This window comes from Cupressus sempervirens, chromosome 9, assembly GCF_028749045.1.
Source record: "Cupressus sempervirens isolate cs-2001-9-10 chromosome 9, ASM2874904v1, whole genome shotgun sequence".
In the NCBI taxonomy this organism is placed as follows: domain Eukaryota; kingdom Viridiplantae; phylum Streptophyta; class Pinopsida; order Cupressales; family Cupressaceae; genus Cupressus; species Cupressus sempervirens.
The window spans coordinates 722,578,071-722,650,159 of record NC_143126.1 but is presented as its reverse complement, the minus strand read 5'-3'; positions in this window follow the sequence as shown (position 1 = coordinate 722,650,159).

Genomic DNA, 72,089 nt, shown 5'->3' with positions numbered 1-72,089 from the left:
GAAGAAAGAAGTATGACATCAACTCGAGAAAGAAAAGGTGACTAGTTTCATTGAGAAATTTCATGGTTACAAACCTCATGTAATAGACACCTTCTACAAAGCTTGGGATGGAGACAAGGTTATCCTTTATGGTAGATAGTTCACCATTAATGTTGAGTTCATTGCTGAATTAATTGGGTTGCTAAATGAAGGAATAAAATTTTTTAAGTAGAAAAAAGCTTCGAAAGAGGCAATCAAGCATTTTCCCAAAAATGATTTGGAGAATGAAAAATTGGTTAAGGTTGGTAATTTTTATGACCTTGCTCAACTTAAGGATATCTAGTAGGAGGTTCTCACTTGCGTATGTATGTATTTCATTATAGATGGTAGGGTTTTCAAAGTTCATCTCTATCACTTTGTTTTTTAAAATCATTTTTGCTACAAGAAAATAATTCATTCCCTTACTACTAGGTGAAATCTCTCATTTCTGGGCTTAAAGCCCATAAGAAAAAGGATTATAGACCTATTATCCATGAGGGTCTCATCCTACTTATCATTGATTTTTGTCATTATAGCACCCTTGCTAACTCTATTTCTATTTCTAGTAGCAAACAAAAGAGGGAAGAGGAAGGTTTGTTAAGAAAAAAGGAAATTGTTGGGGATTCTTTGTTAAAAAAAATTAGCTATCAATATGCCCATGTTGGAATTCATTTTAGAATAACTGGGGGGGGGGGGGGGGGTGGTGAATCAATTATTCAAGGTCTAGATGTACAAAATAAATCTTTTCACAATTTAGTGAACCCATATAATATTCTTAACCATGCATGCATTCATTATATGTTAACCAAAACTGATATGTTACTATTAAACTAACATGCAAAAATGTAAAGCATAAGACACAACATATCCATCAGTACACTTGACACAATGATTTAACATGGAAACCCAATTTGGAAAAAACCACCAATAACATGCTACTCCTTTTTCACCTATTTGAAGTGATTCCCTATTAAAGGCCAACCTTATTAAAGGTTATAACACACATTGTTAAATGTGACCCAATTAAAGGATTTTAATCACCCTATTAAAAGTGAGCCTTGTTAGAGGACTTTAGGCCATTCACTTGGAATGTCACCTTTTTAAAGGATTTTCCAATGACTGTAAAGTCAACCTTTCTCCAAAGGATTTACCCTAATTTGATATAGTTGTTAGATAGTAACAATAGAGCTTTGATCTGATACAACTTACAACCTTGCTTGTAGATTATAGATCACTATTAAGTACTCATCTCTTCTTGGCTACTATTTTTTTCAGTTCTAACAGCTTGTTCACCCTTCAAGAATTCATCCTCATTAAGCCTTTTTACTTAGTTTTCCATTGCAGACTTCTCCTCTTGGGTCACTTGAAGAAGCAAACCCTCTTCCTTCTGCTTGTCATATTTTTTGCATCCAAAACTCTCTAACCTCCAACCAACCTTGCTTCATGACCAGACATCCCTACATATAAGGAATTAGAACTTTTTTTCTTACTCATTATCCATCTCAAAAATTAGGGTTTTTGATGGATTAGGTAGGATACAATGTATCTACCCCATATCTCTTCTTTTCTAGAAACTTCTCCTAAAGTCCATTTGAATTTGCCTCCAAAATGGTTTTACATAAGATTTTGTGCCTCCAACTCATCAATCTTATCTTCCTTCTGATTTACAAGTTCCAAGAAAACAAACTTGTCAACTTTTATTTGGTGATTCTTCAATATTTCCATAATGCAGTAGCTCAACATTATCAATTTATTGATGCTCAACACATACTATGTCACTCAACATCAACTAGATTTTATTGGTGCTCAACACATACTAAAAACCAATTAGCATCTACTACCTTTCTTGACACCTAATAACTTGCTTGACATCCACTAGTTTACTTGGCATTCACTAGAAATTTCTTTCAGTTGGCTTCACAAATGAACTTTGTCCAACCTTTTTCTTCTAAACTTTCTAAGTGAAGCCAATCATCTTGTAACCACAAGTAGATTATCAATAAATTATGTTATCACTATCTCAACTGATTCTTGCAATTCAATACATAATCATAACTCAACCTTTCCTCTAGGTATTTTTGTTACATCTTTTTGATCAAATTCTCTTCATAAATCAACTAAGTGATAGTGCTTGAAACATATAAGCAATTATCTTACCAAAATATAGCAAGTTTGACATCAGTGAGAAAACAATGATTGAAAATACATAGTCTTCTTTCAACATTTTCTTACTCAAGTGATCTTTTCAATCTATTGGTGTAAATAAGTATTTACTATTTACACTTACTTAAGTTTACTTAGGTTAATGCATATATTTTATTATTTATTTATTACTCACCTAAGAGTATGCATGTTCTTGTGAGTTGTAATGTTGGCAATAGGAGTTTGCACTCTAATTATGCACATGTTGTCTACACTTAGGCGTTAGCAAATTATTTAAGCACATGGTGTCTACAACATTCTAGACATCTCATCGTGCTTATCCTCTTATTGTGGAGGATATGTGCTTAGTTGTCATGCTTATCTTGTAGTTCTTTCTAGATACATTCTAAATGCATCTTAGAGGCCTTTATATATAGGCTCTCCTAGTGTGTATGTACATACTTCTAATAATAGAAAACATTTTCATATCAATCATACTCTTTGGTCTATTCTGTGCCTGTGCTTGTGCTCCTTGATCTTGGGTGAATTTTTCTCTAAGGAAAATTCTTACATGGTATAAGAGCTTGGGGGGATTCTCGTCACTAGCTGTTCAAGACCATTGTTGCTTCAACACCTTTGATCCAAAGATTTGGATAATTTGAAAAAATTAGGAGCACCTAGAGCCAAACCAGACCTCACCACTACGTTGAGTCTTTCAATTCAATGAATTGACTATAAATTCACCTATGTTAGGCTATAGTCAAAATTGAGGCAATTTTTTATTTTGCAAACCGGCAGCCCAAAGGCCTTATTTGCAAAATTGGTATGATCATTTTAGATCTATACATTTAATTTTCAGATCTACATTTTTTTCATCTACCTCTCTATAATTTTTTAAAGATTTGCATTATTATTTTTGGAAAATTTGGTCATTAGGCCTGTAGGAGAGATATTTTGTAGGTGAAGATTGAAGCTTGCTAGTACAAATTAGATATTTGCATCATATTCATAAGGTTAATAAACCCCAAATTAGATTTTTTCATCCAAATCAAACATCTGACACAAAATCTAGAGCCATTTCATTTTTGGAGGCACAGTGGCAATTGAGGAAAAAAAATTACAATAGTGATTTTCAAACAATGATATCCCTCTCATATAGACTCCTTTTTGCGAGCAATTTTTTTGTTTTGGGGTAGAATTTTGTGATCTAAAAATTGGTGTAGGTGGTTTGAGATCTCTATTCCTAAATTTTTTTGCAAGTTACAAATCCCAATTTTTGCTACTTCAAATGCTTAGTATGGGCTCATCTAGACTAGACTCCAAATCAAGTTCTATTTTTTTGAAAGTGCATATTTTTTTGTCTACTTTCTAGATCTACAATCAACTTATAGGTTATGTGGATAGAAATATTTCTTTCAAAAATAGGCCCTAAATTGACATGTGGCTATTGCACTAAGTGCCAAATCATACATTAGGTGGGTTGATTGATTATTTCTATATTTTGGGGGGGGTGCATACATTCATTGATCTCATGGAGGCTTGTCACATATGTTAGTCTAGTATAAGACCAAAGTTGACACCAAGGAACTATCATAAATGGAGTTCTTTGATGCTTGATCATCTAAGAGAACATTAGGAAGTGATTCCTTCTCTTTTCTTGAAGATACCACCTTCATTCAAATATCTTTCTAAACTTATTGGCTTTATGTATAACAATATGAGTAAGGAATCCTTTGCTCCTCTTCTTATGGAAAGTTTTCCTCATGATGTTTGGATGGCTCTTTGGAAAGCATTTGGAGATCCATGTGTTCCTCCATTTCCAGTGGACATTCTACATCTAGTCACTTCAATTGTGGTACCTTCAACTCCAATTGAGATCTCACCTCTTGATTCTCCTATTTATTCTACTGATCTAGTTCCAACCACAAATGCTTCAAATTCAGTGTAGTAGGACCCTTCATGTCTTCCTACTTTACCTTCATGTGATGACTTCCTTCTCACCCTTGCAAGCATGTTCATGGAGTCTCACATTGAAGATGTGGGATACACTATTGATGATATTCATCTTCTCTTTCAGGTGATTAATACATTCATTAATGTAGTGATAGATTCATGTACTTTAGCACAATAAGGTACACATTGTCTTCTAGGTGATGACTTCTTGACTGACATTTTAGGTTTGTTCATGGAGTCACACATAGTAGACTTGGAGGACTTCTTTGATTATATTTCACTTCTCTTTGCTAAGGATGATCCTTTTACAGTTGTTGCGAGAGCCCAGTACAAACCTTATGTCCATTCACTACATGATCAGTCTTTACAGGTTGATGTGATTGTGGATACTTATGTACAAAAGTTGTAGGAGCTATCTTTATCATTTGAGGAGATTGTTGGATCTTTGAGATAGGTCCTAGATGGATCCTTTCTTGATGTGCACATGTTCTTTTCAGCAATCTTGGATGGAGCAACAATCAACATTGACATAGGGACACTTGAATAATTTTCAAAGATACCTTTCATCATAAAGATTCTTTCCACACATAGGGGAAGCATCTCACCTATACCTTTTCCATAGTTTCTTCCAAAGGGGAGGAACATTATACAACAGTCATGGATCAACTTCTACATTGGATCATTTCTCACTAATTGACACACTACCTTTAGGAGGTGACTACCTTGTCTCCTTCTTCTCCTTTTTTCGGGGGACTTTTTCCTCTTCGAGGTTTTGTCCTTGTCCTAATATATTTGATGTATGTCATAATGGGGGGTCTTGATTACTCAATCCATCCATACATCTTATGTGTTTCTCATCTCTCTTTTTGGGGGAGGGTTTTTTCCATGAAGTTTTCCCTCTTTCTCCGCTTTATGAGAAATTGCATATCATTATGTACATGGGTACCTAACATGACCTAGTAGTTGGGACCCCTCATGCATTTCATCCTAGATGTCATAAGCTTAAGGTCATTCCCCTAAGTTTCACTTAAGGGGGGGTGTTTATGTAAATAAGTATTTACTATTTACACTTACTTAATTTTACTTAGGTTAATGCATATATTTTATTATTTATTTATTACTCACCTAAGAGTATGTGTACTCTTGTGAGTTGTCATGTTGACAACACAAGAGTTTGCACTCTAATTATGCACATGTTGTCTACACTTAGGAGTTAGCATATTATTTGAGCACATGGTTTCTACAACATTCTAGACACCTCATCGTGCTTATCCTGTTATTGTGGAAGATATGTGCTTAGTTGTCATGCTTATCTCCTAGTTCTTTCTAGACACATTCTAGATGCATCTTAGAGGCCTTTATATACAAGCTCTTCTAGTGTGTATGCACATGCTTATGATAATAGAAAGCATTTTCATATTGATCATACTCTTTGGTCTAGTGTGTGCTTGTGCTTGTGCTGCTTGATCTTGGGTGAATTTTTTTCTAAGGAAAACTCTTACACAATCATATATCAAAAATCTCCCTCTTTGGCATTGATGGCAAAGCAAATTGATCAACTAGTCAAACAAATGATGAACATCTTTTTCTATCAAACTAACTAGGTTAAACAATAAGGCAATACCAAAAAGAAATCTTGTGAATGGCACTTCTGCCTCTATCAACAACTTCTTCTTAGGTTACAAAATATCCCTCTTATTTGATTCTCTTCTATCATGGATCAGTAGAATATCTGAATAACTCCCTCTTTTGTTCTCATCCCTCTTTTTATGCTTTCTCCCTCTTTCTTTCAATCTTATCATTTTGATGATGTACTCTCACTTTAATATTCCTTTTGTGCACTAATTAGTTCGCTATGCTTTCTCTCAATGTACTTTCTCCCTCTAACTTTTTTTTCTTTGACCATATTCCTCTTGATCAATATGCACTTGATAAGCTCACTATACTTTCTTTCTCTTTTACAACAATGCCAAAGACATATACTCAACACTTGGCATCTGTTGTATATGTAAATGTAAGCTTTTGTAGGCTCTTCAATTTTCTCCCTCTGTCACTGTTTTCACAAAAGTTTGCACCCACGTCCAAAGTTTTTACCTAAGGACAACCTTGTGAAACATGGAAACAACCTCCAAGCTATGGGACTTGAATTGTGAGGTTGAACCTCTGGAGAAGGCCAACTTCCTTTACTATCAGGGTGCACCTAACTACTTTTGGAGAGGAAAAGGGAGAAGGAATGCATGAAAACAAATCTACCTATTCTAACCTCAGGAGGTGATGCACCAAAATAGAGTGTTCAAACCAATCTCTACCCATACATTCACTATTGAACCATCATGACACCAAAAGATATACACATCCATACTTGCTTTAATCTAACAATCACATACAGATCAAAAAACCTAAATGAATGACACAAGGAAAGAGAGGATTCACTTATATACCATTCATAGGCCAAAAGAGATATAGTCATACGAGATTGCAGATCTCTACAATACACCAATGAGAGGCAAATAGTTCTTGTACTTTACATCAATGATTGGAGAAGATAAGGCTGAATGTTATATAGTTTAGAGGCAAAGGGGATTTACACTGAAGTTGTAGGGCAATATCAGAGAAAATGGAGAAGAGTTGACCAGAATAAAATCTACAAAAATTGCCTTTATAGTTCAGGCATAACTGAGATGTTCTCTAACTGAAGTTACTCCACAACCACTACCATTAAGTCTTATAGAGAATAATCATGCATATCTAGGGCAAATCTAACCTTGGCGCAGACCTAAGTACATTGAAATCTGATATTCTATTGAAACAGGGCCTTGAGAAGATAGAAAAGGTGCCATTAAACTATTTTGACCAAGTAGATGGATATGATTAGAGCTGGTGAAGCATTCTTCTTCATTCACTGAGTTTAGCATTCATTTGAGGGTGGTTGGAATTGATCACAAGGATCAGATCATGTGGGAAAATTTGATCTCCTTCATTTTTGGCTCATTAGTCAACAACAATCAGCAGTCAATAGAATACTGCAACCAGAATGAGCCACATGGACCAATAGCCTTTTATTTTTCTACCACCTCGCAAGGTCTCCACACACTTGACCAACTAATTGAGCCACCTTACAACTCCTTGACCATGATATCACACAACTACTAGTCTTCACTGCCAATGCTAACTATAGCATCATCTCCCCAGGCCCAGAAGGACACATGTCCTTTAGGTGCTTACCCACATTGTTTAAAGTCCTTGCATCTTCATAATGTAGGAAAGTGTTGATCATTGATCTCTTCAAGATCAACGATCAGGAAATATTCTCCATATACTATGCCTGTCCTTTGAAATTTTGGGCCCATGAAACACTTTGACATCTGACTTAGCCTGACTTGGCCCCAACTGGCATCACCCTATGGTAGATGAAACAAGCTTGGCCCCAAAAGGACAAGTGGCAACAAGGCACTTTCCCACATTCCTTAATCTCCTTGAACCTTTATAATGCGGGGAAGCACCAACCCTTGATCCTCTTTAAATCTATGGTGATCATAAATTCTGCATGACTGCATACCTAGTTAGCTGGATGGACCAATGAGATGGTTTCTTTGTATTTGACTCACCTAACAACAACCATGAAAGATGAGCTATTATTACCTTCTGAGCCTATGATGTCACACCGTGCCACATGTTGCAAGGGCACATACCCATATTGTTTAATTTCCTTGCAACTCCTTATTGCGGGCATGCGCTAGCCATTGATCCTTGAAGATCTAATAGTGGAAGGTACAACTAGGGATATGTGATGTCATGGGATAGGTGTCACTAGGGCACTTGCTCATGTTGTTAGGAAGTCTGGCAAAACAAATAATGCGAGAAAGCGAGCGCCAATCAAACTGCCAAATGACCTTGCCACCTTGTCTACCTTGTCTGCGATGGCTCAAAGAGGATGGACCCACCTACCACATGGCCAAAAAGTGCTTCCCCACATTGTTAATAAATTTGATAGAGCTTAGAATTTAGGTAAGTGGGTGCCAATAGAATTTCTAGCTTAGCCAGTAGCTCTCCCTTCTATGGCCCACAAGAACAACAAGGATCCACTGATCTACATTTCGCAAAGGGGCTTCCTCGCATTATGTAAAGATCATTTGTTTTGAAAATGTGGGAAAGTTCCCACTGTAGATTGCCAAAGATCTGATAGCATAGAAAGTTGTAGGCCACCGAAAACATATTTAGGAAATAAAAAATACCATAAGGTTTTAGTCATTTTATTTTTTGATATTTCCATGCCATTAAAATAATATAAAAGTGAGGGAGAGACAGTTGGGTGTGCTGTGTTTAAATTCAATTTTTTTGGTGAGGGCAAAAATAGGTAACATTTTTGGTGACTCACATGGGACAAAAGCTAGCTATGTGTATGACCAGTGGCCTTATGCATCCATTTGGCTACAAAGTCATAAAAACTATGGATCTTGTGCACTATGAAACCTTAACCCTACCTCTGCGAGAAAAAAACCATGAAAGCTCTATCTCTGCTCCTTTGCAACTAGAACCAAAGACCAAAAAAACCTTCTATAACCTTCAAAACTTCAAAAAAAAGAAAAATTGGCTATCTCATAGAGAGAAACCTGTGCTCATGCACTTCTTGGAAAGCAAGAAACCAACAAAAAGAAAACTACTCTAATATATACAAATATTTACAAAGAGAGGGGTCAAACAAACCCATTGACTAGTTTACTAAAATAGTTGCCCTTCCTTATCAATTGGTTTCTTGTTCCATGCATAATGATAGTTAGATTGATCAGTAGGTATGGCAAGCACACTACTACATGGAACACCTCCTTCCCAATGTTGAAAATAGTGAAGCTTTCCAACACTAGGGTGTTTCCTTGTAGAGCAAAACATACCTGCTCCTCTTTGTGATAATCTTCCTCAAGCTCTAGAGTGAGCATGACTGGGGTCAACTTGTAGATTTTTTGTAGAGCTAGATACCTTATGGGCATCCTCTTGATGGTGTAGGGCCAGAGGAATCACCCTTGACCACTTGACTGTGCTCTGCAATGGTAGTCTTCAACTAGTTTGGAAGTGGCTCCTCCTCTTGTTTTTTTTCCACATCTAGTTCATGCTGCCTATGAACCACTTCCTTTGGATCTACTGGTATGATGTGACCTTCCAATTGTTACTATTGTGGAACATGCTCCTCATATATAGGAGATACTGATTCAATATCCATGGAAGAGCAGATAGCATCCAATTCATCCAAAAGATCATCCTCATCATTGATCTCCTCTATTACAGTAGCAAAGACATGCATAGGTTGGGGGGCAACCTCATGTAGGTTAGCATATTCCTCCTTAAGGAAAAGCTATCCTTGAGGCTTTCTTGTCCATCCTCCACATCATAGAGGGCTGTTTTCTATAGTAAATGATCTTCTTGTTTCTCTAGCAGCAGATCCTCATTCACTGGCAATGGCTCAAAAGCCATGACTTGTTCCTCAAGGAGAGGAACAAACTTATTGTCTTCTTCTTCTTCCTCAACAAAAGAGGGAAGCTCCTCAAATAAGAGGATCGACTCCTCTTCCTTTGGCTCAGTAGCCTCCTCTTTGTTCTCCTCAGCAAATTGCAACTCCTCACATGGAATCTTTGTGGGTTTGGATTCACTCTCCCAAAACTCCATATTTGGACCATCAGGAGTCCATACAACTGGCCCACCTAGAAATAGGGAAATAGCGGTAGGTTTGAGGGGTTCATGAATAGTCCAAATCTCTCTTACAATGGGTCAAGGGGCTACAATAGCAGGCTCTTGTGAGGGAGGGTACTTCTTAAAGCTTGGGATGACATATTTTGGAGAAGGGGGGGCATCTACCTCTTTGGCTTAAAAATGAGCTGACTGGAGCCTCATTTCATCCTCTCTTGCTGTAGCAACTTGACTTGCAAGATTCTCCTCAAAATATCTCTGTCTCTCCCTCTCTTCTTCTTTTTGCCACATTATACGGGGAACATGATGAGCCAACTCAAAAATATCGTAAACCTCAATCACCATGCTACAAAAAAGAGGGTCATCTTCCCATGTTTCCCTATCATTTTGCAACTCAACATTCCAAGAAGCCATAATGAGTTTAATGTGAGAGAAATCCCCATAATCTGTATCTGGGTATGGATTTTCAACATGGCTAAAAATTCTTCCAAGTTCAGTAAACTTGAAACCCAAGTCATCTAAGCGATCATAGAGTAATCCTGCCTTTGACATGTGATTACTATGAGGTTCTAAGGGAGATTGGATAGGTTGATGTGGAGAGTGAGAGGGATAAGGGATAACCTCTTCATGATATGGGGAAAGGTGGGAAGGATCTCTATGAAAATAATCCATGATAAAGCATTCAATTAACTAATCTCATAGAAAAAACTTGAAAACATAAAAGATCAGAGATGATCTTTACACATACCAGCATTGTTTCTACTTGAAACCAATAGATTTGCACTAGAGTCACCATGGTGTTTGATTTAATGCCTCTGAAGGCTAATGGCACTAAGAATAATTCCCAATTTCTTAGTGTATCAAGGTCAACTAGCTAACCAGTGAACTTATGTAGTTGAATCTTCTTGGTGTCCCACCAGATTTGCCAAAAACTATTGTCACAAAAGTTTGCACCCACGTTCAAAGTTTTTACCTAAGGACAGCCTTGTGAAACATGGAAACAACCTCCAAGCTATGGGACTTGAACTATGAGGTTGAGTGTCTAGAGAAGACCAGCTTCCTTTACTATCAGGGTGTACCTAACTACTCTTGGAGAGGAAAAGGGAGAAGGAATGCATGAAAGAAAATCTACCTACTCTAACCTAAGGAGGTGATGCATGAAAATAGAGTGTTCAAACCAAACTCTTCCCATACATGCACTATTGAACCATCATGACACCAAAATATATACACATCTAGACTTGCTTTAATCTAACAATCACATACAAATCAGAAAACCCAAATGAATGACACAAGGAAAGAGAGGATTAACTTATATACCATTCATAGGCCAAAAGAGATACAATCATGCAATATTGTAGATCTCTACAAAACACCAATGAGAGGCAAATAGTTCTCTCACTTTACATCAATGGCTAGAGGAGATAAGGCAGAATGTCATATAGTTCAAAGGCAAAGGGGATTTACACTGAAGTTGCAGAGCAATATCAGAGAAAATAGAGAAGAGTCGACTAGAACACAATCTACAAAAATTGCCTTTACAATTCAGGCATAACTGAGATGTCCTCTAACTAAAGTTAGTCCACAACCACTGCCATTAAGTCTTACAAAGAATAATCATGCATATCTAGGGAAAATCTAACCTTGGTACAAACTTAAGTATAATGAAAATCTGATATTCTATTGAAACAAGGCTCTGAGAAGATAGAAATGATGCCATTAAACTATTTTGACCAGGTAGCTAGATAGGATCAAAGGTGGTGAAGTGTTCTCCTTCATTCACTAAGTTCAACATTCATTCAAAGTGGTTGGAATTGATCACAAGGATCAGATCATGTGGGAAAGTTTGATCTCCTTTATTTCTAGGTCATTAGTCAGAAAAAATTAGTAGTCAATAGAATACTGCAACCAGAATGAGCCACGTGGGCCAATAGCCTTTTATTTTTTTGCCACCTTGCAAGGTCTCTAGATGATTGACTAACTAACTGAGCCACCTTGAAGCTCCTTCACTGTGATATCACATAACTACTAGTCTTCACCACCAATGCTAACTATAGCATCATTTCCCCAGGCCTGCAAGGACACATGTCCTTTAGGCACTTACGTACATTGTTTAAATTCCTCGCATCTTTAGAATGTAGGAAAGCACCGATCATTGATCTTTGCAAGATCAACAATCAGGAAAGATTCTCCATAAATTGTGCCTATCCTTCAAAATTTTGGGCCCATGAAACACTTCGACATCTGACTCAGCCTGACCTAGGCCCAACTAGCATCACCCTACAACATATGAAACAAGCTTGGCCCCACAAGGACACATGACAACAAGGCACTTGCCTGCATTCCTTAATCTCCTTGCAACTTTATAATGCGAGGAAGTGCCAGCCCTTGATCCTCTTTAAATCTACGGTGATCATAAATTTTGCATTACTGCATACCTAGTCAGTTGGATGGACCAATGAGATGCTTTCTTCATACTCCAACTCACCTAAAAATGGCCATAAAAGATGAGCTTTTATTACCTTCTAAGCCCATGATGTCACACCATGCCACGCATTGCAAGGGTGCATACCCACATTGTTTAATTTCCTCTCAACTCCTTATTGTAGGCATGTACTAGCCATTGATCCTTGAAGATCTAATGCTGGAGGGTACAACTGGGGACATGTGATGTCATGGGATAGGTATCACTGGGGTGCTTGCCTACATTTTTAGGAAGTTTGACAAAACAAACAATGTGGGAAAGTGGGCACCAATCAAACTGCTAACTCACCCTACCACCTTGTCTACCCTGCTTGTGATGGCTCAAAGAGGATGGACCCACCTACCATGTGGCCAAAAAGTGCTTCCCCGCATTGTCAAGAAATCTGATAGAACTCAGAATGCGGGCAAGTGGGTGCCAATAAAATTGCTAGCTCAGCTAGTAGCTCTCCCTTCTATGGCCCATGAGAACAACAAGGACCCATTGATCCACATATCACAAAGGGGCTTCCCTGCATTAGATAAAGGTCATTTTTTTTGAAAATGCGAGAAAGTGCCCACTGCAAATTGCCAAAGATCTGATGGCGTGGAAAGTTGCAGGCTAGCAAAAACATATTTAGGAAATAAAGAAATACCATAAGGTTTTAGTCATTTTATTTTTGATATTTCCATGCCATTAAAATAATATAAAAGTGGGGGAGAGACCATTGGGTCTGTTGCGTTTAATTCAATTTTTTTGGTGGGGGAAAAAATAGGTAACAATCACCTTGCTAGTGACTTAATATGTAATTCTAGCTCTGTAATTACTTTAGGCAACTTCCTAAAGTAAGATCCACTACATCAATGTGTATGAAATGAATATCAGCTTGTTTGATGCAAGATACTCCCTCTGTCTTTTAGATAGCCTTTGATAGGGGCATCACCCCTAATTAACCTCTTAGATACTCATAAGCATCCTTAGGTAATGCTTTGGTGAAGACATCAGCAATTTTCTCATTTGTACTGATATATTCCATCTTCACCTCCTTATCTTGAACCAACTCTCTTACATAATGATACTTTATTGTAAAGTGCTTTGTCTTTGTATGCATGATAGGATTCTTTGATATATTTATAGCACTTGTGTTGTCATAATAAAGTGTCACTAGTTCAATGATTTCTTCCTTCATTCCCTTTAGTAACTATTTGATCCATACAATGTTTTTATAATTGATAGCAACATAAACATACTTTGCTTCAGCAGTAGATTGGGAAGTACAACTTTGCTTCTTGCTTGTCCATGTAACAAATCTTCTACCTAAGAAGAATTCTCCTCCGCTGGTGCTCTTTCTGTCATCAATATTTCCAGCCCAATCAGAATAAGTGTAGGATTTTAGTTAAAAATTTTCATTCTTCTTATAGTATAAACCATACTCTTCTATTCCTTTCAAGTATTGCATTATTATTCTTACTACCATCATGTGATTTTCTCTGGGGTTAGCAGAGAATCTAGCAACTATCCCCACAACTAATGCAATATCAAAATTGTTGTGTGCTACATAATTCAATTTTCTAATCATGGATCTATACAATATTTGGTTGACCTCAACTGATTCATCATTCTTTGATAGCTTGATTGTTGTTACCATAGGTGTACTTACTGGTTTTGAATCCTCAAGTCCAAATGTCTTCAATATCTCCTTGCTATATTTTGACTAAGTAATATATACACCATACTTCATTTGATAGACTTGTAATCCTACAAAGAATTTAATCTCACCAAACATTGACATTTCAAACTTTTGCTTCATCTAATTTGCAAAGTCTTTACATAGAGCATCTTGTCCTCTAAATATTATGTCATCAACAAAAAATTCAGATAAGAGTATACCTTTTTCTATATCTGTCTTCATGTACAAATTATTGTTATCATCTATTCTTTCAAATCTAATCTAAGCAAGATAAGTATGAAGTCTCTCATACCATTCTCTTGGTGCTTGTTTCAATCCATATAGGGTTTTGTGCAGTCTACATACCATGTTCTTATTGTTTTTTTCCATAAATCCTTTTGGCTATTCAATGTAGACCTCTTCTTCTAATATCCCATTCAGAAATGCAAACTTAACATCCATCTAATAGATTTTGAAACCTTTGTATGCAAAATAAGGAAGCAAAATTCTTACTCCTTCCATTCTTGCGACAAGGGGTAAATGTTTCACCATAGTCAATTCTTTCATCTTATGCATACCCTTTGCAAAATAGTCTTTCTTTGTTTCTTGTTACTTCACCATTCTCATCTAGCTTGTTCCTGAATACCCATTTTGTGCCAATCACATTCTCATCCTCTAGTCTAGAAACTAGGCTCTAGGTCTTGTTCTTTTCTATCTACTGAATTTTTTCTTTCATAGCCTTGTACCAATCATCATATTTCAATGCATCTATCACTGTCTTAGGTTCCTTCATTCTTAGCAAACATGCTTCATCTTTCAACCTATTTCTTGTCATTGGCCTTGCATCTTTGTCTCCAATAATTTGATCTACAAGATGGTGTCTTTTAACATATTAGGATAATCTTGGCTTAGTTCTTGTGGCTGCATTCTATCTCTTAGCTTTAGTATCACTATGTGCATCTTTGTTAGGTATTTTAGTATCTCTTTCATGTGTTCCAATCTCAGAGTCAGATTGTGCATTCTCCTCATTTTGAAACTCAACATCTGAATGCAACTTGACATTCATAGGATGTGACTTGATAATTGTTGAAACTTGCTACTCGTTTGATTTATGATTTGTAACATCTTCTTCAGTAGGCATTCCTTCATAATAGCATGCAAATGTCTTGTAATCTTCTAGTTCTTTTATAGTTTTAGCCTCATGTGCTTCTCTAAACTCATCAAAATTCACATTTGCACTTTCCAAAATTTTGTTAGTGTTAGTAATTAAACACTTGTAAGCTTTACTTCTTGTGTAGTAACCAAGGAATATACCTTCTTCACTCTTTGCATCAAAATTTCTACTTTTAACATCTTTAAGAATATAGCATTTGCTTCCAAATACCTTAAAATATTTCACATTAGGTGGATGACCATACCATAGTTCAAAAGGTTTTAAGTGAGTACCTTTCTTTACTTGCACATGGTTCAAAGTGTATACTATAGTACTTACAGCTTATCTCTAGTATTTTAGAGCAACATTTTTCTCCATCATAAGTGTTATGGCATAGTCCATTACAAATCTATTTCTTCTTTTAGAAATTCCATTTTGTGGAGGGGTCCGAGGTGCTAATGTCTGTCTCTTTATTCCTTTGTCATTGCAGAACATCTCAAATTCATGTGAAGTAAACTCACCTCCTCTATTTGATCTCAAGCGTTTCAAGCTCTTATCTATTTCTTTCTCAACTCTTGTCAAGTACCATTTAAACATTTGAAAAGCATCTAATTTTTTTTTTAGAAACATGACAATCATCATTCTAGAGTAATCATCAACAAATAGCATTATATACATGTCTCCTTTGTAGCTTTGAACTTCAATAGGTCCACACAAGTCAGTATGAAAAATTTCAAGTATATCCTTTGAGGTGTAAGTTTTACTTTTAAAGCTTGACTCTGTCATCTTGCCTAGTTGACATTGTTTACATATCATATTTTCTAGTTTCTTCAACCTAGGAAAACCTCTAACTCTTTTCATATTGCTGATACTAATCAAATTATCAAAGTTAACATGACATAATATTTTGTGCCAAAGCTCTACATCATCAAATTATTCAATAAGAGAAGTAGCATCTTCTATATCCAAATAGAATAGATTACTCCTAGTTTGATCACCTTTTTCAATCAATTTTCCATTTGTATCATATATCTTGGCTGATTTATTTTCAAACTCAACTTTGTACCCCAAATTATTCAGTTGTGACACACTCAACATGTTATAATTCAATCCTTCAACATAGTAAGTATTTTCACATGGGATCTTGTCTGTAAGCTTAATAGACCCTTTTCCTTTTATTGAACATGGTGCATCATTACCAAATCTTAAACTATTTCCATCATAACAAGTTAAGGTAATGAACTTACTTTTGTCTCTAGTCATGTGATGTGAGCATCCACTGCCAATGATCCATTTGTCATTCTTGTTTACACAAGTCTTAAGTGTAGTAGCCTTATCCTTATTTGATTCATCCTTCATTGCAACATATACCACTTCATCATCATTTTTATTAGAGTTATTTTCATCAACAATGTAGCATGACTTCTTGCCTTTGTCTCTTTAGTCTCTTCCATCATCTTGACTTATGTTTTTGTGCTTGTTCCCTTCTTTGTAGTTTTTATTATGTGTACATCTTGCTGCAATATAACCAACTTCATTTAAATTAAAACAAATGATAGGCAACTTACCTTTGAATTTTCCTTTTCCTTTGTGAAATCTTCTTGCCAGCAATTCTTCCAATTGTTTTGTCTTCCTCATCTATACTACTATCACTGGATGCATACTTTTTCTTTCTTTTCTTTTTCTTTGGCTTTACCTCCTCAAAATCCTTCAGTAATAGTTTGGCTTTGAAAGATGATTCAATACTCTCTAGTCTGTAGTTGTCAAAATTAGATAACTCAAAAGCAGTGAGTCTTCCTACCAAACCTTCAAGGGTTAGATCATTCCCTGGCATACATCTTAACTCTTGAGTTGTAGACACTCTAATGGCATACACATGCAACAATGTTCTCAAAACTTTACTTAGCACAATATCGTCATCTCTTTTACTAGTAGCATCTTTTATTGTACTAACAACTTTTATTCTAGCAAAATATTGAGCAATGTTTTCACATTCTTCCATTCTCATGTCATCAAACTTACCTCTTAGGCTCTTTGACTTGGCTCTTTGTACATTTTTGTCTCCTCTATAGATAGTGGTTAGGGCATCACACATCTACTTTGCACTTTTAAGTTCTTTGATGTCATAAAACTTAGCATAGCTTAGGGTAGAGGCAATCTCCAACATTGCCTTATTGTGTTCTTTCTTTCTCTTCAAGTCTTCAACAATTAGGGCTCCTACTAGATCAACAGGTTCTACTGTAATGCAATTTTGTGCATAATCTCCAAGTCCTCCAAGCTATAGCTTCATCAAACTTTGCCATGCAAAAAATTTATCTTTGTTCAACTTGGGTACATCTCTTTTTGACATCATGATCTTTATGCTTTTAGTACCTTAAAACTAATCCTCTTAAGCAACTGCTCTCTGATACCAATTGTTGGAATTCCTTTTAGAATAACTGGGGGGGGGGGGGGGGGGGGGATCAGTTATTCAAGGTCTAGATGTACAAAATAATTTTTTTCACAATTCAGTGAACCCATATAACATTCTTAACCATGCATGCATTCATTGTGTGTTAAAGAAAATTGATATGTTACTATTAAAGTAACATATAGAAATGTAAAGCATAAGACATAACATATCCATCAGTACACTTGACATAATGATTTAACATGGAAAACCATTTTGGGAATAACCACCAGTAACATACTACTCCTTTTTCACTCTTATGAAGTGATGCCCTATTAAAGGCCAACCCTGTTAAAGGTTACAAAACACACTGTTAAATGTGACCCAGTTAAGAGATTTCAATCACCTTATTAAAAGTGAGCCTTTTTAGAGGACTTTAGGCCATTCACTTGGAATGCCATGCTATTAAAGGATTTTCCAATGACTGTTAAGTCAACCTTTCTCCAAAGGATTTACCCTAATTTGATATAGTTGTTAGAAAGTAATAATAGAGCTTTGATCTGATATAACTTACAACCTTGCTTGTAGATTATAGATCACTATTCAGTCCTCATCTTTTCTTGGCTCCCAATCTTTGTAATTCTGAAAACTTGTTTTCCCTTCAAGCATTCATCCTCATTAAGCCTTCTTGCTTAGTTCACCATTGCAAACTTCTCATCTTGGGCCACTTGAAGAAGCAAACCCCCTTCCTTCTCCTTGTCAAATTTTTCACATCCAAAACTCTCTAACCTCCAACCAACCTTGCTTCATGATCAGACATTCCTACATATATTGAATTATTACTCTTTTTCTCGCTCATTATCCATCTCAAAAATTAGGGTTTTCAATAGATTAGGCAAGATACAATGTATCTACCCCATATCTTGTCTTTCCTAGAAACTTCTCCTAAAGTCCATTTGAATTCACCTCCAAAATGGTTTACATAAGATTTTGTGCCTCTAGATCATCAATCTTATCTTCCTCCAGATTTACAAGTTCCAAGAAAAAAAACTTGTTGGCTTTTATTTGGCAATTCTTTGATCTTTTCCATAATATTGTAGCTTGGCATTATCAATTTACTGATGTTTGGCACATACTTTCACTCAGCATCAACTAGATTTTACTAGTTCTCAGCACATACTAAAAATCACTTGACATCTACTACCTTTCTTGACACCTACTAACATGCTTGGCATTCACTAGTTTACTCAACATCCACTTGAAATTTCTTTCACTCAGCTCCAACTGACTTTTTTTTTGCTTAGCTTGCACTAACTTTGCTCGGCTCCTTCCATCAACTTTGTCAAGACAAGAAAATGAACTTTGTCCAACCTTTTTCTTCTAAACTTTCTACGTGAAGCCAATCATCTTGTAACCACAAGTAGATTATCAATACATTATGCTAGCACTATCTTAACTGATTCTTGCATTTTAATACATAATCATAACTCAACCTTTCCTCTAGGTACTTTTTTTACATCTTGTTGATCAAATCCTCTTCATCAATAAACTCAGTGATAGTGCTTGAAATGTATAAGAAATTTTCTTACCAACATATAACAGGTTTGACATTAGTGACAAAACAATGATTGAAAACACACAATCTTCTTTCAACATTTTCTTACTCAAGTGATCTTTTCAATCATATATCAATAGCCTTGGCTATGAAAATGGAATTTGAGCATAGCTCAAAAGATATGGAGGAGGTTGAAGCTCCTGTAGATGATGAAATGACCTAGACTGCAAGTGATGGGTGCTCCTCTGAGAACAAGGATGTCACTTTAATTTTGGATGATACCTCAGCTCTTGATTCTCTACTTTCTTCTCTAAGCACTGTCAAAAAGCATGGTAAGCAGTCCTCTTATAAGGGTAAGGATATTGTTTCCTCAAAGCATAAAACAATTAAAAAAGTTATCACTAGTTTGAAGACCAAAAAGTTACCATCAGTGAGGATAGTGAAAATTTTGGTGAAAATGGAGGGTATGAATGATTCAAAGGATACCAACACTAAAGGCATAGATGAGGCAATCAACCAGTCCTCCCATGCTTAATAAATAGAGATTGTTGTGGCCCCTATTATTGCTACCCTTACCCTTTATCTTATGTTTGTTGATACTCCTCTGGCCAGTAGTGACCATGATGATACTAATCCTAGAAAACCCACTACCCACACTTAGGAAATCAAGGAAATGCCTCAAATGAATGTGGTTTTTGAGGAGGCCCAAGATTTAAAAGATGATGACAATGTACTAGAATTTATGAAAAAAGCCAATAATAGAGCCAATATTGAGATGAAGCTGGAAAATCGGTTGTACAATGAAATAAAAACTCCACATTTCTATTTCTTCCTTGTAGGAAAAGACCCTAAGTTTATAGGCAAAGCTGATTGAGGAGTGTAAGAAGTGGATGAAGCTGGAAGCTCTAGTTGGGAACATCCCAACTAAAATTTAGGAGTATGAAGCCTCCCTCAAGAAGTTGATAAAGGATAATAAAATAGGAATGCAGGGTGTTACTTTATCCATCTTGGTTGTTGCTACGTCAATAGGTAAAGCCTCTCTAGATGAAGTGAATTTGACTAAACATACTCTAATGCTGGATGGTGGTCTGAGTAGGGGCACCAAAAAAAGTACAAGAAAGAAAACCTTCATATCCCTATGAATAGTATTCATGACTCAAAGAGGTCTCTATTTTAGGCTCTTCTATCATTGGAGTTATTAAAGACTTGGTTTCAGTTTGTCTTTTTTTTGGTCTTTTAACCCCTTCTATTTTTGTTGAATAATTTTGGTTGCTGGTCCATGTAAAACCAACTTGACTTAGTTGTTGGTCCTTGTAAAACTAGATCCCATCTTGTTACTTTTTTTTGGGGGGTTTGGGTCCCCCTCAAACCTATTTTTACCTAATCAAAACATGACATAAAATTCATTAATAAGAAACGTTCATAAAATTATAATACATTCATCATCACACAAGGTTTTTAACATTCATTTCTTCTTTTGTTTTTTCTTTTGTTGAAGATAAAGGCTAATAGGCACATCATGACTATCTTTGGCATTCTCTTGTGGATCTTGTGGTTCTGATCTTATGACATGAGGCTTCCTCTTCATTTTTTGAGGACAAGGATGATGAGCCCCTACAATAAGAAACAAATGGGTTGAATTCTAAAGATTTTTAAAAATGTTATAAGTACTTCGTTAATCTAAAGAACATACCATGGATTTTTCTTTACTTGAGAGTGCCACATCATCTACTATCACATTTTGTTAAGCCCAACCTCAACATGCTCAAGACTAACATCACGCTCTGCATATTAAAAAATTATCACATAAAGGTTACACTAATTGTAATTTATGATATTAAATTTTATTAATAATTACATAATTAATTTTCAATAGAAATTGAATATGAACCTATATCATTGTGATGCACATCAAAGCCTTTGTCATGTGTAGGATCTATTCCTTCATCATCATGAGTAAGATCTGTGCCAGGAGTAGAAGGTTGTAGTGAAATGCCATGGGCATGTTATTATTATTGTTCAAAATTAACATCAAATAGATTATTTTTCATGAAGTTCTTAATTTCTATTATTATTCAATAGGCCTATTTACCTGTGTGTCAACTGGTGCACCAGAATCTTCTACATTTCTTTGGCCACTAGAATCTATGTGGTGGTGGAAAACCACTACTTTGTAGCCTTGTTTGAAGCCAATTTGTTTCTCCTCTTCTGTGGGTGCAAGCTTAAATTTAATACCTTACATTTTTTGCATAATATCATTAGTTCTTATTTGTAATTTTATATAAAAAATTGATATGGAATTTCATTTATTGCTACTTACAAGGCATGAATGAATTTTCATAAATCCACTAGAGCCAAAATGGTGTTGACCAACCTTCTCTTTCCTAGCTTGTGTAGCTTTTGATGTGTCCTACAACCTACATATGTAAAGTTTGAAATATGTTAGATTATATAAATATAAAGATCACTAATTTGTGCATAATTACATTAATACTACCACATACCTATTTTCTTAGGGTGGTGGATTAATTCCTTTATCTCTTAGTCTTATCTATTTTGCATCTTCAATGATTTTCCCTCCATCTCTAGAACCATAGGAGGACACTCATACTATGGGATGAGCTTTAGAGCCCTTCTATATTGGTCTCTCACAATATTTATATGCTTTCAAGTTTTTGTAAGAATTTTGTCTCTGTTCAAAATATTTTTACCAAAGAGCTACTCCACAATTTTTATGAGCTGATCTTTTAATTTAGGGCCTTTCTCATTACACCTTTTAACAAAAAAAAAATTGTTAGATAAAAAAATTAGTTCAAGCTATGTACCTTGAATATATTACAACAAATGGATGAATGAAAAAATGTAGCAACCAATTATATCAAGCTATGTTCCTTTTACGTAATGTGGGCCCAAATATCTTCAATGTTAAATCATAAAAATTTTCATAAAAAAGATCATTTCCTACAAAATCATCACGGGATCATTAGTCAAAAATGAGTTATGAAGAAGTAAACTACAATTACACTCTAAATAATTAAAAATTTAAAGTACTCAGAAGATGGGAATCATATATTTCTCAGCCATAAAAAATGGTGCCTCCAATGATCAAGTAAAAGTAACATGGGCTGCTCTAGGAAAGGCTAGTAATTTATCATCGGTAATAGTATTTGTTCTTTCATCATGAGAAGGTGTACCTATCCCTACACAAATTTAATGAATGCCATACTATACTCAACATAGAGCATACCATCACATACCATGGTTAAGTAAAAGTAATCAAGATCGAGTCAACATGATACCACACTCACAAAACCCCTAAGCCTCTGGTAGACGTCCTATAACTAGTCAACAATCTAGTCAACCCCAAACCCCAAACATAAACATCACATATAAAACAAGATGTAAATTTCATGTTTTGGTTTGTTTTTGAAATCACATGGTTAAGTTATATATGAGGTTTCAATTTTTGTTTCAAAGTACATTTCAAGAAAGAAGATTCTCTTTTTACCCCATAGTACACCTGCATATTTGTTTGAATGAAAATTAAGGTTTTAACCCCATAATACTTGAAATCAATCTTTCTAAAATTTACTAAGGGTAAATACTATATTAATATCTCAATGATTATTAGTCAATTAGTAATTAATAAAATTACAATAATTTCATTAATTAAAAATTAATGATATTTAATTGCATTATTATTTAAATTGTTAAATGATAATAAAACTTATAAATACTATTATATAATAAGAAGTAATATTAAAATCTTATTGATAAAATTATAATTATCAATAATATTACAAATTTATTATTAAAATTGTTTATAACTATTAATTAAATTTTTATAATAACTAAATTAATAATTAACTAAAACTTTTATTAAAAATATTAATAATTAACTAATTTTTTAATTAAAATTATTAATAATAACTAAAACTTTTATTAAAATTATTAATAATTAACTAATTTTTTAATTAAAATTATTAATAATTATCTAAAATTTTTATTAAAATTATTAATAATTAATATTAAAAATAAACTTTATAATATTCAAAATTTAACACACATATATATATATATATTGCAAAATGTGATTTAATGAAATTGTAGGCCGTATGATTGTGGCTACTGTTGTAGTCGTACTGCGATCACAGTTGCAGGTATAGCTGCAAAAACCATCATCGACTCATATAGCCACTAACATAAGGTAAGGGGGTTGGGTAAAACCCCCTCCACAATTATATATTTTAAATTTTTTAAAAATTTATATTAAATTACAACCTTAAAACAAATCCCCCAAATGTGTAGCAATACATATTTTATTTTATTTTAAGTTCTCACAATAATAATAAAATAAATAATCTTTATTTTATTTTAATTTCTTTTTATAACATTTGTAAATATAGTCTGATAGAAGAATTACTATCAACCATTTGAATTTCTATTATAGAATTTTTTTTTCTTTCAAAACCCTACCCAGATTTAATTTCTCAATTCCATTTTAATTCAAACCCAAACCTTGATCTAATTTCCAAATTTTTGATTCTATTGAGGGAGGATTGCAATGATATTTAATCTCCCATAACCAGATGAAAGTAACATGCATGCCCAAATTCCAAATTACAAGATTGAAAGATTCTTCACAGAAAATTATTTAGATAAACATTAACAAACATGATGAAGACAGGAAAGACAAAGAGCATATCAAAATATGCAAAAATCACAAGCATCTACCTGGACACTAATGTTAATCACTACGCCCCAGAAAACTATAGAGAAAATTCCTCCTCTTAGAACCTCATCCTTTTTGAAAATTTCTTTCCTCTCCAAAATTTGCGGTCCTTCAAAAATGAACCCCCAAGTTGTGATATGGAGTTCTCTCCCAAAAATTGGGGCACTAATTGTGTGTTCACCCAAGAGAACTCCTTGCTCACCCGACTCCAACTCTAAGTTAACTTTTATTTATCTTTCTTTTATCTTTTCCATGCACGTCAACTGAATTATTAAATTATTTTATTTAATTTTCACTTGACTTCATTTTTCAATTAATTAATTAATTTTCAATATCATGTGCACTTTATGCAGTTAAAATATCTTTATTCAATTCACTTGTTTTATCTTTTTAATAAATTTCTTATATTTTAATCTCATGCATGAATCATGTGAACTTTAAATTTTTTAATAAATTAATATCTTTTCTCTTCTTAATTATTTTTGAACATTTAATTTGATAAAATATTTATTAACTTAAATAATAATAATATTTAACACTATTTAAAAATGAACTTTAAATATATTATTATTAAATTAAATAAATATTATCACATTCTAAAATTATTTATATAACTTTTATCTCCAAATTTAATTAATTAAATATAATTAAATATTTAAAATATCATAATAATTTTCTATTAAATTAAATCATTAATTTAATCTTTTAAATAGACTTAATTAATAGAAAATTCACCAAAGACTTATAAAGTAAAATACAAAAACCCATCATAGAAAAAAACACATACAAAATTAAACTAAAGGGTTAATAATCACGAATTAACGTCATCTAATGCATTCATAGGGTATCGACTCAGATACTTGTCCTAATTTTAAATTATGACAAATGGCTTAAAGGCTTAGGATTTGGACTCAAGAATTTATCTCCACTCTCTTTCCATTGAGATAATGCGATAGGGTATGCTGATCTTGGCAATTCACGGAAGTCAATACTCGGTACCTGCAACCTACATAAAATCCATGCATGTACAAACACAATATTCTAAGCTAAATAGGCATGGCAGGAAGTGGTTGATCATGTAGATCCTGACTAGCAGGTGACTACGAATCCCTTCTTTAACCACATCAAAAAAATCATACATAAAGAAAACAAACACATGCACCATACACATATAGTATGGGGTAAGTATCCATAAGAAGACACATAATAATCCATCTAACTAATCATCATCAATAACTGAAATCACTAAATAATCATCATGCATACATGAAATATAGAGTACTAAGTGATCTCCTCATATAATAAACTAAATGTAAAACAATATATGATAATCTCAAAATAATACTACTAATAATCAAGCATAAAACTAACCTAAAAGAGTTTAGCAATGATAGCAAAAATGCAAACTAGGGGCAGGCACTACATAATGCAGTAGATGATGTGGTGAAATGTGATAGCATGGTGGAAATATTGCGAGGAGACAAAGTCCATGATAGTTGAGTGGTAAAAGCTCACCTTGATGTTGATGTTGTTGTCTGTTATTGGATAACCAATCATGAATTTGTTGAATGATGTCGTGAAGGCCTCCTTGTGTAATCCTGATTTATGTGCCAATCATTTATTTTTAAAGAATCCAAGATGAAAATGAAAACTAAATGAATGCAACTAACTATCAGTTTGTAAAGAGATGTAAAATTAATTTTCATCATAGAGCGTTTAATAAAAAGTGACCAAGTACAATCACCACTAGCTTAGCTATGTTGATATGAATACTATGTCACACCAAGGAGTACCAAAAAACATGAACAATGTACATGAAAAATATGATAATTATTAGAAAACAAAGTTATATCCGTAGAAGAATAAAAATAGGAACAAAAACAGTCACATGTCAGATGAAAAACCAATAAAATATCATGACTTCATCTTGACACCTCTAGTAAAGCACATCATTAAGGCACTAGAAGTACATAATAGTGAAAAAAACCATTATTTGCAAACCAGGTGTGCTACCAATTGTGTGTAGTAGTGTTGAGTTTGTTTAGTTCTACTTGGGAGAAACTATTGTACTAGTTGGATAAGAAAGCATGGGTGGGATGTGTCAATGGTAATTTAGCAGCAGATTCTATCTAGCAATGTGCTTTGGTAGGAATCAAGGTATCTGAGTGTCAAACCCAAGGGTCAAGTGTACCTAGTACTAGTACAGTGGGATGCAGAGAGCAAATATATGGTAACACTAGTAAAGAACAAGTCTGAAGTGAGTGATGGCTATAAGTAAGTGGATATCATGGGAATGGAACAAGGCAAGGTGAAGAGTGGAACATGGCAATTGGATATACTGTGAATTTTTAGGAAGCGTGCAAGTGAAAGTATGTTAGGCTCACCATATCAGTCACAGTAGGAGGGTGATACTAGTCAAGGAGGGTGGATGAGGCAAGGGTGAAGAGAGAAGCGCATTTGGTGAACCTCCAAGGAATTGGTGTACTAGTTAGAACTGTAAGTGTTAATTATGGAGCCAAGCAAAGAAAGTCATGTAGGACAAGGGTCAGTGCAACCCGAAGAGGTGGGGATTGAGGTAGAAGAAACACCCTTGTAAATGTTAATGATTTTGTTGGGGACTGCAATGCAATAGATGTTGTGCGTGGTATTGGATGATGAGTTGATGATGCAGGTGGAGAATAATATACCTTGGATGACAAAGAGTATGTCTGGAGTAGAGGAGGAGATGGGGGAGATAAAATATCTTGAAAAGTCCATGGGAGAAGCTTTGAAGGATGTGAGAGGCATTAGTGGGGTGACAAGTGGATCACATCAGTTGCTTACCCTCAAGATTCTAGGACAAGGGTCAACGAAAGGGGAAGCGAGTGGTGTAAATGTGGAGGAGCCCTAGATAGAAGCGGGGGATGGAGATCAAGCATCAAGTGATGTGGAAGAATTATGGAGAATGTTGGCCATAGAAAGAGTCCGAGAATAGAATGTTGAATAGGAAGTTGCATTTTTGTTGGGATTGATGGAGAAGGCATGGGAAGATGGAGCGCAAGAGGAGGCAAGATGGCTATAAGTAGTGGTGGATGTAGAGTGGGTACAGGTGCAATCACTAGAAGTGGAACTATGTTTGGAGAAATCATGGGTAGAGGGAAATGATGCAGGAATGTGGGCAAAGTGGCCATGGGCTCAAAGGTTGCAAGAATATCTAAAGATGGTACAAGTGGGTTTAGAAAGTGCTCAAAATGATCTGGTGTTGTTGTAGTCACAGTTTGAGTCATTTAGGGAGGCAATTGCAAAATAAAACTCCCTGTCATTGTAGCTGCAGGAGTTGTTAGCATTAAGTGAGGGGAAGATTAGACAGTTGCAATAGTGTTTGGGTGAGGCAAAAATAGATGTGAAGTGCTGGCAAATGATGACTGATCAAATGTAGCAGGAGCGAGATGTGGCCAAACGAGCAATCATTGCACTATGAGTAAACAAGCTGGTGGAGAATGTGTTCATGGAAATGCACTAGATGAAAAAGGTACACCTAGAAGCTACTTATTATATTGGACATTATCATTAGGCATTCCCAAATGAGGACCATCGAGAGACGTAGTTCATGGATAGGGAATTTAGACAACTATTAAATGCATAATTACATGGTGGGAGGTTTCCAATTCCCATGGATGTGGTGTGGGTACGTAGAGGACTAACACCAGGAGCATTCACTTCTGGAGCTGGGTTGGAAGAAACACCATTGGTTGGACACCCTGTCTTGCCACCTCCTTCAAGAAGGCCAAAATAAATAATTTGCTTGATGCTTATCAAATGTAAATTTGTCATTGCTATCATAGCAAAATAAAAGTTTGTGTTCGTTGTTATGGCAAGCAAAGGGACAACTAATGTTAATATATTGTCATGTTTACTTTTTGTATTTTTGGAATATATTTGGATGTTTTTGGGATTTTTGATAGATATTTGAATATTTTTGAGATTTTTGATAGATATTTGAATTCTTTTGTGACTTTTGAAAAAAAATGTTGGAAAGGTTTCAATCTCTATAAAAGTGGGAACAATATGATCCGTAGAAGAAGGAAAACCTTTGCTTATATGTGGGGAACTGAATGTCTATGTGGGCTTGTAATGAAAGATAAGTAGAGATTTGCATAACATTTGGAGAGCCTTGATATGCAAGGCATAATTCTACGTATATTAATAGCCTTTACAAATGATTACAAGGCCAACATTGGGATGTTTCTCTAGGTGTGTGCTGAGATAGATACTCTCAAGGCTTATGAAAAGGTGTTTGGGGGCTTGAAAAAGGTGCTTGAGGGGCTTGAAAAGGGCACTTGGGCCTAAAAAGGTGCTTGAGGGGGGGCTGAAAAAGGTATTTGGGCCTAAAAAGGTGCTTGAGAGGCCTGATAAAGGTGCTTGAGGGGCCTAAAAAAGGCACTTGAGGGGGCCTGAAAAAGGCACTTGGGCCTAAAAAGATGCTTGAGGGGCCTAAAGGTATTTGGGCCTTAAAAAGCGTAGAGGGGGGGTGGCAACTTCTTATGCTTACGCTTACTTATTTTGTGCCCCTAGTTAGGTGAGGATGAAAGAGTCTAACATATATCTCGGCTTTCAAGATAGCATTGATATATTTGTTGAAGGGGGCTAGACCAATCATGGCCACTGTGACATAAATAAGACTAATGATCTATAGGGAATTGTGGTTCTTGATAAGAGGAAGGAAGATGGGACTCTATCAATGCCTCTTGTGCTATTCACGTTGTGCCAGATTTTCCAAAGCCCAAAAAGATGCTTCAGGACATAACTATGCTGCTTCTTAATACCATTGAGGCACTTTGTATTTAAATATTTTATGATATGTCATAAGGCCTATTTGAGCTGATGTGAGTCATGTGTGACAAGAATTTCAGGGTGTTGTTAATTTTTTGAGATTTTGCGGTTATGTTTGGTAATTATTGTCCTGTTTTGAATGTGATTGGCTATTTTTAACAACTTTGGAATGGTTTTGATAATTTTTTGACAATTTGTGAATTTTTTTGATAATTTTTGATAATTTTGACAATTTTAATTTTTTTTGATAATTTTTGACAATTTTTGAATTTTTTTGATAATTTTTGATAATTTTTGATAATTTTTGATAATTTTGGACAATTTTTGAATTTTTTGATAATTTTGGAAATTTTTTGAATTTTTTTGATAATTTTTGACAATTTTTGGATTTTTTCGATAATTTTGGATAATTTTTGAATTTTTGTAATAATTTTGGATGATTTTTGATTTTTTTTTATAATATTTGACAAATTTTAAATTCTTTTTTGATAATTTTGGACAATTTTTGAATTTTTTACCTAATTTTGGACAATTTTTTAATATTTTTTGATAAATTTGGACAATTTTTGAATTTTTTTGATAATTTTTTACTATTTTTGAATTTTTTTTGATAATTTTGGATAATTTTAATTTTAATTTTTGGATAACTTTGGATAATTTTTGAATCTTTTTGGGAGTGGAATGAGAATGTGAGTGAGATTTGTTGGAATATGGGGGTAACCAGGACCATGTGAAGCACCTAAAGAGGCAAGGAGACTAAGAGCACACAAAAAAGTGAATAGTGGGCATGGATAGGTATACTTGGTATGTGGAAGGAAATGAAAGAAGTTTAGGACATCAAATGGGTCGACTGAGGGCTAAAATAAATAGTGGAGATTGTTGATCAAGGTGGATAGCTGAGATGTGCATTGATTTTCCTTCAATTCATGTCTATGGTATCTCAATACATAGTCTGACTCCATGTTTCTCTTGATCTATTGTGCTTCTCTTTGGTGCTATTATACTGGCTATCTCTGTTGTGGTGAACTACATCTAAGGCCAAAGAACCACTAAACTGTAACTCACAAGTGTTTCTCAATCGGGTATGTGTGAAATTAACTCGACTGTGCTAGATAGGCCTTAAACAAGCAAAAATTTTCATACAAATAGTTGGTCGAGTACTATCTTGTTTTTTTTCAGCATTGAAGGACTTGTGTTGTTCAGGAAAGTCCAAAGGTGCTATCTCTCACTCCTTTTTAAACTAAAAGGTGGCATTTTCACTTCTGCTATACCAAATTTTAGTTTATTTTATTTTATTTTTGGAATTTTTTGGTGTTTTTGATTTTTTTGGTATTTTGAATGTGTTTCTCAAGGCTTTAGAGATAAAATCTCTTGAGATGGATGTTATTGATGGGTTCTGCTAGGTTTGTGCCATCACAATTTGGAAGTCTATAAGTACTAGTCCTAAAGGACTCTGTGATAAGGTAAGGACCAATCCAATTGGCTTCCCACTTCCCTTTTTTTTCTCTAGCTTCTTGGTTCTTAGGGTTTTCTTGGAGCACTAGGTCATCAGTTTGAAAAATATGGGGTTGACCTTTATGTTATAATGTCTTGATAACCTATTCTGGTACACTTTGAGGTGTTCATAGGCTACACACTAACATTCTTCTAACAACTCTAGCTACTCTAGATGGGTCACTTTGTAATCCTCATCTGATAGGATGTCCTAAAGAGTAACTCTCAAGGATGGGATCTCAACTTCTAAAGGAAGAATAGCTTCACAACCATAAACTAAGGAGAAGGGTGTCACACTTGTAGGTGTCCTAACACTCATCCTATAGGCTATAGGGTGGGGTTCAACTGTAAATGCAAATCTCTACCAATATCATTGATGGTTCTTTTGAGGATGTTGATAATGGTTTTGTTGGTGGCCTCTACTTGGCCATTGCCTTGGGGATAATAAAATGGCGAGGAGTGGTGTATAATGTGAAATTTTTCACATAGTTCATCAATTATTTAATTTTTAAAGTACAAGGAATTGTCTATGAGAATGGCATGGGGTATGCCATATTGAAAAATGATATGGTTTAGAATGAAGGAAGATATTTGTTTTCCCATAGAGTCAACAAGTGGTGCTGCTTTTCCCACTTAGTAAAGTATTTTGTGGTGGTGGTAATCCATTTATGTCTACCAAAGGAAGGTGGATGTATGGCTCCAATCGAATCAAAGCTCCATTGATAAAAAGGCCATGGTATGGCCAAAGGGTTTAGCTTTTGTGCTGGTGCACGAACAAGGTTACCATGGATTTGGCATTTTTTGAAAGTCTTGACATAGTTGATAGAATGCTTTTCCATGGTTGGCAAAAAATAACCCATCCTAAGAATCTTCTTGGCTAGTGTGAATCCACTGGAGTGTGACCCAAAAATCCCTGTATGGACTTACTATAGAGTGACTTTATACTTGTCCTTTTCAAGAAATCTAAAAAAAGTACTGTCAAGATCCTTCCTATACAACATATTGGCCACCAAAGTGTAACATGAGGTTTGTCATATGAAATTTCATTTTTGGTTTTGTAAGAGGTTGGAAGGAATGGTATTATCATGGAGGTAAGTGATGATACAATTATACCAAAGGGAATTGGGAGCATCTAAGCGGCAAATGATAAGTGAATCAGGTTGAATAAATGTGGGTTGAACCACCTCTTCTACTAAGAACTCATGTTGCTCATGCTACTCCAAGAGCTGGAGTAAGGAGGCCAAGGTGGCCATAGCATCTGCTACTCTATTTTTATCTCTAGGAATTTGTTAAAAAGTAATATGAAAAAAATATGCCTTGAGGGTGTCAACCATATGTTTCTAAGGCAATAAATTTTTCATCTTTGGTCTGGTAAGTGTCAATGATTTGATTTGATGATCAACTGGGAGTCTCCATAAACCTCTAGTGCTGTCAGATTTCCACTCTAAAGCTAGTTTGAGACCCAATACCAAAGCTTCATATTCTGTCATTTTGTTGATGCAAGGAAAAAGCTATTTTTAAGAATTTGGGATGGTAACACCTAGTGGCGTGATGAACAAAATACCAATGCCTAATCTATGATGTGTGTAGGAACCATCAAAATAGAATTTCCACGTTACTAGCTTTGTCTAAAGAATGTACATGTTTGAGAAATCAGCTAGGACAGAATTTGAAATCTCTATAGGCACATTTTCCAATTAATTGGCAATGGCCTATCCTTTTATTGCTTTCTTATCAACGTACTCAATGTCAAATTCATTTAGGATCATCACCCATTTGGCCAATCTGTCTGTTAATGCTATTTTGCTAAGAAGATATTTGAGGGGGTTAATTTTGGAGATGAGCTTGACTTTGTGTGTTAGAAGATAATGATGTAGATTTTGGGATGCAAAAACTATGGCTAGACATTCCTTTTCAATAAAAGAGTAATTGAGCTCATAATTGACCAAGGTACAACTGATGTAATAGATGACATGTTCCTTTCCTTAGTCATTTTCTTTTGCTAGGAGGGCTCCTATTGATTTATCTGTTAGAGAAATATATAGTAACAAAGGTTTGTGTGATATTAGAGGTACTAACATGGGAAAATTCATCAAGTAGGTTTTGAGTAATTCAAAATCTTTCTGACATTGATCATTCCACTAAAAAATTATATCTTTGTGTAGTAAGCGGGTGAAAGATACACACTTTTTGCCAACTAAGAAATGAACTAACGAACTGATTGAAACCTTCCTTGAAGAGAGCATAGCTGATTTAGGTTTTTTGGATGTTGCATGCTGATTATGGCTTGGACCTTTTCAGGGTCAACTTCTATCCCTTTCGCTAAGACAATGTATCCCAAAAGCTTGACTAATTTGATGCCAAAGGTGCATTTCTTGAGATTGAGCTTGACTTTGAGTGCTTCTAGGTAGGTGAATATCTTGGCCAGTATAGGGAGATTTTCTTCTCATCTATGAGATTTGGTGAGGATGTCATCCACATAATCTTCCATAAAGATATGCATCATATCATGAAAGATAGCAGTCATGGCCCGTTGGTAGATGACCCCAATGTTCTTTAGCCCAAAGTGCATCACATTCCAATAAAATGTGCCCCATGCACAAGTAAAGGCTATTTTCTATTGATCTTTTGGTGCTATCCTAATTTGATTATACCATGAAAACTCATCCATGAGTGAAAACATGGAATGGCTTGCTATTAGGTCTACAATGGTATCAATGTTGGGAAGAGGGAAATCATCTTTGGGACATGCTTTGTTTAAATCCCAAAAATCAATGTAGATGCATATGCTACCATTCTTCTTTGATATGGGAACAATGTTGGCTATCCATGATGCATACACCAAGGGCTGAATAAAATTGGTGCTAATTAATTTCTCCAACTCTCTTTGACTAGTAGAGCTATATGGGTATGCATCTTTCTAAGCTTTTGTTTTACTGCCTTAACCTCTGGAGAAATGTTGAGATGATGGAGTATTAATGTTGGGTCTAATCTGGGCATGTTTGCATAAGACCATGTAAAGTTTATCTATCTTTCTTCAAAGAATCAAATGAATGCATCTCTTTCCTCTATGCTTAAGGACTATGCTAAATAAATGATCCTCAATTCTTGTTATGTGCTAATATTGATTGGTTCTATTAGTTGAATCAAGATGGAAGATCTTTCCTTGGAGTATTCAAGTAAGGTATCAATCACCCCATCTGTGGGTGCCATAGTTGGGTTTTCACCTTGGGATGTGCCACTTCTATTTGTTTCTATATATTTGTCGAGATCAGCTACAACTTGGTAGTGATAATTAAGGCTATGAAATGCTTGACTTTTTCTAGTGTGACTAAGTTGACTGATATCAAAACCAACTATATGTGTCTCTTTTTTTCTTTTTTGACTAGATGGTTCAACTATGTTAAGGTAGATGAAAATGTGATGGTCAGTGTCAAAATGAGGAATGTGGCGAGGCTCGATTATATCCTAGTTAATGAGTTTTGGATGGATTAGGGAGAGTGATTCATAATATGGAAAAGGTTTAGTGAGGTTTAAAGACATTATTTCATTGGATGGATCATACACTGTATCTATTAGATCTATGACATGAGCTTCTTCTAGAGTATCAAGAAAAGTAGATCTTGCTAGAGGCTCATAGTAGTCATCTTTAACTTCTATTGGAAAGAAGTCAAGAAGTAGCGTTTGAAACTAAAACCCTTCAACATGTTCATCATCTTTTAGGCTACTTTGATGTGTCTTGACTCTTGGTAAAGTGGGCCCTAGATAAGAGGTTGTTCCTTGTGTAGCCAAACTATCAGATGTGAGTATGTGAATAACATCACATTATTTATCATGAAGAGACTCCAAATTCCCATTTAGTGGAATCATTGTCATCTTCATTATTGGAGGTATTTATGGATGATTCTTTCATGGGATGTGAACTTGAGAGGGATAGATTTACATTTATGATGTTAGTTGTTGTTTGGGTATTACCATCCCTTTGTTTAGGTACCTACACCAAGGTGGAAGAAGAGGAATCACTATTCTTAGGATGAGCCTTGGAAGAGATTTGTGTCTTGTCTTGTTTACCATACCCTACCCCTATTTTGGACCTATTGGACCTGAATTGTGCTTATTAGAGGTTCGACAATGCCTGTCCCTTTCCCTAAGTGACCATCTCCTATATATCCCATTTTTTTCATGAGATCAAAACCTTTTTCATGTAGGTGGGGGAGATGTCAACATTTATTTGACTAATTTCTTCTATTGAACTTGGAGGTCCTCCACTTGCTTTGATGAAATGTGTGTGATAAGGCTTAGTGGTGGATGATGGTTTCCCATTAGATTTTAGAGAAAGTGGGGGATCAAATAAGGAGACTGAGTACTCACCCACCCATTTGCATTGCAAGTTACACTTTCTATCAAATTCTTTCATCAATCTATCCATTTCTTCATAGTGTGACTATTTAGGGTCATTGGATGATGATGGTGAAGGAAGGGAAGGACCCAAACAACCAACTTTCTCTTTTCCCTTAGTTGATGTTGATGAGTGGTTGTCATTTTGGTAGGTAGAGCATGAAGCATCTATAGATGTGGACTGGTTGATGTCATCTGTTGGTGTGCTAGTTTTTTCCCTATTATGAGGGACACATGAATTATAATATTGGGAAAAATGTTGATCTCTGGGTATGGTCACCTCTTGACCCATGTAAGGAAATTTAAGATATTGATGGTAAGTGGAGGGAGCGACCTGCATGTCATGAATCTATAGTCTTCCCAATGGGATGTTATAAGTTAATTGTAGGTCTAAGACCTAACAAACCATTTCTTTCACAATTGGTCCTACTCTAATTGGTAGAATAACCATGCCTTTTGAGGATCTCTCCTCATCGTCATAGGCTTTGATGGTGATTTTATTTCTTGGGTCAACAACATCCTCTGAATACCCTAGGGCTTTTACTAAATTGAGTGTGCAAATATTGAGGCCTGCCCCACCATCAACCAATTCTCTCTTACCTCTATTTCTATGGATAAAGACTTTAATATGCAAAGGAGAGTTTTGTGGCTAGATGATAGACATGTCATCTTGGGATGAAAAAGAAATATAGTGAGGGGAAACTAGATTACTAACCATGTTCTAAAATCTACTCACATCTAGATCATTTGGCACTAAGGCTTTGGTGAGTAATTCTTTATGCTTCAGGGAGATCTATAATAGTTCAAAAATGGAGATATGGGCCAAAGTCTTAAGTAATTGGTTGACAAGGTTGTACTCGGGCAATGAAGAACTTACAATTGCATGATCAGGACTTTTCATAGATCCTAGTAGAACAACTTTAGAGGCTTGACCTTAGGTGATGACATTCAATGACTATTTCTTATTTTGGTCCTTAACTATGATAACATTCATGGCATCATCAAAAATAGAGATCATGTTAATGGTGCTATCATAATGATGCATGCAATTAACCTTAGTCTAATTAGCTTTGGAGGATTCCTCTTTTTTATGGCTCATGAAAGGGTTCTTGAAGGCCATATGGTCTTCATTATTGGTAAGATTGTTTACTTTGATGGTTCCATCATTGACTATTTTTTGCATTGCCCCCTTAAGGGAAAAACAATTATTTGTTAGGTGCCGCCTATTTTGATGGTAGGCACAAATGTGCTTGTCATTCCACCACTTCGGCTTGACTTGGGGTTCATAGGGTTTGGCCTTAGGAAGTACAATGAGCTCTTCAACCAAGAGGGTTTGCAAGGAATTTTCACAAGACACTCCAATAGGAGTATACTCCTTAGGTATATCAAAAGATTGATATCTATGGGGAGGAGGAGCTTGATTATATACAACTTTTTGATTGGACATCAAGGGAATTTTTTTATTATGTTAATAGAGTGGGTGGACATTGTCTTGATAGGGTGTGTTGGAGTTGGTATTCTTGATAATGAGATATGACTAACTTAGATTGGTTTGAGGTTTGACATGGTTAGTTTTGACCATCTTGTCATTAACAATGTTCTTGTTGTTGTTTCTCCACCATGACTTTTGTTTATTAGTTGCCTGATCAGAGGAATTATGAGTCTATGTGGAGTTATTTGAAAAGCCCTTACCATCTTTTGATAGTTTAATGATGTCATTATTTAGTAAGGTCTCTTCTACCCTAGCAACATTTTCTAAGGTAGTTTTGAAATCTTTAGGCCCTTGGAGTTGGAGCTAGTAATTCATCGGTTTTGAGAGACTATTAATGAAGATGTAAGTCTTCTCTTTTTTTTGGTATGTCTCTATGGTACTTGGTGAACATGTGTCTCCACCATTATAGGAAGGTCTTGAATGACTTGCCGAGAAGTTGTTTTGTGTTACATAAGTTGATCATTGTGACTTCCCTTTTGATATTGTAGGAATATTATGAGATGAATATGAAAGCTAGTTGGTCAAATGTTTTGATATTGGAGGGTAGCTTGGAGAACCACTCCATGGCTTTCCCTCTAAGGCTCTTAGGAAACATACGGATTAAGTATGTCATGTCATGGAAAAATTCTATTCTTAGGGTATAAAATTATATGAGGTGATCTTGTGGATCTGATGTGCCAAAATATTTATCATATTTTGGTTTTTGTACATTTTGTAGGAAAGACATATAGGTAATGTTCTTATTAAAAGGGAGAGGACACACCTTTTCAAGGCTAAATTCTACATGTTGCATTTTTCCTTGCTTTATCCTTTCCATTTCCATTTGTATGTCTTGTAATTTTTGTGTCACAACATCTAGGGTGACTCTTCTATGTCTCATCTCAAGTTGGTCACATCAAAATTAGATGGTAATTTCACACCTTGTTGTGCTAATGTTAGTATATAACACTCCTTGTATTTCTCAAGTATCTTGTCCATGATGTCAACAAGTTTGGGATTTTTCTGAAAATATTCAATTTTAGTTTCAATACTCTTGTCATCTCATGCAACAAATGAACTCATTGTAGCTAAGTATTCTAAATTTTGGTTGAACAAGGTTGAATCATGAATAAGTGCATTTAGTGAGAAATTTGTTGGTGAGGTAGGTTGGAGGAGATTTAAACGTTTTGTGTATTTGGTGGTTATGTTGGGTATTCTAGCACTCACGTGTATAGGTGATCATTTTGGTTTTGTAACTATATTGGTTTTATGTGGTGGCATGAAATGTGATTTGGATTCCTTTAGTTCTTATGCATTTTTGACATGTGAGGGTTTCAATCGATTGTGATTTTTTTGGAGTAACAAGCTAGCTTGGACAAGGTGTTTGACAGTATTGATGAGATGAGTTCACTTTCATGAAGTCAGGTAGGGGATGGATGCATGTCTCTAAATTTTTTTGGCTTGATGTGTGAAATGAAGCAATAAAAACTATTGGGTTGATAATGAAATTTGTAGCTCTGCTTGTTTTGAAAAGATATTTTTAGAAAATTATGGAATCTCTCAGACTTGTGAAATACCAGTGAGGGAAAGGGTATCCAAATTTGTCATTTGTTCACAATTATCATACATGCAGATTGCCTTTATTTTATGTCTTTTCTCAAATGCATCACAATATTGATTAAATGTGCTATTTAACAAATCATATGTGCTTTTTAAATGCTCAGATGTACTATTCTAATTGTCATATGTGTTGTTTAATGATTAAGATGCATTGTTTAGCTGAGCAAATGCATTATTTAAAGGCTCGGATGTGCTGTCATATAGGAATATGCATTATAATAGAGATCAAGAGCATCATAGAAATATTCAAAAGCATCATTTTATGAAGTATATGCACTACTTCAAGGTTGTTTAGAAATGTTCTTATTTTGGACTTGGTTTCTTTATGCTAGTTTGAAGTTGCATCTTTCAGAATGGCAGTGATCTGCACTAGTGTTTCTTATTAAATTTTTAAGACACATCCAAGCATAATAGCTGTATAAATCAAGGTAGAACATAAAATTTTACACACCTATAAAACTAAAGGAAAGAGCTTCCTAACAAGGTCATCTAAAGCTAGTGACTAGTGGGTTTTAGTGTATAACTAACTATGTTCAAATTTATCTCTCTTGTGACAGAGAGCTTCCCACCAATGCTAAGAAGGTTTGGTACAATCCCTTATGGGACTACTGGAGGAAGGCTATATTCTAAACATGGGTGGCTTACATTCGATTGGGAAAACAATATTGGGAGGCAATCCCTCTCACTGGCTTTGCTAAGGAAACTCGAGAGGTAGCCTTTCTATGGCTGGATAACCCTATCTAGTGGAGAGTAGGAAATGGAAATCATAAAAAGGTTTGGGAATCTGATCACTCAAGAATAGTGAGAGCATATCCCTACTATTTTGACTTCCCAAACAGAATAGACACAATGTTTTAATCATCGACCCTTATACTACTGAAGATAGAGGGTCTCCTAGTTAAGCTATGTGTGCATTCTTTCCTTGTTCAATTATGACTGATCTTTATAGAAGGTTAGGCATTTTGATCAACTCAAAGGAGTTGAAAGCATAGGCCTACTTCTATTTTAGATTAGCGAGATTGAATGCTTCTATTAGGCTATGTTTGCAACTTAGAAATGCCACACTTTAAATTATCAAGAGCCAAGGTCCAATTACCTAATTCAGATCTAGCAAAGGCTAGGTGCATTTATGAGGGTCTTTATTCTTGTTGCACGCTATCTATAATCTAAGAGCTTTCATTAACTCAGAAGGAATCTGTAAGAAAATCATATTTGGATCTAGAAGTTAGATTTAAGAAACTATAATTTTTACCAGATGCATTACAAGAATACTCATATGCATTACATAAAGCTTTGTATGCACTATTTAATCTAGAAAATGTACTATAAAATACTTTATATGCACTTCAAAAATAATCAAATGCATTACATAACTCTTTTTAAGTGCTACAAAAAGTTTTAAATGCATTAAAAAACTATTTAAAAGTACTTCAGAAAGATTGAATGCATTAAAATAGAGTTCAAAAGCATCCAAATATCTATCAAAACCATTAACATAGAGCTGAAAAGAATCAAAAGATTCAAATTTGACTCTTGTGTGTTTGGGGAAGACTTTGGGACTTTACTCTCACTGATACAAAGCCTCCAAAACACTGTAGAACCCATAATCAATGATATCTGCACAAGGAAATAATGAGAGACATAGATCTATACTAAAAATGAAAGACTAGACTAAAAGATTCTAAAATAGAGAGGCTTTGAGCTCAAGCCCCATGGTGGGTGCAAATTTACACGGTATAATCATGTATTCATGAAACTTTAATGTAGAATGTAGATAGATTGAAAAAAAACTAGACTACACCCAAGAAATCATTATCAAAATATAAATTCTATGAACATCTAATGTCTCTTGTGTTGGCATTATGATACATTTTTGTCATTAGTTACAACACTTATTGGATTCTAAATGCTTACCGAGCTCTCACCGGAAGCCAAGCTTTACCTAGTTCTCAGTGTTTACTGAGTAATCAAGGTGAACAAAGAAGTCAGTATTTACCGAGTAATCAAGGTGAACAAAGAAGTCAGTGTTTACCGAGTGATCAAGGTGAACAAAGAAATCAGTTTTTACCGAGTGTTCAAGATAAAGAAAGGAATCAGTTTTTGACCGAGTAAAGATGTACTAAGATGTAACCGAGAACTTCATGATAACCGAGCTCCTAAGGTTATCAAGGAAATTAATTTTTATCGAGCTCAGACGGATATCAAGGAAACTAACTATCACCGAGTCACAAGGTTCTATCAAGTATTTCCTTTGATCACCGAGCAACAGTTCAGATAGAAGTATTCACCGAGTGACATCTCTTCTACCGAGTCTCCAGTGGTTACCGAGTTCAGAACTACTCAAAGTGTTTAGTATGAACCGTGCCTTCACTTCTACCGAGTGCATGATGATGCCGAGTAACGCAGTGGACGCCGAGTATCAGAAGGACACCGAGTCAGTTCAGTGAACCCGAGTTTTTACCTTGGGCCGACCTTGTATAGAGATTTGCACTTGTTGTTTTAGCCGACCTTGCATGTATTGTTTATATGGATGGTATATATATGCAATGTATTGTATCATTCAAACAACAGTTATGGAAATGGTAATGAGTGGAAATGTGAAAGTGTGAAAGTGCGAAAGAAATACATGCGTGCGAAAGTATGTGGGCTGAATTGTGAAGATATTCAGCAGGTCTAGTTTTGAAGCAGAAAAGTTTTATCTATCACATCAAGGTGAATCGGAGCATAGCGGATCTTATCAGCAATTAGTTGTAATCAGATCCACTGTTTCATTCTAACAGGTGAATCAGTTTTTGCAAATCCTTTAACAAGGTAGACTTAACAGTCTTTTGTAAATCTCCTAACAGAGTGCATACTTTATTGTATGTTTGGAAATCCTCTAACAAGGTGGATCTAGCAATCCTTTGTGCTCCTAATAGGGCAGATCACCAGAAGTGGTCATTGTAAGCCTTAACTGGCCAACTTCATACTGCAGTAACGAAGCTTGTGGGTTTCATCCCCACCCCAGTTTTACTTTCTATTTGGAAGGTTTCTGGGTCATCAAATCTCTGTGTTCAAGTGTTGCAAATGATTTTGTTTCATGCTTACAATAGGTTACTTGGATGAATGATGAATATATCAGTATACAGTTTTATTGTTTGAAATTTTAGAAGTTACTGATTCACCCCTCCCCTCTCAGTTGCTTGTCATTTCTTGAATATTTCCAACATCTTGTGTGTTTGGGGAAGACTTTGGGACTTTACTCTCGCTGATACAAAGCCTCCAAAACACTGTAGAACCCATAATCGATCATATCTGCACAAGGAAATAATGAGAGACATAGATCTATACTAAAAATGAAAGACTAGACTAAAAGATTTGAAAATAGAGAGGCTTTGAGCTCAAGCCCCATGGTGGGTGCGAATTTACACGGTATAATCATGTATTCATGAAAATTTAATGTAGAATGTAGATAGATTGACAAAAAACTAGACTAAACCCAAGAAATCATTATCAAAATATAAATTCTATGAACATCTCGTGTTTCCCTAACTACAATTGCTAAGAAAGCTCTCAGACTAGCATCTCAGTGATAGTTCTAGAATGAGAGTATGCTTAGAATGGATATCTACAAGAATGCATGCAAGATCTATGACTATAATGCAGATTATATGAGGATAAAAACTCTTAGAATGCTATGACAATGGACATACAATGAGCTAATAGGTAATAAATGATGTTAAATGACATAAAAATAATGCTAAAATGCTATGAATTTGCTAGAATGATAATACTAAAATGATAACTCAGAGTTTTCCTATAGTGCAGATGCCTAAAACTTGGGTCCTTTGGCTCTTGGATTTCCCTCCTATTTATAGGATTTCAAAAGGGGTTGGGGTAAGAATCATGATTTTTACCTTTGACTGGTGGATGAAAGTGAAACTAAAAATATCTCATAAGAGACTAGGAGGAAGAATCCAACAGACTTGGTTTTGAAAATAAATGGGGATATTTCCAATTCTTTTAAATGAAAAAGGGAAATTTTTTCTTTTGTGAGGATAAATGACTTTATTGAATAAATAAATGTCTTATTTCTTTTCAACATTTTTAATTTTTCTTCCTACCTTTTTGAATTTCATTTTATGAAATTCGAATTGTTTTTCTCCTCTTTTAAAGTTGATATAGGTCTTGTCAATTTGATAGATAATTAATGACTTGATGTGATTTTGATTTGAAAGTCTATTGTGTTCTTCTGATTTTCTCCTTTGTTCTTCTATCTTCCTCCTTTATTTGCATTGATTGATCAAAATTGCGTAATTTAGGTCTTTGCCAATTTTTGGGTGTCTACAAGCATAACAAAGAAAGAAATGGAAGCAAACAATGAATTGAGGCTTGCGTAGTCAATACGAAGTAGTTCATGATGAGTTAAAGCTATGTTCAAGAGTGCATATCATTTGGAGATTCTATGTGTGTGTGCAAAACAAATCAACTTTATCGGTAATAAAAAACAACTTTTTATGAATAATGTACTTGTGCGATTAATGCAAAGATCAATTTGGTGAGATTTAAAGGACACAAACAAGATCTTATGTACCATTTGTGCATGTGAAGTGTGAAGGAGTAGTAAAGAACAAAGTGAAAGAAAATTAAAGTGCAAAGTTCAGAGAACCCTAGTTACGTGCATAATCAAGATATTTACATTTTACAAAAGAATTGAGCTGTGAACTAAGTTTAGAATTTGACTGTTAATATTGACAAGTCCTTAATTCAAAATGTTGAGGAAGAAGCAATACTTAAGATGAAAACCAACTCAATGAAATGCTTAGAGTATGACCCTAGTGTCACATTTTATAAAGTTATGGAAAGAGTCATTCGCTTAGAAGATGTGAGTAGCTACATTAGAAGAAAGTTTGAAATATTAGGAGAAGAACATGTTTCTACAAAATTCAATCTAATTTACAACTAAGATATGAGTTCTAAACAAAGGTTTGAGCATCTAAAGGAAAATGACCTGGTGAAACTCCTATTTTATTATGAATATGATAATGAAGAATGGACTAAGATTATACTCAAGAGAATCCATGATGGGAAGTTTTGGTTAAGAGACAATGTAGTAGAAATTTCAGCCAACCTATTTCATGAAGTGACCAATCTTTGCAATAAGGGCAATATACCTATTAATAAGAAGAATGTTAAGAAGACAGTTTTGGATAACACAAAATCAGTTAATAATGGAAGAGGAAGAGTTATAAGTAAGATCAAACAAGATGATGTATGGTTCTTGAGCATAATCATTGCAACTAATATTTTTTCTAGTTCTAGAGATGATGACATGGTAGCTAGATTCATACAAGAAACCTATAAATTGTGTATTGAGAGAGAGAATGCCAATTTAAGTAAAATCCTAAGAGTGTAGTTGATTGAGAATCTTGAAAGGATGAAGAAAGTTAAGAACAATCAATTTATATTCTAATAATTGGTCACACTTATTTTTTCCATTTTATTAAGATATTTCCTTTCATGTTAGTAGCTAAATTGCTCAGAAGTGATAAGTGCACTATGTATAAAATAACAAAGATGCATGATAGAGATCCTATTGATAAATTCAATAGTAGCACAGATCTTATTGTGAAGATTTTTCAAAATGAAATGAGAGAAAGATTAAGAATACCATCCCCTATGGTAGAAAAGTTTAGAGATGATATTTGTTTCATGGTGGATACTAATTTCTCATACATTGAGGTAGTAGAACCTAGAGTGCTATAAGTTGACCCACTTGCCTATGAGATCTTAGAAGAAGAAATTGAAGGATATGAAAAGTTAATCCTCAAATTAAACAAAGATGAAGAATTTAATAGGATTGGAACTTATGATGAGATGATGCAATCAACAAGAAATGCAATAATAAAAAAGTCTACTAAAAAGAAAGTTGATTAAAAAATAAAGAAATCAATGTAGGAGACAAGCATGATAGAAGAAGTGATGAGTGCATTAAAGCAAACCATTACATGAATGAGGCATATATGTGAACAATGAATGATGTATGTGTCACCCTTGGCATCAATAGGACCATAAAAATTTGTTACTATAAAAATTATATCTATGGCCACACCTATAACACCCTTTACCAAAGTATCTCAAGATCAACCAACTATCACACCTGCTATTCCACTCTCTAAGCCATTTGAAGAAGAAGAAGAAGTGGGAGTAGTTGAGGCCAAGGGAAAATATTTAAGATTGGCTAAGGTTAAACAAGAGTCTCTTGATTCCCCAAGGAAGAAAAGAATGAAGGCTATGGCATGAGGACCTAGGAAGAGACACAAGGAGATAATGACCCCCGAACCTAAGAAAAAGATGAGAGGACAAGTTGAAATAGTGCCCGAGTCACAAAAAAAGAAGTAACCAGGAGCTGTAAGCATATATAGAAAGGTTTAGAATCCTAAAATTAAGAAGTTGAATTGTGTAATCATAGATGAAAGTAACTTTGTGCAACTAAACATGTTTTATCATCTATACACTGGAATTGATAGATTGGAGCTTGAGAATGCAATTATTAGACATATGATATTATCTAATAAAATATTTGAAGTTATTAAGGATGAGATTCCTAAAGACATTTATGAGAAATTTATAAACAAAAGAAAGAGAGTAGAAAATGATGACAAGGGAATCAAAGAAAACTAGATCAAAAAAATGTGTAAGATTGATAGTGATGAGAACATAGCAAGTCTACTAAAGAGTCTTGAGCCCTATCTTAGGAACAAGACTAGAGGCATACTAATTTTGGGAGGTAATTATCAAGAATTTAATGAAGAGAAAAAGAAATCCATAGTATAGATGATGGAAAATATGAATAAGAAAACAAAAAAAGTACCATAGATTACCACTGGCAAAGATACCTTGCAGATTGACAGCACCAAGGTAAATATTGACACTTCTGAAGAACCTTTCAAGAATTTTGGCAGTAATGTTGGAAATTTTACTAGATATACTAGCTTAGAAGAAGAGGATGATGAAAAGAAGAAGCTAGAAGAAGAAGAAAAGATAAAGAAGGAAGAAGAAGAGAAAAGATTAAGAGAAGAAGAAAATAAAAAGAAAGAAGAAGAAGATAAAAAAAAGGCAAAGGAAGAGCAAAAAAGAAGAAAAGAAGAAGAGAAAAATAAAGAGGAAGAAATAAATAAAAAAAAGAGGAAGAAAAGAAGAAAAAGGAAGAGGACTAAAAGAAGAGGAAGGTAGATGGAAAAAATGAGAAATGAGAAGAAGAGAAGAAAAGAAAAAAAGAAGAGGAGAAGAATAAAAAGAAGGAAGTTGAGAAAAAGGCCAATGTACCTATTTCTTCTAGGAAACCCCTTACATTAGCAATACTAACATGATCAGATGATGATGATAAGATTGAATTGATCTCATCACGCAACTATATTATTGAGAAGAATAGGAAAGTGAAAAGTCTACAAAGTTCATTGGTATAAGTGATAGATAGACTTCAAAAAACTTTAGCTATGAAAATGATAGAGTCAGTCGTACAAGATAGAGAAAAAGCTACAGTACAAGATTTTGATGTAGAATTTACATGTTTATCTTTTACTGCAACCATATAAGCACATGCCAAACATGATGCACATATGTTTGACATTGTCTATCAAAATATTAGAAATGACTTGGGAGCTCTTGATGCATGTATTAAGGAGTTGATAAGATGTGAATAGGAAGAAAAGGTAATGTGTGCAAAGTGCACATTTTTATTTAAGTTCACTAAAGACATAGATGAAGAGCTAAAGAAGAAGCATGAAGAACTCCAAGTACTGGTAAATAAGCTTCAACAACTTGATCAAAAGATATAAGACATTAAGGCTAAGAATGGAAAGACATGATGAAATAAGTCTTATTGAGATGAATAAAGAGAGAAATGCTAAGAGGTTTTCACTTCCCAGAGAAAATTTATCTTTGAAGATAGAAACTTTGGAACAACAAGTAAAGGAATGTCTCAAGGCAAAGACATGTTTTTAGAAGTTTGTCTATTCAGATCTAAATGTAGTTGAAATTGCATCCTATGAACTTTGCACCCTTCTTAGCATATTTGAAGGAGTTAGAGATTCATCGGAAAAGAACTTCAAGAGTCTAAAGAGGAGTTTTGATTAATATATGACACAAATATCTACCTAATTTAGAGGTATAGATCCAAATTTTGAATTGTATATAAGTTTTGATACTTTTTCCATTGACATCAAAGGGGGAGTAACATGGGAAACTTGTACGATGTATATAGAAAGGAGGAGTAGTAATAATTATAGTCAAAGGGGGAGCTATAATGTAATAAGAGATATAAGGGAAGATGGAAATGAAAATATGATGATCCACAAACTCTAAAGTTTTTAAATTTTTGTTAAGGACATGATTTTTGTAAAGTTTTGATCAACATTTTGGGACTTAGCTAATTTTATCATATGTTTCCATCAATTCCAAAGGGGGAGATTATTGGAATTTTTTCTAAGTAGTTGAGTCATAGTTTTTATCTATGGAAACAAATATTCTTGTATAAAGTGAGCATGAAGTGAAGATGAAAGTACAACAATTATAATTTGAAAATTGTCTAAGTATTAGTTAGTTTATTTGGCAAAGTAGATACAGTTTTGCTATGCATAGTTGATAGATGTATTATGAGTAAGTGCAATGATGAGAGGATAAGCCTACAAAGGTGTAGCACATAAAATTGTGTTGTAGACACCATGTGCTAAAATAAGAGTGGAATCACTATGTTGTCTAAATGAAAACTCAGTTAATTATGCAAACTCTAGTGTTGTAGACACCATGTACAAATGTAATGAAATCTCTCATAAAGTAGAGAAAGAGGCTAGAAAAATCTCATGGGAAAAACCCTCCCCAAAAAAGAGAGATGAAAAGACAAGATGCATGGATGGATGGGGTAATAAAGACCCCCCCCCCCCCCATCCCCCCACTACGACACACATCAAGTATACACAAAAAAGAAGTATGAGAAGGACAAAACCCCATAAGAAGTCCCCCCCCCCATAAGAAGAAAAAGTCCCCCCCAAAAAAGAGAAGAAGAAGAAGACAAAGTAGTCACTCCCCCGCCCCTCCTGCCAAAAAAAAAATATAGAGTGCTAATTAGTGATAACTGCTCCAATGTAGAAGCTGATCTAGGGCTACTGAATATTGTTCCTCCCCTTTGGAAGAAACAATGATAGAGGTATAGGTGAGATGATTCTCCTACATGTAGAAAGAATCCTAATAATGAATGGTGTCTTAGAAACTTGCTCAACTATCCTTGTGTCGATGTTGATGGTCACTCCTACTAGTACTGCTAAAAAGAACAAGTGCATTTCTAGCAAGGATGGATGTAGAACATGTCGCAAAGAACAAAATATCTCCTCAAATGATAAAGAGACCTCTTGTAACTACTATACATAAGGATCCACAATCATATCAACTTGTAAAGGTTGATCATGTAGAGAATGGATAGGAGGGTTAGAGTGAGCCCTGGTGACAATTGAAGAAGATTCTACTTCATTAAAAAGAAGATGTAAATCATCAAAGATGTCTCCCAAATTTTCTATGTGTGACTCCATGAAAAAACTTGAAATATCTGTCAAGAAGTCATCCATTGATGTTGAAGCTGGAAGACTAGGTGTACCATGTTGTGTTGAAGTACATGAACCTATCACTATGGTAATGGATGAAGTATTTGCCTCAACAAAGAGAAGACAAATATAATCAATGATGTCTCCCACATCTTCAATGTGAGACTCCACAAACAACTCTACAATATCTAGAAGTCATCCCATGAAGCTAAAGTAGGAAGACATAGTGTTTCTTGCTACATTGAATTAGAAGCATTTGTGGCTAGAATTGGACCAGTAGTAGCAATATGAGTATCAGGAGGTGTGATCTCATTTGGAGATGTAGAGACCATGAATAGAGTGACTGGTGATAGAATGTCCTCTAGAAATAGAGGAATTATTGAATCTCCATATGCTTCCCAAAGAGACATCCAAATATCATGAGGAAAACTTGTCATTCTAAGAGGAGCAAGACATTCCTTACTCATACTATTATACAAAAAGTGAATATATTTAGTAATATATGTCCAATTAAGATTTGGTGGCAACATCTTCGAATAGAGATAAGGGAGGACTTCCTGATGTTCTCTTAGATGATCAAGTATTAATGCATTCCATCTATGATAGTTATGTGTTGTCGACTTCGGTCTTATACCAGAGTGACCTCTGTGACAAGACTCCATGAGATCAATTAATGAACCCCACAAAATGCAAAAAATCAATCAAGTCCTCCCTAATGTATGATTTGGTGCTTTATATATAGTGTGTGTATAATAGGTCACTTGTCAAAATATACAAAGTGGAATTCTAATTTTGATGTTTGCAATTGCCTTTTGAGGTTCAAATTTGGTACTAAGCACTGTAGCTCAGATGTAAAACAATTTTGAAGAGTAATGAAAGCAATATAATGCAAAAAAGGACCTAATTCTAAAAGTAATATTTTTCTTACACAACCTTATAATATAATTGCAAATCTAGAAAGTAGATGAAAAATTAAGCACTTTAAAAAAAATAGAACTTGATTTATGTGTCCAGATGAGCTCGTACTAAGCATTTGAAGTTGAAAAATTAGGATTTTAAATTTATAAAAAAATTTAGGAATAGAGAGCTAAAATATCCTATAGCAATGTGTAGATCACAAAATTCTACCCCAAAACGAAAAAAAATTGCTCTAAAAAAGGAGTCTATATGAGGGAGATATCGCTATTTGAAAATCACCTCTATAATTATTTTTCCTGAATCACTGCCGTTATACCTCCAATTAATTAGATGACTCTAGATTTCACCTCAAATGTCTATTTTTGGTGAAACAAAAGTTGATTTGGGGTTTTTTTGACCTTCTAAATATGATGCAAATATCTAATTTGCACCAGCAAGCTCCAATCTTGTCCTGCAAAAAATCTCTCCTACTAGCCTGATGGCCAAATTTTTTTTGAAAAATAATATAGATCTAAAATATTGTAGAGAAATTGTAAAGACTTAAATAATAAAATATGTAGATTTGAAAATTAAATTCAGAGATCTTAAATGATCATATCGTATTTGCAAATTGGGCCTTCGGGTGCCAGTTTGCAAATTTTTTTTGCCTCAAATTCAACTATGGCCTAGGGTAGGTGAATTTATAGTCAATTTTCACCAAATTGATGTTTTGAATGCAATGGTGAGGTCCACTTCAGCTCTAGACATTCCCAATGACTGTGATACTCTAGATCTGGGTCAAGGTATCCTTAGAGAGGTGAAGCAAGATTGGTCTCAAACAACTATGTGAAGAGAAATTCCCTCATCTTTCAAACCATGTAAGAGTTTGGTATAGCTCTGATACCATATAAGAATTTGGTATAGCTCTTATACCATGTAAGAATTTTCCTTAGGGTAAAATCACCCAAGATCAATGAACTCAAGCACAATCACAAGGATAGACCAATAAGGTATGATCAAAATAACAATATCCAAAAAAAATTTATCGTCATTCAATGTTTTGTCATGTCTAGTACATACACACTAGAAGTGCCTAAATATAAAGGCCTTTAGAATACTTCTAGAATGTCAAGGAGTCAACATACTGATAAGTCATACAACTAAGTACATGTCCACCAAGAGTGGATTATCCTCTATTAAGCAGAAGAGTAAGTGCAATGATGAGAGGATAAGCCTATGAAGGTGTAGCATGTAAAATTATGTTGTAGACAACATGTGCTAAAATAAGCTTGTAATAACTATGTTGTCTACATGGAAACTTAGTTAATTATGCAAACTCTAGTGTTGTAGACACCGTGTGCTAAATTAGAGTTGCTTACTTTAGTGTTGTCAACATGACAACTCATAAGAGTACACAAACTCCTAGGTTTCAAACTAATAAATAATAAAATAATGCATTGACCTAAGTAAACTTAAGTAAAGTGTAATAAGTGAATACTTATTTACACCAACAGATCTGATCCTTCTATCTCATATACCATTTGAGGAGGATTCTCTGCAATCAATTTTTTTGGTATTCATCCAATAACATTTAATCATCTTTGGCCACAAAATTACATGTTTTAAATGACATAGTGTTGGCAGAAGAATATGAGGATCTTGGTCGAATAAAGCCTTGCATAATTGTGGTAGTGTGGTTGGGTAATGACCCATACTAGATCTATCAACACAATGTGGACAAAGCACAATGTCAAATTGAATGATGAATTCATAGCCACCATTGATAAGACATTTTTCAACACAATGTGGATAAAGAATGATGTCAAATTGAATGATTAATTCATAGGAACTATTGATAAGATATTTTTCTCAAATAGCATGACATTAAAATGGCAGTCAAACTTTGAAATGTTTTGTAAGCTACAAATGTTTGTGTACCCATAAAGAAGTATGCAAATAACATATCAAAATTCCAAGCTTGGACAAGGTACCAATAACAAAAAGATATTGAAAAGAAGATGGAAGAATAAACCCCTCCAATGAGTAGGACCTAATCTAGTTAGTCAACAAATCAATAGTCATGACAAATATCAAGAAAAATACATTGAGGCAGTGAGGTGTGATCACCAATATCATAAGCCTGCCCTCAAAAATACTATCCATGTCAAAATTATGGATAAAAATAGGTGAGAACATGACCATTTAAAGGATTACATTAAAACATCAAGACATGCATTAAGGTGAGTCAAAAACAAGATACATGCACGATAAGAGGAAGGGAGCTGGGCTAGTCATTTGCTACGTGGCAGTGATATTAACTATGCAAGACCAGAAAACATAGTGGTAAAAAGGAAAGGGAAGAGAATATTCTTAGACCATTTGTGATGTAAGACAAAGATCCCAAAATATACAAATAGAAGTCCTTAGGAGATTATAAGTCATCCCTATGTAGAGTTCCTCATGCCATAAACTGGAACACATCAAGGATCTATTGAAGATGTTGGGGAATGATTACATTGATATTTCAAGAAAGATGAATACATTGGTCATAAATAAAAAGGTGGACCCACCATTAGGAAAAAAATATTAGAATCTAGATTCATCATAAGTATTTGTAGAGTGGAGTGAATATTTGGATTATTAAAAGCACATTGAGTAAGGTAAGATTAATATACCTTGGAAACCAAAATAAAGTATTAAGGTAAATTTTGTATCTTTTATAAGATATATGAGCATTATATATATGTATATATTATAAAATAAGTAGATAAAAGTAATACAATATTAAATGATTGAAATCCTACATATTATTAAGTGGAATTCAAGATGAAGGAAGAGATAAATCATTGTTATTATTATATCTTGAAAAATAACCTAACTTATTTTTGTGGTTAATTTTAATTTGTATTTCTATAAGAGCTATATGCCTTGATCTTTTCCTCTAAGATTTTTACTGCAGGAAAAGGGAGATAAATTTTAGACTCAAAGGAATTTTTACACCTCTTCAAAGGTAACATTGGATGAGAAGTTATGAAGATTGATATTTAGATGGAGTCTATAAGTTCATGTATGTGACTAAATGGTTTTTAATGGGCCTAACCCCTATGTACATCATGAGGAAGTGACATTCGAAATGATTATCACTTATGCTTGCAGAAGTTATTGAAAGGTGACGATCTTAACTTAACCTAATTTTATATTATGATGGATTTCTTACAATGTCTATGTAGATATTATAGATTATACTTTGCATGGTGGATGTTCATATGGTAAGCATTATGAGAATGCACATGCACATACATTATGGAAATTTTGAGTACATGGTGAATGTTATGCAAATTGATGTTTAGGAGGCCATTGCACAGAGTACTTGGTGAATATCAAATGAGTTGTCATTCAGGAGGCCATTACTCACAGTACTTGGTGAATACCTTGCAAACAAAAACTTCATGAGGCCATTTCTTAAAGAGTATGTGGTGAATGTTAAATTAGTTGACATTCAAGAGGCTATTACTCCCAATATCTTTATATTACATTGAGGTAATATATGGTCATGTGTTTATCCTCCTTAGCAAAGAGGGAGTGTAGATGTTTGGTAGCTTTAGTTGGATAAATGATGAGATTAAAGTGAATAAATATGTGTGTGTGTGTGTGTGTGTGTGTGTATGTAATATTACATAATAATAATTTTTTATTATATTAATTAAATAATAATGGATAGAAATTTATCATGACAAGACATATCTCTCCATGTCGCTTCCTTAATATGAATAAGAGTGATATCACTTCCTTTGGAAACCATATACCATAATAGGCAATGAAAATACTTTTGTAGCTATCACTGAAAACAACCAACTGAGACACTACTTGCTCATCCACAATACAAGACTGTATTGGAGCACTTTTAGTCTCCAAGATTTGAACTCCTATTTTGTTGTCAAGTCAAGATGAAACTAGTCAAGGTTCATGTATAAGTTGTCACTAGGATGATTTATCTCTCATCTTCCCCCATTCAAAGCCTATCTAAGCAAGAAATCAATGCTTATCAGTTTGCTAGGTGATTTTAGATGGGTGGGTAAGTGTCAAGCATATCCCTAAGATGAGAAGAAAGTTATCTCTTTGATAGACTCCAAAATATGTTCAATGAACACTCATCCTGAGACAAGTTCCAATTGGAGAAGAAGATCACATGAACACAAGAGAACAAGGAAACATAGAACTAAATGGTCAAAGTAAAAGAGTTTGTCATGGTGATTGAGGAATGAAAATTAAATTCTAATGAAATTAGGCACAAGGTCACTTGGAGAATGGAAGAAATGGAACTAATCAAAAAAGGTGAATTCTTTGGTCAATTCTAATTTTTGCATGAAGAAATAAATCAATAACATAGATTTGATCTTCATATCTACATAGCGAAGGAAAAAATGTCAAATTGTTTGAAAAGGTGATTTGGACCATTAAATGGAGTTTTAATCAATATCAATAGTTTCAATCTAATGTTTACATAGTTATAATGTTGAGTATTCAAGCTCCAATTATATTTTTCCATGTGGCAAGGGTCCTATAGTGCACTAAGAAAAGGCAAATTAAAGAACAAGATGATTCAATGGTTCCCATGTATCCACCAAGGAAAGATGACCTTCAATTACTTATCATAATGATGTAGGAGCCATTGATCCCTTTAAGCTTGGAAGGAGATGGTCCTAGTGCATTTATCAATCCAAATCATTAGATGTATGAAGATCAACAGATGAGAATCAAGATTGAAATGTCAAGGGCCCTACAAGATGCTTATAAGCTCAGATTAATGTTTGATTTGATCAAAAAATCCTTATTGTCCCATTGACAAAATATGAGTGCCAATTAAGTTCCACAAGACAATGAGAGTTGTAGATTACAATTCCACCTAGTAAGTTGTGCACCCAGATCATCAATTCATCCTGATCAACTAACAAAGAAAATATCAAATGAACCTAGTCATATTTTGGGCTTAAATGTTGAAGGAAATTTTTTTTTAGAGAAAGTATCTAGAAAGTGACACTTATCCTCACTCAAATCCATTTTGGGCCTAACTATTGAAGGATCAAAAAGGTTTTGGAGAAGTTACTGTTAAGGCTTGCCACATAGTCAAAGAGGAAGTTGTGAAGTTGTGCCTAATAGTTAAGCATAGATAGGGCATCAAGTTAACCACTCTTTGATTAACTAAGATCAATAAATCCAAATGAATTGTAGGAAAAAAATTAAAAGGATCAAAATTTACTTTTAAACAACAACTATATATTTAGATTATAAAGGAAAAGAGCTTGCATGATCCTGGTCATAGATTATGAGGAAATCATTGATAGTTGAAAAATAGTTGAAAACATAAATGCACGGACCCAGAGAAAATAGAGTAATGCCACATAAGGGTGTAGACCCAACTTATTAACATGCATTTTCTAGTCAAAGCATGAAGATTCAATTGAAATCATTGATTTGGATTAATCATGGCCATTCATTTTCTCAGCATAGGAAGGATAAAATTAAAGGCCCAGTCAAAGAATGAAGAGAAATATTGATTTTCAATTTGATAATTGAAGATGGTACATCAATGAAAAAGATTTAAACTTAGAGAAATAGCTAGAAATATGAAATGGAAAAGGTGGTGTGTAGGGTTTTGCTGAACTAGCAAGGGAAAATGAAGCATTTTGAGCACATTCTAGAACAATAGTCAATTGTGAAAGCCATGGAGTATGCCAGAGGTTAATAAGGAATATGAGGTTGTCAAATCTAGATTCAGGAACATTACCAAAACAATGTAATGATTCCAAATTGTTAGGGTTTTGAGGGTTTTTGACGATTTCTACTTTCTTTCTCTGATGTGTTGAATTGTAATAGATGACTGATGATTCTTAAGGAATTCAAGTACTCTGTTATTATAACTGATGAATCCATAACTAGCCAAGAACCCCAAGTAGGGGCCTATATATAATTTTAATAGATAATGTAAGGATCAATAGTTTATTTTGCAATCTTCCCCTATAGCTGAGACTATTGAGTGAGAATTGAAAGGTTGTAGGGAGGGATCTAATGGTGTTTGTGAGTGTCTTTCCCTTTCACTATCTCTTGTTTTCCAAGCTAACATGCATGTAGATTAGTTTCTCCTTGGGATTGTAGGACAAGTTCATGTAAAGCTATTAATGTCTAGCTGGTCTAAGAGTCAATTAGTGTTAACAATAAAAGCAGTCTGAGTGCTACCTTTTACATGCATTTTTTTAATCTTTTCCTTGGTTGCATTTCATATAGTGCCCAAAAGTGGGTTTAGTTAGTAATAAAATATTCAAGTTAGGGAAAATCTAAGAGTTGTAGTTTGATAGGGTTATCTGAGTCTTACTACATCATTTAATATTTTCTACTTTCTTTTTGCTAGTTTCACACAATAAGTTTAATGTGCATTTAGGAGTAGGAGTAGGAGTTGTGCTAGTTGTAGACCATAAACCCTCCTAAGTTACTTATAATTATGAGTGACTTGGTTAAATCCTCTTCTTCTCTTAGGTTAAGAGCATACCGCTAGCCTTTAATCAATTAAAAACATAATTCATTGCACATCTTTCATATAGGGGAGCTGTACCCTTCAATTCAGGGATTAGTGACATTAGATTGCACTAATCCAATCTACTAGTAATAGTTTGTTTCTCAATCATCTAGAATTAACAGTCAAGATAAAACTAATCAAAGGATAATTACAAACTATTAACCAACAATTATTTGGAAAATTTTCTTGGGATAACCTGAATGAATCTTTGGTATTAAATGATTCTTCTAAGGAGAAATAATAATAGAATCTCTAGTATCTAAAGATTAGTGTTTCTTAGCTATTTTAAATCATCCTATTCGGGATTGGTGACTCTATATGATGACCATGACTAATGGTAAGAACATGGTTAGTTCTAGGCCTGAACCTACTCCTAAAGACCTCTATTAATGGAGTGACCATTTTCTTCATCATCTTTATAATATCTATCAGAAGTACATCTCTTACATTAACAGTTTAGGACATTGGCACCAAGTTTGTGTAAGGTATTGTTGGTGTTGTAATAAACTACTAAGCAACAAAATGCTCAATACCAAGATGACATTACTCACACAATCTAAAGAATAGCCAATTCTTACTAACAATTGTATGTGCAAACCATTTGGGCCCAACTTCAACAAAACCAAGGGTGGTTTTCTACTCTTCAAGCTCTGCAAAACCAGGGTGGGTATACCCAGGGATGATTCAAGACTGGAAAACACAGTGTGAGGATTATTTTAGTTTCATTCTAATTCTCAACTCAAATCCTCAAGGACATGCATAATTCATGACAATTTTCTAAACACATCCCATATAATAGATATGGCCAAAATTCTTCTATAGATCTACAGGTGTTCTCAACAATAGTGGCTAACTGAAGCCTAAACATTCCATGCAAACAAGTACTGGCCAAATTTGAAGATCTATAAGAAATCAAAGTAAAAATTGATTATAATTTTGCATTGGAAAACCATTTATGACACATTTCTCTTCCAATTGAATCAATTTGACCAGTACCTAATCCATTGGGATTCAGAGTCCACTACAAATTCTTAGATCTAATTTGTTGCCTTACAACAAATTTTATCAGCAATTCTTATCAAAATTCATTATTCAAATATCATTTCCCCTACTACATCAACCTTATAAAATTCATCAAAGCTTTTACTTAATCCATTGAACTAATAGAAGTGATGAACATATATACAACCTATCTGGATTGCATTCAATTGCACAAGCCTTTACTCATACAATATCAAGATAACCAAGTAACCAAAAGGAGACAAAATTCAGAAAGAACTGATATGGGGATAGCTCATAATTTGTATTCATTTTCTTTGAAAATTATATACATTTATAGTAAACTCAGAATGACCTTAGAAAGAAACATAGAGATCATTCTATTATTCATGTATTCTCAAGAACTAACAGAGAGAATACATCATAAACTTGCTCCAAACAATGGACCAAAAATAGACTAAGTATATCACTTAGAAAAAATAGAATTTAGACCTTTTGTCTAGCCCTAGAATCTCTCTTATATAGTGTGAGATGCAACAAGCTTCAGGCTAAGAGAAAATGATAGGTGTCTTTCACAAAGTTTTACATACACCTATCACAACAAGACAACACTACAAATAATAGAAAGACTGGTACATTGAACATTCCTTTGTGGGCCCATTTCTGTTATTCCCTTTCAAAAGACAAAATATTATGATCAGATTCCTTTACTGCTTTGGTTCCTTGGGATAGGTAGCCATCAAATATGACAATGATGAGTCATCTCCTGCTACATGAGGATCCACTTTGTTCTTATCATTGGTGGTAGAGGTGGCTTCTACTTTGGTACCCTCTTCTTTGTCGTCATCCTCCACCTCATCACCTCCTTCTATCTATTATGAAGACAAAAACTATTCTTTCCACTTATTATAGGTGATATCTTTTAGCCAATCAAAATTCAAGGCTTTTCTTTATATAGTTATCGAGGAATTTGCAATTGCTTCCATATCAACTAATTCCTTTTTGATGGAGTTATAGAATATCTACACTTTAACCAACTCATTTTTCATAACCCATAACAAGTGTCTAGTTTCATTTATAAATTTATTTATTCTCTCACAAAAAATCTCATCTAACTCCCTTTTCCATTCCTCCTTTTCCTTTATTTTATTAACTGAATTTAGAGCACAAGGGAATAAATCAAATTTTTTCGCAAAATACTTGGAAAAAAAATTAGTTAATCTTCTATAGAAAGAATTTTTCTTATCATCAAAACCTTGCAACTTAGTAAATCAAAAATTCCTTCTATCTGATGACAGGCTAGCTGGATGACAGATATACACATAGTAGTAATATCTTCATTTCTTTTTGTCCACTTCTGTACAAGAGGTCTAAATACAACTTCATCTCTCTTTAGTTCATCCTTGATGGATGTAATCCCTGCCAATAAATCAAAAAATGATGAAAACTCAATTCTATCTACTAAATACATTATACCCTGCCTTATTTTCTCCTCAAACTGATTATTTAGTTCTACATGCATTACATATAACTTATTCTTTTCTTCTTCAAAATCCTCTATAGTGTAGAACTATGGCCTTTTAGGGGTATTTGGTACCTCAATAATTGGAGTGGACTTGAAAGGCTCAATAGATGGCCTAGGAGGGTATGCAATCCTCAATTTACTAGTCTCTCCTATTTTTCTTATCCCCAGTACCTTCTCCATTTGGGATACTTTGTTTTCCAATGATTGTATCTACATACCCCTTTCCTCATATGCTTTCAAAACTTCTTCAAACCTAGCATTGAGTTGGGCAAATCTATCTTCTTCCTGGCCAGATACAATACTACAAAATTTTAGCATTTCTGAGGCCATTCCCATTATTTGCTTACTGCCGACCTCACTAGCCCTAAAAATTGTCAATGCACCAGTATGCTCTATAGTGGAAAGTTCCTGCATTCTGGTTTTATCTCTTTTTTCAATTGACCAAATAAAAAGGGCTTGGTGTTCATTACTAAATTTGACTCCTCTATGAGCCTATAATATCTCTTCTTCAGTTTTAAACTGGACATCCTTTTGCTTCTTGACTGAATCAAAAATCATGGTGTTCACTATATCCCATTCTGGCAAAATAAAGACTACTGACTGTTTAATTATTTGGCTTCTGGTCTCAAGGGTAAAGTGAGAAAAATCATTCAAAAATTTAGACTTTACCTCCTCCTTAATAGCAAAATCCAATTTATCAGGTTGTTCTACCTTTATTTTTTCACAAGTCTTCTCAAAATTTCCTATATTTAGCCTCCACAAAAATTTTGCAAATGCTCTAGACTTCACAAAATTTTCATCATTAATAAACCTCTCAGAGGCTTGGGCAACTATAGGGTCAATCTCCTTACCTTGGTAATCAGCAATAGTTAAATCTAAGGAAGGTGTAGGTGGTTCCTGAGGCTCTCTAATCTCCAAATCTGTGGAGGTAACAATCACATCTCCCTCTCCACCAATTTGTCTAAGTTGTTCTTTGAGAGATGTTTCATCATCAATTTTGATTGGAGATTGGCTTGGGGAATATTGTTCCATTTAGGAAGAAGACCCCTGCTCTAATTTTTGTCTTTTTGGAGAGCTGGCTGCAGATGGACTTCCTGACCTTGGCCTATGATGTAGGGGTTCCTGTTGCACACTTTGAACCATGACATAACCTGCCCTTCTCTGCAATGTATACTAGCTAGGAGCCACTATATTTTTGTTGCTTATCTTCTTTTATACTTTTGCATCCTTGTCTAGATATGCCTTAACATATGCATCCTTCTTCTCATTCATGGCTTGTATTATCTCAGCAAAATTATTCATTAATGCTTGCATCTTGGCTCCCCAATATTTATTTTCTTGCATCTAACTCATTCCAAATTGAAGAGTTTGAGCCATTACGAGAACAATCGAGCCTCAAATCTACTCAACTTCATCCATTCCAATAATTTTACAAAGAGAAGTATATAATGCCTGAGCCCTGGGGTTAAAATGTCTTTTCAATAATGGGTTAGGTGTGCTAGTAGTAATCACAGGAAAAGTTCCAACTCTAGCAACATGCTCCTGTAATGGCCCTATCCTCAAGTACATTCTTTGTGGATCATATCTCGCTTGTAAATCATCCATATCAATGATTTCATTTACAGCATGGTTAGGGTTATGGTTGAAAACTTCACTAAATAGCTCAGGGAAAACCCTAAAAAGATTAACTCTAGAATGATTCTTCACCCATTCGGTAATAGGATCATATTTCTTAGCCAGGTCAGTCAATAAATCACTATCAAAGAAAACTAAAGGGATTGTTAGCTTTCCAATGTTGAATTCCCAGACATTGCTCATGGGGGTATCTAAATTCCATTCTGAGAACCATTTTTTGAACAATTGCAAACCTCCCATAGATACTTGGGCATCTCTTACCCAATTTTCCCTATCATAGAAACCCTCAGCCACAACTACCTTAGGGTTCTTAGGAATGAGTTCCCTCCCTTTAGTTATTTCATGTACTGACAAGGAAAATTGCTCTAGGAAATCATCATGCACAACCCTCTTTAAATAGTTAGTTTACCCATAAAATTCCTTGCATGGAGGCATTTTAAAGTTTCACACTCTTACAACATGAAATTCTAGATTTCTATAGGTTATAGATTACTTACCTGCCCAATTTTCCCTTCTTTCTCTGCAATTTTCTCTAAAAATTTGTTGAAACCCTTGAGAATTTTGTGCCTTTTCTCTAGAAATCTTTTTTCACTCTGAGAGAATCTACAATTGTGTGCTTCAATAATGGTAATTTTTCATATCATACCAGAGCACTGAGGTTGCACGAAGGAAAATTTGAGTCATATTAATTCCTATAACTGTTAGTTTTGTGTTATATTTCAAATTTGAATCTGACTTGTCGATCTCTCCAAGATTAGATGGCTTTATTTCAAAATAAAATGCATTTAAAAAATCTTAAGCTCTAAGCCACATGTCAGAAGGGCGCATGCCTACATTACTTAAATTTTTTGCAACTTATTGTTGCGTGTATGCATTATCTGTTGATCTTTCCCGAATTGATGGCGGGCAAAAATCCTTTTCTCTGATGGCCCACTCAACTGACTTAACCAATCAAAAATCATCCTTTTAGAACATGTTTTGATAGATTTTACTACGGCATTTAAACCTTCAATGCCCATGACATCACAACTTTCAACTTGGCATACCTGTCACACTCGACCAATGAGCGCACTTCATTTGACCTTTCCAGCCTAGCATGACTCAGTATTTCCTTTAAGTCTTGGTCCCACTGTGCCTTCTTGCTTGCATTATTTAAATGTCATGTAAGTCCATATTGCGAGGAAGCACTAACCCTAGATCTTATTCAAATTGATGGGGATCACAAATCCTCTATGACTTCTGAGCAAGGCAGGGCCATAATGTCATACTATGCCACACGTCACAATATCGCTTGCCTGCATTTCTTAAATTTCTTGCACCTTAGAATTGTGGGGAAGCGTAGCTTGTTGATCAAGGCAAGATCAATTATCAGATCTATTCACATTTGAATAGAATCTAGTTAGCTGTACTAACCAATAGGAAACCTCCATATGAGTTCATGCCTTTTGACAACATTCCATGCTAGAAAATCCCATATCTTCTTCTAAGTGAGTAGATACTTGACATCATTTAGTCCACGTGTCATGCTGGCGCATTCTCGCTTTTCTTATCTAACGAGCATTTCAAATTGCAGGCTTGCGCTAGTCATCGATCTTCAAAAGATCAATGACGATACTGATCAGATCTTTTGAGTTAAAATTTTAGACATCACCATGGACACATATCTACATAGTGCATTCCTACTTTGTTTAAACTTCACTCAAGTTCAAATTGTGGGCAAGTGCCCTTCGTTGATCAGGATAGGATCAATGATAAGAAACAACTCTGCATTCTATGCTTGCATCATCCACCTGGGCCAATGAAATGACTGCTTTCAACCCATGTGTTCTGACTCATCTAACTATTGCATTAATCTCTGACACTTTCTGTGCCCACATCATAAGTAGTTCTAGCTAAGCACAAGTGGTAGACCACATGGTGTGATTCAGCATTCTTCCATAATCTGGCCCCACTATGACACTTGTTGCAAAGGCGCATGCCCACTCTTCTTATCTGACTTGTAGCTTCATAATGTGGGATTGTATTAATCATAGATCTTTGAAGGATCTATGGATAATAAGAATTCACTTCCATTTAGTAGTCAAAATTCTTCAATGGCACATTTGGCAGTATATTTCAGTAATCATTTTATAGTGTGGCACACTTTAGCATAAAGTTAAAACTATCCAACCCCACCTTGCCATATGTCAAAAAACCACTTGCTCGCATTATTTATCTCTTGTGCATCTTCAAAATGTGGGCATGCATTGGCCTTTAATCTTTGATAGATCAATGGTTATAAAATTAGGCAATTTGAGTACCATGTTGGCTATAGTGACGAATGAAGTACCTCCATCTATTCCAACTCATTTGACACACATCACGGAGGACATCTCATCATCATTTTTGAGAACAATGGGCCCATCTTGTCAGACTATGCCACTTGTCCAATTTTCACTTCCCCACATTATTTATCTGATGAGCATCTCCTTCTTGCAGGAAAGTGCTAGCCCTTAATTCAAATGAAATCAATGGTTGACGCTTCTTGGTGATAAAGGCATATTCTCTGTTGGTAACTTAGCCAATGATGTCGCAAGAAATCTAGAATGTGCACAAAAAGAACTAACAAACTTGAAATTTTTTTTGACAACTTATGACTCCTTTTACGATTCACTAGAAATTTAGTAAGGCAAAGGCTATGTGTCACTAAGTTGCATGCCTACATTATTTAGATACCTTGCATCTTGAAATTGCGAGCATGCGATACTCGTTGATCTGAACAAGATCAAATATTATAAAGACTTTGTGTCATCAGAGGTATTTGCTAATAGAATGATTTAGCAATTTGTAGGCTAAGCACAACCATGTAAGATTAAACAAAATATAATGAATTCATGCTTGCACAAGCCCTTCCTTAGGTAAAAGATATACCAAAAAACATTTTTCTAAGAATATTTCTTGAGGGTTTAAAAAACTAGGGCAATCTAAATATTTGAAAAATACAAGGAACAAAACCCTAACTTTCAAAATTTCATGACTCAAATGATTTTTCACTAAATATTACTATAATTTCTGCATTGTGAAAAATCTGACCAACAGTGGCTCTTTCTGGGGATGATAGACTACCTGAGTCTATACAAGAATTCAAAATCTATAGAGGAGAAGACTACATATTTGGTGCAAAAAATGACAACTTCTTCAGAGAACATTGAACAACACACAGAAACAAGAAACAAGACTACACAGGGATATTTACAAGGATTTACAAAATATAGAGAATGTTCAAACCCTAAAACTACTATTCATGGAGAAAATAAGTATTTTTCAAGAAAAATACCTCTTCAAGAATTGTCCATGAACTGGCAGTTCAAGAATATTGTCTGATAAATCTTTGAGAATATAAGAATCCTCACCCCGAGTATTTTCAATTAAATAAGGGCCTAACCAGATAGGATCAAATTTTCCATGTTTTCCTTTATCTTCTATCCTAGCATTCCACATAAGGACCAAATCTCCACTTTAAAATTTCTTGCTTACTGTCCTCTTATCATATAGTGCTTTAACTTGTAATTGCAACTTTTGGTTTCTTATTGATGCTTCTTTCGTAGTCTCAATTAGCCCCATTAGTTCATCCAACCTTTCTTGCATATCATCAACGATATCCTCATCATATATTTGAATGTAGTTATACAAACCTACCAGGTTGTTCTAAGGCATTCTTGCTTGGATTCCATACACCATGTCAAATGGAGCTACACCAATGGATTTCTTCATAGTTACCCTATAAGCCCATATTGCTAACTGTAACTTGGAATCCCATGCTTTCTTGTTATCATCCAAGGTTCTCTTAATAACCTTCAACAGGCTATTATTTGTAGATTTAGCTTGTCCATTTCCTTGTGGATGATAAGGAGAAGATGATGATCTTGTTATTCCATATTTATCAAAAAATTTGATGAATTCTTCAGACTTGAAGCACATTGCGTTGTCTGTTACAATTTTCTGAGGACAACCAAATCTAGAGATAATATTATTTAATAAGAAATTGTTGACAACTTTACTTGTTGCATTTCTTGTGGGGATAGCCTCTACCCAGTTTGTAAAGTAGTTAGAAGCCACTAAAATCCAAGAATAGCCAGTGCTAGACTTGCGGGAAATCTCTCCTATGAAATCCATACCCCATTGTTGAAAAGGTGCTTGGACCTCCACTGGCTTCAATGGAGTATTTCTTGAGAACTGCAATTTTCCAACAAACCTCTGACAAGGGTCACATTTCCTAATCATAATTTGAGCATCCTTGAAAAGAGAGGGCCACCAAAATCTAGCCCTCATGACTTTATGTGTAGTTGTCTTATCCATATAGTGTCCTCCACACACTCCAGCATGCATTTCATTTAAGACCTCTTTTGCCTTTTCTTGATCAATACACTTTAGCAAGACTCCCTCAAAATTTCTCCACCACAAACTACCTTGGACAATTATGTATCTAATGGCTTGTAATTTAGTACTCCTCTTTTCATTTTTAGGCAAATGGGGAGGAGCTTCCATGTGTCGCAGGTAATTTATGACATTAGTGTACTAATCATAATGATCCATGTCACATAAGTCAGATCTAAGGTCATCAACTACCAAATTTATATAATTGGCATCCAAATTAGATTTAGCCATGAGTTTTGCCAAACCTTGACCTCTTACCAACTTATTTATCTATATTTCAATATTGCATTCTTGGATCCTGTTGATCCATCTACACCTCCTGCCTGATACTTCCTGTTGAGAAAATATATCTTTCACTGCGGCACTAGGTACAAAGGAAATGACAATAGCACCTACTAGGTAGCATCTGAAAGCCTTTACAGCCTTTACTAAAGCATATGACTATTTTTCATTTATCTCATATTTCAGTTCAGCAGGCTACAATAACTTACTGAAAAAGGTAATGGGTTGTTCATATCCTTTTTCATTTTTCTACAACAAGACTATAGCTACAGTGTGAAAGGATGCAAAAGAAAAAAATATGCATAGGCTTTGCATAATCTGGGGTTTTGAGAATTGGAGCATTTTTTATTGTACTTTTAATATCCTAGAATGCTTGTGAAGGCTCACCATTCCAATCTATAGTAGCTCCCTTCTTGAGCATCTTTGAGATAGGTCTGCTAATTTCAGCAAAATTGGTAACAAAATTTCTAAGAAAATTAACTTGGCCAAAGAAGGATTGAATTTTTTTTACATTCTTTGGCTTGGGAATTTTATCAATAGTTGCTACTCTCTCAGGATCTATTTTCACCCCATCTTTAGACACTATATGTCCTAGTAATTTGCCTTCTATCACTCCAAAAGTACAATTCTTTGGGTTCAAGGATACTCCATATTCTAGAGCTTTGACAATTTTTTTCTCCAAATGCCTGCAGTGATCCTCATCCTTCTTAGAATATGTTGTAAGATCATCCTCATATATCACCATAAATTTTTCAATATAATGATAAAATGCCACATCCATAGCTCTTTAGAAAGTAGCTCCTGAGTTAATCAAGCCATATGGCATCCTTACATATACATATGTTCCCCATGGGGTTGTGAAGGCTGTCTTAAATTGTTCATTCTCCATTACCAGAACTTGATTGTACTCAAAGAAACCATCCATCATAGACATTTATTCAAAACTAGTTACTTGTTGTAACATGGCTTCCATATTTGGTAATCTATAATTATCCTTCAAGGATGCAATGTTCAAGTTCCTAAAATTGACACATAATCTTATGTCTCCATTTTTCTTTCTAATAGGTACCAAATTTTAAACCCATGTGGAATGTCTAATTGGTTTGATTATCCCCCCATCCCTTCGTTTCATTAACTCTTCTTGCATTTTGGGATCTAGCGTAAGGTTTACTAGTCTTTGTTTCTGTCTGAAAGGTTTTACATTATCTTTTAGTGGTATGACATGTTGGAACAAATCTTCCCTATAAGCCTTAAGGTCATCATAAGACCATGAAAAAACATGTCTATACTATCTAAGCAAATCAATCAATGGTTTTTTGATTTCAGCAGGAAGATTTTTACCAATATAAGCCTTTTTTGGAGCATCATCAATACCAAGGTTGATCTCTTCTAACTCCTAAGGCTTGGGGTCCTTAACTCCTAGTTTGACTCTATCTTGATTATCAAAAATACTTTCCAAAACCACTAACCCCTTAGACATCTTGTTGGCTTTCAACTGCATAATCTCCTGGCCAAAAATGGTTCCCTTACCATCTATGGTTTCGATTAAATCACTTCAATCCATTTCTTGGCCATGGTACTTGTCTTCATTTAACAAAAAATTTATAATGTCTTTGTCATCTTCAAAGACTTGCAAATTTTCAATGTTATCAGGTATAGAAGGTCTATTTTGTACCTCAATTTGAGAGATACCTGCAAATGATATCTCCTTAGGTTTGACTGCTACATAAATCTACCATTTTATTTTGAGTCCTATCTCTCCATGAGATACCAAATGCATCAAAAGATTCTATCTCATCCCAAACTGCATTTCTATATTGTTTCAATCTCCTATTCTTGGATGCATAGGTTTCTTTTATCTAAGAGATAACTAGTTTAGAATCACCTATGACTTGCAATTTCTTGATTCCATGATGTGTAGCTACTCTCAATCCTAGCAACAAGGCCTCATACTTTACTATGTTATTTGTGCAAGAAAACTTCAAAGTGAATGAATATCTAAAAGTATTTTTCTCAGGGGAAACAAAAACTACCTCTACCCCTGCACCCTCTTTAGAACTAGCCCCATCAAAAACATTGTCCATAATGTTGGTGAGTTAGTACAACATTCAACTTCATGTTCAATTATAGTAGGAAAATTCTCAACTTCTTGAATAATCAATTAAGCTCTGAAAGCATTGAACCCAATGTCAAAGAAACAAGTGGAGTCTCTATCAATATCTTCCCCTAAAATGTGATTGACCCTAGGCTCTTTGTTTACCTTGATAGCTTTATCTCCAATGTGGAAAGTAGCATAGGTTAAGTCACACTGTAGGCTTCCCCCCATAGAAGCACTCCATTTTTTGGAGAGCAACATTCTATTGTGTGGATGTATATCCACTATAAGGATAGATATGGTTAACTCTACTTCAGGATATGCAGCTAATTTGAATGGTAAAGTATTTATGGTGCCTATGATTGGGACTTCCCTAGCATCCATTCTTCTGCATCTGCCCTGCTTGGTATGCACTTTCAACCCTAAGGCTTCCATTACTTTGAAGTCATTATGGTGTTAGAAGCCCCTGAGTCTATTATACAATTTTTTAGGGTCTTCCCTTTTATGATCAGATTGAGGAAAAAAGGGTCAATATCTTCTATAAATGCCATCGAGGAATCATCTAAAAACATCTAGGGAATCTAGCATATGATACCACTTTCCTCTACTACTAATGGGGTTTTTTGGGAAAAAGTTTGTTCTACAATAGTATTATTGTTTCCTATCCCTCCCAACCATGATAAAGCCTTGCTCTTATGTTCTTCAATTCTAAGAAGTTCAAACAAAGGTACTTTTACAGTTATTTGGGACAACATAGATATCATATCAATAGGTTCAACAATAGTGGGTTTTACAAGAGTACCTGGAGTTGAAGTCTTTTGAACAGTAGGCACCACTGTTTGCTTGATAGTATCAGGTTCTAATTTCTTTGGTTGCACAACTATTTTTTTTGTTTCATTTGTCTAAAACTGAACCTTCTTTTTTGATTCCCACTTCTTACCTTTGTTTCTTTGATCTTAGGCATATCTACATTGACTTTCTTATTTTGATCATTCATCTCATGGGTGATATCTTTGATGAATACACTGGATGGCTTTCCTGCATCATTATTTACTATTCTATTTCTCAAATTGTAGTTACTATGGACTTGGGAAATCATTTTTGCTATAATTCTATCAATCTCTTCTTTGGAGGGCATTCTTAAGCTTGTGTGACCTACATCAGAAGATGTAACACATACCTTATTTGTATCATATCCTTCATCATCTGAAAGCACTTGTTGATGATGTAAATGATAGGCAATTCTCTAACTAGTAATATCATTTTCAGGTTCATTAGAATCAAAATCTATAAAATCATCACAAATGCTTACCATATTGCAACTTATATCATCATGGATTTTCTCTTCACTTTCTTCTTCAAGTTGCACACCCTAATCTTGGGCAAATGACTGAGCAACAACACAATAATCAGTAGAATGAGGTGATTGACATACAATGCACCATGGTACATCATCATTCATGTTTATGGTGTTCCTTTGCAAGGGATCTAGGGTACCCTTATCCTTTACATTTTGTGTCTAGTTGGGGACTAGCTTACCATCTTTCCACTGGGTGGTGAAGGGTACTTTTGCATTCTATGTTGCCTATTGAAACTATTTTTATTTACAGGGGTTCTCTCAGCAACATTCGGCTTATTGAAGTTAGAGGGATTCATCTTCTTCAATAATTCCAAAACCTGGCCTATAGTAGGTTCTACTGGCTTCTTTCCTATAGGAGTTTTATCACCTTCCCTTTTATTATTGTTCTTGGGATTAAAAAGCTTTGGATCATCCCTCCTACCCAATTTTCCAGATGCCTTCCTATTATTCTCTATATTTGCTGCAATTTTATAGGCATCTCTTAAAGTTTTGGGATCCTTATCCCTCAATTGATAAGCCATTTTGCTATCAAAGGCATTGAAATATGTTGTGAGACAGACATCCTCATTCAAGCTCATAACTTGAAATAATTTGTACATACCTTTTTGGAATCTTACATTGAAGTCAAATGTGGAGTCATTTGGGTTTTTCTTGATGTTATTGAATTCATTCAACATAAATCCTGCATTCGTGTTGTCTCCATATTGCTCCTTGAATAATTTCTCCAAGTCACTCCATGAAGGTGATACTATCATCAAGCAATCTCCTAAACCAATCCCTTGCATCCTCAGTTAGTGAATGCATAAACAATTTCATTACCATAACTTCATGTTCAACTTCATAATCATTTAACATGCCAATGAAAATTCTCAAATGTTCTTCACCAGTAACAACATTATTCCCAGAAAACTTAACCACTTTGTCTCTTAAATCAAATGATATGGGATGTGGAGCACTAGGAATTCTAGCAAATGATATTTGTCTATACTTTTCTAGGTATACAGGTTTCTTCTAGAAACCAGGAACATTTGAGGTACTTGTTATGTTAGCTTGGCTTAGAGGAGTAGCTTGGGATTGTTGAGGTTGGACAAAGGGGACTTGGGTGCTAATAGTGTAAGATGAGGTAGGGGCAGATTGGGATATTCCCTGAGTTGAGATTATTGGATCACTAGCTAGTGTAGGAGCTGTAGGTGGGATAGACAAATTTAGCCACGAAGCCAATGCAGAATTAGATTTTATGAATTGGATTTTTCTCCTAGTTTCTGCGGCTTGAGATTCATTCTCAACCTTCTCAAGTTCTTTTGCAAGATCTTCCTTCTCCTTTCTAGCCTTCTCCATATCTAGATCTGGTTTTGACATGGAGGGTTGTATGGGTTTGCTTGGTAGAGCTTGAGTTTCATTTATTTGGATTCCTATAGCTTTGCCTTTCCCTTTATCTGTAGCTTTTGTAGTGGGCTCTACAGGGTCCACTTGAATAGGTTTATAGGCTTGGACTTGAGAAATAACTAGTTCTTGCCTTTGATTCTGGCATTTTTCCTATTCTTGAAATTTAGCTCTCAGATTGTCTACATCTCCGAATACATCAGTATGGAGAGTTGTGGTATTTTCTTCTAACTTTTTATTCTGCTCCTTCAAAGTAGCCATCCTTCTCATTAGAGCATCCCTTTCTATTATGGCATCCAAGTGGCTTGCTCCTTCTCCTTTTTAAGATGAATGTGTTTAGCTTCTTCTTCAGCAATCCATTTCTTTAGAACTCCTTTCTTAGAATGCACTTCTTTAGGATCTACACAAGTAGCCTCTAAATTAGTAGGATCATCTAGATCTATAAGATTTAGCTCTACATATGGGGCCACTCTGGGATTAAAAGGATCATCAAATGAACTCATAAATCCTAGCCTATGGTTCATATCTACTATGAGATCTGGCCTTGATGAAGCAATTCCTACCATGGACACATCTTTGTCCTAAAAAACTCTCTCATCTGGTAAAGGGGTACTAGAAATGCCTCCTAAGAGTCTAGTAGTTTAAGATTTAGAACTGAGTGAAGAAGACTCTCTCCCTAATACTAGTTGATAATGGGAATTGACAGACATATTACCTTTGGGTTTCCAGGTGGGATTTGGATCTTTCCTTTTCTTATTTTGGTTCTTCTTACCACCTTGAGGTAAATCAATATACATTGGTACATCAAGATTGGCTCTCATGTAAGCTCTTGTGTTCTTTCTCTTGTTAGCCATATTCACCTCTTGTTAAAATAAGCACTAGCTTCAAAACCTCGACTGAGTTTCCAACCTATTCTTGGTAGAAAACACAATGACAATTATTTTTGACTCGAAGGAAATAACACACAAATAGAAATAAATATATCTAACACAGATAGACTAATCACTAAGATCATAAGACTGCAACTCTTGCTTGTTAGATAAGACACTTGGATAGGCTGGATACATTAGTGTGTAGCTATGGTACTTGGGCTATTCTCTTTAAATTCTCAAAGTTTGTCACTAAAATATTCCCTTATAACCATGGGCAAAATTTACATAACCTGACACACACCTACACAACAGAACCAAAGAAATTGCAGTACTTTTCATAGATGTGTTGGACAACTCCCCACCAGAGTCACCATTTTGTTGGTGTTGTAATAAACTACTAAGCAAAAAAATGCTCAATACCAAGATGACATTACTCACACAATCTAAAGAATAGCCAATTCTTACTAACAATTGTATGTGCAAACCATTTGGGCCCAACTTCAACAAAACCAAGGGTGGTTTTCTACTCTTCAGGCTTTGCAAAACTAGGATGGGTATACCCAGGGATGATTCACGATTGGAAAAAATTGTATGAGGATTATTTTAGTTTCATTTTGATTCTCATGTCAAATCCTCAAGTACATGCATAATTCATAAAAATTTGCTAAACACATCCCATATAACAGATATGGCCAAACTTCTTCTATAGATCTACAAGTGTTCTTAGCAATAGTGGCTAATTGAAGCCTAAACATTCCATGCAAACAAGTACTAGCCAAATTTGAAGATCTATAGGAAATAAAAGTAAAAATTGATTATAATTCTGCATTTGAAAACCATTTATGACAGATTTTTCTTCAAGCTAAATCAATTTAACCAGTGCCTAATCCATTGGGGTTCAGAGTCTACTAAAAATTCTTAGATCTAATTTGTTTCCTTACAAATTTTTTTATCAGCTATTCTTATCAGAATTCATCATTCAAATATCGTTTCCCCTACTATAGAAACCTTATCAAGTTCATCAAAGCTTTTACTTAATCCATTAAAATAATAGTTGTGATGAATAGATATACAACCTAACTAGATTGCATTCAATTGCAAAAGCCTTTACTCATACAATATCAAGATAACCAAGTAATCAAAAGGAGACAAAATTTAGAAAGAACTAATATGGGGACAGCTCATAATTTGTATTCATTTTTTTTGAAAATTGTATACATTTACAGTAAACTCAGAATGACCTTAGGAAGAAACACAGAGATCATTCTATTATTCACGTATTCTCAGGAACTAACAGAGAAAATACATCATAAACTTGCTCCAAACAATGGACAAAAAATAGACTAATTATATCACTTAGAAAAAATAGAATTCAGACCCTTTCTCTAGCCTTGGAATCTCACTTATATAGTGTGAGATGCAACAAGCTTTAGGCTAAGAGAAAATGATAGGTGTCTTTGAAAAAGTTTTACATACACCTATCACAACAAGACAACACTACAAATAATAGAAAGACTGGTAAATTGAACATTCCTTTGTGGGCCCATTTCTGTTATTCCCTTTGGAAAGACAAAATATTATGATCGGATTCCTTTAGTGCTCTGGTTCCTCAGGATATGTAGCCATCAAATGTGACAGTGATGAGTCATCTCCTGCTACCTGAGGATCCACTTTGTTCTTATCATTGGTGGCAGAGGTGGCTTCTACTTTGGTACCCTTTTCTTTGTCGTCATCCTCCACCTCATCACCTCCTTCTGTCTATTCTGAAGACAAAAACTATTCTTTCCACTTATTATAGGTGATATCTTCTGGCCAATCAAAATTCAAGGCTTCTCTTTGTACAGTTATTGGGGAATTTGCAATTGCCTCCATATCAACTAATTCCTTTCTGATGGAGTTATAGAATATCTACACTTTAACCAACTCCTCATTTGTCATAGCCCATAACAAGTGTCCAGTTTCATTTATAAATTTATTTATTCTCTCACAAAAAATCTCATCTAACTCCCTTTTCCATTCCTCCTTTTCCTTTATTTTATCAACTAAATTTAGAGCACAAGGGAATAAATCAAATTTTTCCGCAAAATACTTGGAAAAAAAATTAGTTAATCTTCTATAGAAAGAATTTTTCTTATCATCAAAACCTTGTAGCTTAGTTAGTAAATCAAAAATTCCTTCTATCTAATGACAGGGAAGCTAGATGATAGATATACACATAGTAGTAATATCTTCATTTCTTTCTGTCCACTTCTATACAAGAGGTCTGAATAAAACTTCATCTCTCTTTAATTCATCCCTGATGGATGTAATCCTTGCCAATAAATCAAAAATTGATGACCACTCAATTCTATCTACTAAATACATTATACCCTGCCTTATTTTCTCCTCAAATTGATTATTTAGTTCTACATGCATTGCATACAACTTATTTTTTTCTTCTTCAAAATCCTCTGCAGTGTAGAACTGTAGCCTTTTAGGGGTATTTGGTACCTCAATAATTGGAGTGGACTTGAAAGGATCAATAGGTGGCCTAGGAGGGTATGCAATCTTGGGTTTACTAGTCTCTCCTATTTTTTTTTTTCCCTAGTACCCTCTCCATTTGGGATACTTTGTTTTCTAATGACTGTATCTGCATACCTCTTTCCTCATATGCTTTCAAAACTTCTTTAAACCTGGCATTGAGTTGGGCAAATCTATCTTCTTCCTGGCTAGATACAACTACCAAATTTTAGTATTTCTAAGGCCATTCCCATTATTTGCTTACTGCCTACCTTGCCAACCCTGAAAACTGTCCATGCACCAGTATGCTCTGCAGTGGAAAGTTCCTGCATTTTGGTCTTATCTCTTTTCTCAATAGACCAAATAACAAGGACTTGGTGGTCATTACTAAATTTGACTCCTCTATGAGCCTGTAATATTTCTTC